We start from the raw sequence: 72,089 nt of genomic DNA on the forward strand, positions 1-72,089 counted from the left end.
GGACAGCGGGCAGACAGGCGGCGAGGCGGGATGGGCGGGCGGGCGAAGAACTCACCGGGTCGGCGGCGGGAGCGTGGGAGCGGCGCAACCCTAACGGCGCGAGCGAATGCGAGAGGGGGAGAGTGAGGAGGGCGTGAGCTGATTTCTCTAGGCCAGCCGAACGGCTGGTCTGACCAGTTGAACGGCTGGGCCAGACGGCCCATTCAGCTTCAGCCGAATCAGCGACGATTTCAGACTAGCGAACGCAGCCAATATCGAAAGTAGAGGGTACTTCAAACAAAAGGAATACGAAGCTTTTGAGCACAACCCAAAATTTCTGGATCCTAACCAATTTCCGAGTCAATTTAGAAAGGCAGCAAGTAGCAATTCTTCCTCCGGTGGCACAGGAGGGTTAGCAAGACAGGCAGGCAGACAGAAATACAGAACAACACGACTGACAGTAGTAACAAATCATCAAGATCAAGGGCAAGACATGTAAGTTCCGATATAGAAAAAAAAACAATATTTTTCTATAGATCTTGGAGGACGAGAGGAGGAGGGGAGAAGGTTGTAAGTCTCACCCACACGCGGCTGATCAACTTAGCTTTCTGAAAGTCCACAATGGCCTCTTCTTCCACCTTCGCCGCCTCAGCGACGCCTTTCTCAAGATCAGGCACAAGGTTGGAAATAGTCGTCGAGTTCTTCGACATCATCGATTGGGCTTAACTGTCGGAGGGTTCTTGGCGGAGGCGCTAAGTTAGCTTCGTGAGTTTCGTTCAAAAATCGTTCAAAAAAACGGGGGTTAGCTTCGTGAGAAGGCAGGAGTATAAATAATACATTAATACTAATATAACTTTAAAAGAGTTTGTTTTCTTCGTCCTCGCTCCGGTTTCTGATTTGTTGAGAATTCCCTTCCAGCGCCCGTTCCGATTCTCTTGAGAGTTCTGTTTTAGTGTCGAGTCCCGTTCAAGTGCCCGTTCCGATTTCTGGTTTTCTTAGAGTTCCGTTCCATTGCCCCGTTCTAGCACCAACTCTCCCTTTCCGATTCTTTGTGAGTTCGTAACAAGAACAGAAAAGCTACCAGCGTTTTGCTCCAGAACTGGTTAGCGACTACAATTCTGTCTCTGAGTTCAGACTTTAACCCAAAAAAAACTCCCCAACCTCACAGGAAGCTTACATGTATCTGATAGATACTCTCAACTGACCAACGCCTTTCAGCCACTCAAACAGCCAGCAAACCAAAATAAGTAACAAACAGTCATGAGACCCATCCCCCTTTCACTCTAAGAAATAATATTATTTTAATAAATATAAATGCAGATATGAGTATTGTAATAGGAAAATAATTGCATATCTTGATACCTACCGATAGTTAGAGAGCTATTAATCAACGTCCAATAACTGATATAGGGTTCAAACAGGGCCTAAAAGTGATCAGAGGGGCAAAAGTTTTCTGTGAAAACACCTGCTCCATGTGTTGATACTTTATGGACGTGCGCTCAAAGGATAGACTAAGAGATTGATCTCATCTTACGATGGATATAGTGTGCCTAACGATTCTTCTAAACAAGAGTTGTTGCTACTTTGTTACACGACACGATTGCATAAGGGCAGCTCCAGCAATTGACATTTAAGCTAGTTCTAAGCATTTTTCTCATATTTTAATAAAAGAGAGATAAAAGCTAGCCTTTAATCAAGAGCTAAGCTCTTACACATATTCCAAGGTTACGTGTGAATATTATGTGGAGCCATTTATATTAAAAGGTATGTACTAAAATTAGTACTATTAGAGAAGTTGGCTTAAAGCTAGTAGCTAGCTCTAACCATTACGGCTGGTCTAACGACCTGTTTATCTAACACGTACAGGTGGGCAGCAGTCATTGACCGGACTTTCTTTCCTTGGCAGGTGGTCGACGGTGTAGGGGAGGGAACTGTAACACCTCTGGTGTTACGAGCTCGCTAAGCTCTAAGATTATGACCTGAGAAATAGATCTATAAGTATAGTGAGTTAGTTTAATCAAATACGATAATGAAAATTCTAACAAGAAAATAAGAAAAGTAGTTTTAATTGTTTGGCACAAAAAGCGATTTCTATAAACAAGAATAAAACATAACTTTTATTTAGTACTTACATAAAATTGAAGTACAAGTTTAGTAGATGAAAATATAACATTAACTTTTGGGAAATAGATGTTGTTAACTAGTGCTTTGGGAGCTCAGAGATCAAATTTCGTTAAGATGGCATACACTTGAATTTATGTTTAAAATACCATTTTTGATGAATTGTATTGAGCGAATTAGTTAAATGGTGCTTATATATTTTGCTCTTACGGGTTAGTATAAGGTATGGACTATGGCATGAAGTATTTGTGGGTCGAGGTTAGCAAGGTTTAGATCTATTAAAAATTACGACAAAAAAGTTAATTGTTACTTAGTCCTAACTGAAAACCTTAACGTTTCTAAGTATGAAGGGTGGTAGACAATGCTATTTTGACATTTAATTTCTAACAAAAATGTTTAAACACTAGTTGCTTATTTTGGTATTGTTGATTGCATCAAAATGAGTGCTTTATGATAGTATAGGGGTTGGTTTGGTTAGTGCTGGTTTTGGTCACTAGTTAAATGTCGTTAGATAGCTAGAATTGATCTTGGGCACTGGTTGGCAGTCCCAAGTTGGCACGTCTCTATCTTTCTCTTTAGTTCATCTTTGTCTGAGTCTGTTGCTACTACTAGTAGCCGTATATACCTTCTTGAGCCTTGCTGAGATGGTTTAGTGTTAACCGAGCTGGTTTGGTTTTGGTCAGAGCTTTAAAATTCGTGCACGTCATTGATAGTAGCCGCTCGGTCAGTGTTCGTGGTCACCATGTGCACACGCGTGGCGGGCGCTAGGCTCGGCTGCTGCCGGCCGCGGTTTCTCCCTGTGGGCCAACGCGTGTGCTGCTGTCGTGTGCCCACTAACGCCGCAGCACGCCCCTCGCCTCTCTACGCCCTCGTGTTGTCCTAGCCGCGCCATGGCGCTGCGCCACGCGCAGGGCCAGGCCAATGCCTTGGTGGCCACCGTCGGATCGATGTGGTGCTCGCTCCGCCCCTCGTTCTACCTACCACGACCGTCTGTGCCTTGGAGCCCTGCCGCCGTGTCACAACGGTGGTCGACCACAGGAGCGATGGCGACGTTTCCCTGCCCGCCTTGATCAGCTAGCCGACGTCGGCGCGTCGCTCGGGTTTGGCTGCTTCAAGTCATGCACGCCACGCCAAGCCTGCCCATCGCATCACCTGGTGCATGTGTTGGTGGCAGCTAGTGGCCGGGGCTGTCGTCTTAACCCTCTTGCATTGTTCGCCTGCTCTTTCGCGCAACCACCGCAGCCAGAGCTCCATGCCGCCGCCTATAGGCTCTGCTAGCTCACGGATCCTTGGCCCGATTGCTTGCACTAGTGCATGGCTTAGGGAGTTGGCTAGAGACCCTACCTTTCCCCATTCCCGGCCGAGTACCTACCTACCGTGAATTTGATGAATTGCTCATCGCCAGCCATCTCATCTTCGGAGCAGAGCACCGCTCAGGGGTAAGTCCCCAACTCGGAGGTAAGGGTTCGATTGGGGGTGTTTCTAGGCTCGCCTTGACCACCTTTAGCCAGTGCTCGCATTGTTTTGGCTAGGACCCTCGTCGGTGATGTGGTGACACGATGGGTGAAAGGTCCTTGTGTGGTTTTGGTAATTGAGTGACAACCTAGGTAGACTAATTATGTTTATGTGAGATACATAGGTGATTAGTCCACAGGTACATGTGTGTGAGCAGCATATACCATGAAGGTAAAATGGCTTGGAGATGTTGCAAAGCTCACACATGTGATGATGAAGGAGCTCATTGCAAAATGAGACATGACATTGAGTCATGTGATCAAGGTGGAGAAGATCAAGACATGACTTGGCTTGATGGACCGGTTACAAGCGTGAAGGGTAAGTTGGAGGCTTTGGAGCGATGGACCGCGTGGCAGTGAAGCTTAAGCAAGACTTGGCGCCGATAGATGAAAGCAATAGTGAAAAGCAAGTGTAGTCAAAATCAATGAACCAATATGATCACGTGATGATATGAAGTGGATCATATCATTGTTGATCGTGTTGGTGCATGTGTTGCATCAACATTGGAGGAGATGGAATGGAATGTGCAAGGCAAAGGTATAACCTAGGGCATTTTATTTCACCGGTCATAGGTGTGTAGAGAAGTTGATAACCGGGTTTAGGATAGATGGCCGTACTATCAAGAGGGGCAAACTTGTTTGTATATCGGTCATCTAGTGCCACTCGAGTGATCTAACTTTGCATCATCGCTAGGATTGAGTGGCGTGGCAAGTTGAGTGGCTAATCCTTTGAAAAATGATTGTGAAAATGCTAACACACATACACATGGTGGTGTACACTTGGTCATGTTGGCACATTTATAAAGGAGATGAAGTTGGAGTTGATGTGGATCAACTCGGCGATGGAATAGAGGCGAGAAAGGTTTGAAACTCCACCGACGCCCTATACAAAAAAGATGGGGTCTCATAGAGTGGACTGGACGCTGTCATATGGTGACTGGACGCTGGGGTCTTGCGTCCGGTCAGTGGCAGCAGAGAGCGCACAGGCATTGGTCTTCGACCAGACGCTGGCTGGGTGCATCCAGTCATGCTAACATACGGTGACGTAGGTGATGCAGAGAAGTTGGAGAAGGATCGAACACTGATGCTACGTTCGATCATGACCGACTGAACATGTTCGGTCGTGACTAGATACTTACTAGAAATGACCGGACGCTAGTGTTGGTGCGTTCGATCACTTTGAGCAACTGCGTCCGGTCATCACTTGACCGTTGAGATCAAGCAACTAAGGTTGAACAGAGGTGACACATGGCGAGCATCCATTGACCGGACGCTGTGGTCCTATGTCCGGTCGATATGACCGGCATGTCCGATCAACTCAAAAAACGCCCAATGAAGGGGTAACGGCTAGTTTAGCCCATGGGGCTATAAATAGAAGGTGGTCTCAGCTGTGGCTCATGCTGAGCACCTCAGGGGACTTTGTGTCCATGCCTAAGAGTGCTTGGGAGCCCTCCATCTCACATATGCTTGATAGTGATCATCTGATTGTGTGAGAGAGCGATTCTAGTGCGATTGCATCGTGAGGTTGCATCAAGTGGCACTAGGTGATCGAGTTGCAAGCCGGTGGTGTTTGTTACTCTCGGAGGTTGCCACCTCCTAGATGGCTTAGTGGTGGTCTCCGTCGAAGCCTGCAAGAAGCTTGTGTGGTGCTTTGAAGAAGAGCTTTGTGAGGGGCATTGTGCTCGCCCTACGGGAGCCACGAAGAGCAACTCTAGTTGAGCGTGTCATTGAGCTACCCTCACTTTCGAGGTAGGTTCTTGCGGTGCCCGACGTGCGGGCTTGGCTGGTGATGCCAATTAGCCGCTAAACCATCAAGTGAGTGGTCGACACAATGGGGACGTAGCGTGTTGGTAAGCACATGAACCTCAGGAGAAAATCACCGTGTTAACCTTGTTCTTCCCGTTGGTTTGCAATCCCTTTACACAAGCTTGTGATTACTTTTATATACATTGTGCTTGTGTAGTTGCTCTTGTAATTAGTTAGCTTGTGTAGCTAACTAGTTACCTTCTTGTTGTGTAGCATAGAAGTAGCTCCCTTGCATGGCTAATTTGGTTTGTGTAACCTTGTTAATCACATTGCTTAGTTTATGTAGCTAAGTATTTATGCTCTCTAAATTGGCATTGGTTGCCTTGTTATTGAGCATTGCTAGTGAGCTTAGGTGGCTTTGTGCTTTTGCTTACTAGCATGTGTAGGAGCTCCCTTATTGCTTAAAGTACTAGTGGCATAGGTTTGTGTGACCTTGCTTCTAGAATTGGTTAGGTGAGCTCTAGCTAGCCCAACACCTTTGTTGCTTAATTAGTATCTTTGGAAGGTGCTAGAGAACTAAAATGACCTAATGGCTAGAGGGGGGATGAATAGCCTAATAAAAAATTCTACAACAACACTTAACAAAATGGTTAGACAATTATGAGGTGAAGCAAGTGTTGCGCTAGCCTACTCAAAATGCAAGCCACCTACCACAATTCTAGTTTAGATAGTATCTATTCACACAATAGCTATGACACTACCCTATATTAGTGTGCTCTCAAAGGCTAACTAAAGAGCCACACCAACCAAGCAAGCAAGCTCTCACAACTAGCTACACTAAAAAGCTTGACAACTAGTTTGCGGTAATGTAAAAAGAGTGATCAAGAAGGTTATACCGCCATGTAGATGAAGGAACCAATCAATCACAAGGATGAATAACAATGAAGACCAATCACCTCAGAATCAATGATGAACACAATGATTTTTTACCGAGGTTCACTTGCTTGCCGGCAAGCTAGTCCTTGTTGTGGTCATTCACTCACTTGGAGGTTCACGTGCTAATTGGCTTCACACGCCAAACCCTCAATAGGATGCCGCACAACCAACACAAGATGAGGATCAAACAAGCCATGAGCAATCCACTAGAGTACCTTTTGGCTCTCCACCGGGGAAAGGTCAAGAACCCCTCACAATCACGACGATCGGAGCTGAAGACAATCACCAACCTCCGCTCGATGATCCTCGCTGCTCCAAGTCGTCTAGGTGGCGGCAACCACCAAGAGTAACAAGCAAATCCCACAGCGAAACACGAACACCAAGTGCCTCTAGATGCAATCACTTAAGCAATGCACTTGGATTCTCTCCCAATCTCATAAAGATGATGAATCAATGATGGAGATGAGTGGGAGGGCTTTGGCTAAGCTCACAAGGATGCTATGTCAATGCAAATGGCCAAGAGAGTGAGCTTGAGCTGGCTATGGGGCTTAAATAGAAGCCCCCATGAAATAGAGCCATTGTACCCCTTCACTGGGCACAACACGGGCTGAGCGGACGCTCAGGTCATGTTGACCGGACGCTGGACCTCAGCATCTGGTCGCCCGACGACAGCCATGTGTCCCGATCTCAACGGTCACTTGAGTTGACTGGATGCTGCGCTATAACTGACTAGACGCTCAGCCTCCAACGTCCGGTCGTTTCCAGTAAGGTTCTAGAAACAATTTTCTTTGACCGGACCCTGACAGTGTCTGGTCACTCAGTGACTTTCTTCTGTGCTGTCCGACAATAGGACCGGATCCTGGACCTCAGCGTCCGGTCAGTCCATGACCCAGCGTCCGGTCGATTAACCAACGCCAGCATCTTCACTATTACAACTGACCGGACATGCTGGTTCCTTAGAGACCAGCGTCCGGTCACCTTGTGACCAGCGAGACTAACTCCTTTTCACCTCTAACTTCTTCACCCTTGTTCAAATGTGCCAACCACCAAGTGTATCACCTTGTGCACATGTGTTAGCATATTTTCATAAACATTTTCAAGGGTGTTAGCATTCCACTAGATCCTAAATGCATATGCAATGAGTTAGAGCATCTAGTGGCACTTTGATAACCGTATTTCGATATGAGTTTCACCCCTCTTAATTGTACGGCTATCAAACCTAAATGTGATCACACTCTCTAAGTGTCTTGATCACCAAAACAAAATAGCTCCTACAAATTATACCTTTGCCTTGAGCTTTTTGTTTTTCTCTTTCTTCTTTCCAAGTCCAAGCACTTGATCATTACCATGGCATCATCTTCATCATGCTATGATCTTCATTTGCTTCACTACTTGGAGTGTGCTACCTATCTCATGATTACTTGATAAACTAGGTTAGCACTTAGGGTTTCATCAATTCACCAAAACCAAACTAGAGCTTTCAATCTCCCCCTTTTTGGTAATTGATGACAATCCTTATACAAAGATATGAATTAAAATTCAATTAAATCCATGTTGCTTGCCCAAGCATATTTACCATGTGCAAAAGGATATGGACAAGTTTCATGAATTCTATATGGTAGCACTTATATGCTAAGAGTTTGGATTGTAGCTTGCACATATGCTTAGATAGGAAATATAGGAGACAATGTCTACCAAATGATGCTAAGGTATAAAAGATGGACCTTTGAAGCGTGATACCAATCGGAGTGCACCATTATACCATCCTTAGCACCATTGTTAGTTCTATACCACTTGTAAACATGCTTTGAAAAGATACCACTTGTAAAGACTTACTTTGGAAATGAAAGTTATCTAGTGATTTCATTTCATCATTCAATCTTACAACTAGCATACACCACATAAGCATGGATATTGAAATTTAAAACTTATGCCATGCAAGCAAGCATATGAAATGCACATTTAAATGCACCATATAAGTTCATGAGCTTGCTCCCCCTACTTGTATGCTCAAGATTTTAATTGATCCCTTTTCTTTGTCATATTTCTCCCCCATGTATTAATATTTTTCTCCCCCTTTTTCACTTATCTCTTCTATCTTTGTACAATTTCTCCCCCTTTGTCATCAATGACCATAAAGGTTCAAAATGTAGATGATACCATTTGTAGGGTTGAGATTATCAATGTCAATCAATGGGGTGAGGATCATATTCCCAAATTTGGTTCAAACTAGAATGTTTGCCAAAGATATTTAACTCGGTTTGATCCAAGGACAAGCTTCTTCACACCTCCAAATAAGGGTTATCTTGTACCATGTTGAGTTAAACACTTAGCGCTCATTTTCTAGATCAAACATTAGGTTTACAAGCTCATAAATATGTTATATGCTACCACTAGATCAAGTCAAGCATAGAAGCAATAGTGATACCATATAAACATCAAAATCATTTGATTTTCATGAATGAGCCTAATAAAATGAAACCACTTGAAAGGTCCTAATAGAATTAAAAATATGACTAGATGCACTAATCATGTCCTTAGCAAAGATGTATGTCATGCCAATCAACTTTTACCTTAGATAGCTCGAAGGAGAGGCATGTCATAGTGAGGGGGTGCATCAACACATATTTTAGAAATCCAATATGTTCAACTCATTCCTTAGCTTGCAAAACCTTTTCTCATCCAATGGCTTGGTGAATATATCGGCAAGTTGATCTTCGGTGCCTACACTCTCAATACAAATGTCCCCTTTTTGTTGGTGATCTCTTATGAAATGGTGGCGGACGTCAATGTGCTTTGTTCTTACATGTTGAACCGGATTGTTGGTCAACTTTATTGCACTCTCATTGTCACATAGCAATGGCACTTTCTTGAACTTGATTCCAAAATCACTCAAAGTGACCTCATCCAAAGTATTTGTGCACAACTACCGGTGGATATGTATTTGGTTTCAACGGTTAATAATGCAACACTATTTTGCTTCTTTGATGACCATGAAACAAGTGATCTTCCCAACAATTGACATGTGCCCTAGGTGCTCTTTCTTTCAACCTTGCATCCCGCATAGTCTGAGTCGGAGTAACCAACTAGCTCAAACTTTGCTCCTTTGGGATACCACAAACCAATATTTGGTGTATGCTTCAAGTACCTCAATATCCTCTTTGTAGCCTTCAAATGACTTTCTCTTGGTGAGGCTTGAAATCTTGCATACACTAAACATGACATCCGGCCTTGATGCGGTCACATAGAGTAGGCTTCCAATCATAGACCGATACAACTTTTGATCCACCATATTTCCACTTGCATCGCTATCCAAGTTGCCATTTATTCGCATTGGTGTGCTAATAGCTTTGCTATCACTCATGCCAAACTTCTTGATCATATCCTTGATATACTTGCCTTGACTCACAAATGTACCATTCTTCAATTACTTGATTTGAAGACCAAGGAAGTAACACAACTCTCCAATCATGGACATCTCAAACTCATTAGCCATCATTTTTCCAAACTCATCACAAAAATCTTGATTGGTTGATCCAAATATGATGTCATCAACATAGATTTGCAACACAAACAAGTCTTTTCCAATCTTCTTGATGAAAAGAGTGGTGTCAACCTTGCCCATTGTGAACCCTTTAGAGAGTAGGAAATCCCTCAATCTCTTATACCATGCTCTAGGTGCTTGCTTCAAGCCATACAATGTCTTCTTCAACTTGTACACATGGTTGGGCTTCTTATCATCTTCAAAACCGGGAGATTGCTCAATATATACTTCTTCATTTATGTAACCATTGATAAATACACTCTTGACATCCATTTGATAGAGCTTGATGTTGTGAGCATAAGCATAGGCTAGCTAGATTCTAATTACTTCCAATCTAGCAACCGGGGCATATGTTTCTCCAAAGTCAAGACTTTCAACTTGTGTATAGCCTTGTGCTACTAATCTTGCTTTGTTCCTTACTACTATCCCATCTTGATCTTGCTTGTTTCTAAATACTCATTTGGTTCTAATCATATTGTGTCCCTTTGGTCTCTCTACTATTTCCCATACTTGATTTCTTGTGAAGTTATTCAATTCTTCATGCATACCGTTCACCCAATCAACATCCTTCAATGATTCATCTATCTTCTTTGGTTCAATGGATGACACAAATGAGAAATGCTCACAAAATGAAGTCAATCTTGATCTAGTTTGCACACCTCTTGAAATATAACCAATGATAGTGTCTAATGGATGATCCCTTGCAACATTGGTTGGTTGGAGGATTGGAACTTGATTGCTTGCACTTGCTTAATCATTGGGTTGAGATGATGTACTAGCCATTTGATCTTGTTCATTATCATGAGATCCACTTGTACTAACTTGATTTGTATCATCTTGCACATTTGAGTTAGAGAGCACTTGCACTTGATCATCTTCATCATCATTCACTTGCCTAGGCCTCAATTCATCAATATCCATGTTCTTCATGGCATTTGAAAGTTGAATGCCTCTAACATCTTCCAAGTTCTCATTCTCTACTTGTGAACCCTTGGTTTCATCAAATTCAACATCATGAACTTCCTCAAGAGTACCACTATCCAAATTCCAAACTCTATATGCTTTGCTTGTAGTGGAATATCCAAGTAGGAATCCTTCATCATATTTCTTGTCAAACTTGCCCAATCTAGTGCCTTTCTTCAAGATATAGCATTTGCAACCAAAGACCCAAAAATATGCAATGTTGGGTTTTCTACCATTCAAAAGCTCAGATGGTGTCTTCTCTTTCAATGGGTGACAATAGAGACGGTTGCTACAATAGCAAGCCGTGTTGATAGCTTCGGCCCAAAAAGATTGACTCATATTGTACTCACTAAGCATAGACCTTGCCATATCAATAAGTGTTCTATTCTTCCTCTCAACAAGGCCATTTAATTGTGGAGTGTACTTGGCCGAGAATTGATGTCTAATTCCAAATTCATCACATAATTCATCAATTCTAGTGTTCTTAAACTCACTACCATTGTCACTTCTTATTCTCTTGATGATTATTTCAAACTCATTGTGAATGCCCTTAACAAATAATTTGAATGTTGTAAACATATCACTTTTATCCACTAGAAAGAATACCCAAGTGTATCTAGTATAATCATCCACAATTATAAAGCCATATTTGTTTCCACCAATGCTAGTGTATTGTGTTGGCCCAAACAAGTCCATATGCAATAACTCAAATGCTTTACTAGTGCTCATCATGCTTTTCTTAGGGTGGGTGTTTCCAACTTGTTTGCCGGCTTGACAAGAGCTACAAAGTTTATCCTTCTCAAACACAACATCTTTCAAGCCTCTAACCAAGTCATGCTTAACCAATCTATTCAATTGTTTTATTCCAACATGACCAAGCCTTCTATGCCATAACCATCCCATGCTAGACTTAGTGAACAAGCATGTTGATAATCTAGCTTCACTAGCATTAAAATCAACCAAGTATAGATTCTCATATCTAAAGCCTTTGAAGATCAAGTTAGAGCCATCTATACTTATGATCTCTATATCATCTACCCCAAATATGCATTTGAATCCAAGATCATACAATTGAGCCATGAATAGCAAATTGAAGTTCAAGCTCTCTACTGGCAACACATTGGAAATGCTCATGTCATTGGATATTGCAATCTTACCAAGCCCTTTGACATTACCTTTGCCATTGTCACCAAATATGATACTATCATAACCATCATTGTCATTGGTGTTGATTGAGTTAAACATTCTTGCATCACCGGTCATGTGTTGAGTGCACCCACTATCAAGAACCCAATGCCTTCCTCCGGCTTTATAATTAACCTATAAAAGAAGATCAATTCTTTTTAGGTACCCAAATTTGCTTGGGTCCTTGAAGGTTAGTCACTAAACTCTTTGGTACCCAAATGACTTTCTTCTTTAAGCCCATCCATGGTTTACCAATGAACTTAGCCTTCACACCATTTGTACCCTTAGTAAGCATATAGCATGAATCAAGCTTTATGAAGGATACATTAGCTTGTGATTTCTTGTTCATGCATTTTTGCTCTACATGACCAACTTGCTTGCAACTAGTGCAAAACCGACCATTGTTCTTCACAAAACTAGTCTTGTGAGGAGCAAATGCTGCCTTGCCTTTCTTGGGGTTGTAGCCCAATCCCTCTTTGTAGAGAGAAGCTCATTGGCTATCCAAGCACATAAGCAAGCGGTCCTCACCACCATAAGCCTTAGCTAAGGTGTGAGTGAGCTTGTTGACCTCCTTCTTGAGGTTCTCATTCTCAACCACTAGTGAGGCATCACAAGTGAGACCATCACTACTAGATGAGATGGAGGTGGAAGTGCTACAAGAAGGGTTAGTGGGAGGAACAATGATAGGCATAGATAATGATTCATCAATTATATCACAAGTTAAGCCTATATTGCAAGTTTTAACATGCTTCTTTTTATTTTGCTCATTAAGCAAAGAAGAATGAGTTTTTTCAAGCTTCTTGTGAGCCTTGCCTAGCTTCTTATGGGCTTCCTCTAGCCTTTCATGAGTTGCTTTGAGCTCATCAAGGGCTTGCATAAGGGCTTTTACCTCCTTATTCAAGCTCTTGCATTCTCTTCTCTTAATGTCAAAATGTTCTTTAGCATCTTCTAGCATGTCAAACAATTCATCTTTGGTAGGCTCATCATCATCACTATCATTTTCATTTTCATGTTCATTTTCATCATCATGTTCTTCATCACTTTCATCATCACAAGATTGTACCTTAGTGGCCTTAGCCATGAAGCATGATGAAGATTTGAAGAGAGAAGGCTTCTCATTGATAGCAATGCTGGCAAGAACCTTCTTCTTGGTGGTCTTGACATCATCACTATCATCATCATCATCACTTGATGAAGCATCGCTATCCCAAGTGACTACATATGAACCACCCTTCTTCTTCTTGAAGGCCATCTTGTCCTTTTTCTCTTTCTTTTTCTTCTTGTCCTTCTTCTTGTTCTTCTTGTTGCCATCATCATTGTCGCTATTATATGGACATTGAGCAACAAGATGATTTTTGCTTCCACACTTGAAGCATCTTCTTGACTCTTCTTTGTTCTTGGATGAAGACTTCTTTCTCCTAGCACGATAGCCCTTCTTCACCATAAACTTGCCAAATCTCTTGACAAAGAGAGCTATCTTCTCATCATCATCATCATCCCATGAATCATCATCTTCACTTAATGTTTCTTGCTTAGCTTTGCCCTTGGATGATGTGGCTTTGAATGCCATGCTCTTCTTCTTGTCATCCTTCTTCTCATCTTTCTTCTCCTTCTTTTCTACCTTCTCATCATCATCTCTATATGTATCATCGGTCATTATATCCCCCAATACTTGGTTTGGTGTCATGGTGTCCAAACTGCTTCTCACTAGAATGGTGACCAATGTACCAAATCTTCAAGGCAAACATCTCAAGAACTTATGTGAGAAGTCCTTGTCCTTCACCTCTTCATCAAGTGCTTTAAGATCATTGACAAGCACTTAAAGCCTATGGAACATCTCCGGCACACTCTCATTCCCCTTTATCTTGAAGCTTGCAAACTTCTCTTTGAGGATGTATGCCTTTGCACCCTTCACGGCTTGAGTGCCCTCAAATGATTCTTCCAACTTCTTCCATGCCTCATGAGCCATCTCAATATTCTTGATTTGTTCAAATGTTCTTTCATCAATTGCATCATGAATAGCACTTAGAGCAATGTCATTATTTTGGAGAAGTACTTCTTCGGCCACGGTGGGATTCTCTGGATCACCAATCTCAATTTTGGTTTCTACCACCTTCCACACCTTTCTATTGATTGACTTGATATGTGTGGTCATCTTTGACTTCCAATAATGATAATTTATGCCATCAAATTGGGGTGGCTTTTTGGTGTTGTTGATTTGAGCCATTTTTACACCAAAGGTTGTTAAGCCTCAAATCACGGTGACCTCGGCTCTGATACCACTTGAAAGGTCCTAATGGCTAGAGGGGGGTGAATAGCCTAACAAAAAAATTTATAACAACACTTAACAAAATGGTTAGACAATTATGAGGCGAAGCAAGTATTGTGCTAGCCTACTCAAAATGCAAGCCACCTACCACAATTCTAGTTTAGGTAGTATCTATTCACACAATAGCTATGACACTACCCTATGTTAGTGTGCTCTCAAAGGCTAACTAAAGAGCCACACCAACCAAGCAAGCAAGCTCTCACAACTAGCTACACTAAAGAGCTTGACAACTAGTTTGTGGTAATGTAAAGAGAGTGATCAAGAAGGTTATACCACTGTGTAGATGAAGGAACTAATCAATCACAAGGATGAATAACAATGAAGAACAATCACCTCAGAATCAATGATGAACACAATGATTTTTTACCGAGGTTCACTTGCTTGCTAGCAAGCTAGTCCTCGTTGTGGCGATTCACTCACTTGGAGGTTCACGCGCTAATTGGCTTCACACGCCAAACCCTCAATAGGGTGCCACACAACCAACACAAGATGAGGACCACATAAGCCATGAGTAATCCACTAGAGTACCTTTTGGCTCTCCACCGGGGAAAGGTCAAGAACCCCTCACAATCACCAGAATTGGGGCCGGAGACAATCACCAACCTCCGCTCGACGATCCTCGCTGCTCCAAGTCGTCTAGGTGGCGGCAACCACCAAGAGTAACAAGCAAATCCCGCAGCGAAACACGAACACCAAGTGTCTCTAGATGCAATCACTCAAGCAGTGTACTTGGATTCTCTCCCAATCTCACAAAGATGATGAATCAATGATGGAGATGAGTGGGAGGGCTTTGGCTAAGCTCACAAGGTTGCTATGACAATGCAAATGGCCAAGAGAGTGAGCTTGAGCCGGCTATGGGGATTAAATAGAAGCCCCACGAAATAGAGCCATTGTACCTCTTCACTAGGCACAACACGGGCTGACCGGACGCTCTGGTCATGTTGACCGGACACTGGACCTCAGCGTCTGGTCACCCGATGATAGCCACGTGTCCCGATCTCAATGGTCACTTGAGTTGACCGGACACTGCACTATAACTGACTAGACGCTCAACCTCCAATGTTCGGTCGTTTCCAATAAGGTTCTAGAAATGATTTTCTTCGACCGGACCCTGACAGCGTCCGGTCACTCAGTGACTTTCTTCTGTGCTGTCCGACAACAGGACAAGACCCTGAACCTCAACGTCCTGTCAGTCCATGACCCAGTGTCTGGTTGATTGACCGATGCCAGCGTCTTCACTGTTACAACTGACCGGACACGCCAGTTCCTCAGAGACCAGTGTCTGGTCACCTTGTGACCAGCGAGACTAACTCCTTTTCACCTCTAACTTCTTCACCCTTGTTCAAATGTGCCAACCACCAAGTCTATCACCTTGTGCACATGTGTTAGCATATTTTCTCAAACATTTTCAAGGGTGTTAGCATTCCACTAGATCCTAAATGCATATGCAATGAGTTAGAGCATCTAGTGGCACTTTGATAACCGCATTTTGATACGAGTTTCACCCCTCTTAATAGTACAGCTATCAAACCTAAATGTGATCACACTCTCTAAGTGTCTTGATCACCAAAACAAAATAGCTCCTACAAATTATACCTTTGCCTTGAGCTTTTTATTTTTCTCTTTCTTCTTTCTAAGTCCAAGCACTTGATCATTACCATGGCATCATCTTCATCATGCTATGATCTTCATTTGCTTCACTACTTAGAGTGTGCTACCTATCTCATGATTACTTGATAAACTAGGTTAGCACTTAGGGTTTCATCAATTCACCAAAACCAAACTAGAGCTTTCAAGAACATAAATAGAGGGGTGTAATCTTGGCTAGACCGATAGTTTTAATTCCGCACTTGCTTCGGTTAGCCGACGCGATTAATTTTAGAAAGGACTATTCACCCTCCCTCTAGTCCGCCATCTCGACCCTACAATGGGATCGCCGCGGAGCGTCGCCGCCGTGCTTGGGTTCACATGGCTGGGTCACCTCAACCCTTCCTGGCTTCAACCATCACCATAGCGCGGACCGTGGTAAGCTACGGATGCTTCTCCGCCACCGCTACTCCTCCGTTAGCGCGTAGGCCCACCAGAGCAGTCGTGCCACCACACGAATTCCCCGTCGATGTGGGTAGGTGACATTAGTGCAGAATTGGACATGCTACTGATTTCTACTGCCGTGCGTAGGTTCTGATGTCTCGGCCGGCTTCACCAACGTGTAGATGGGGGTGTTTCTAGGCCAGCGTGGACGTGCGGTGCCGGCCAGAGTCACACTGGCGAGCGTCGGTGCAGTGGGGATCCAGTCGTTGCGAAGACGGTGTTTCCTAGGGTGTGTTGTGGAAAAGTCATGACTGATGGAACAACGTAGCACGACATAGTTGAAATCGTGAGAGTATGAGCCCTCTTTTGCAAATGTGTTGGGCACGCGTGGGTTTCCTCCGTGGGCTGTTGGTTGGGCCTGCCAGTTGCACACGCGGTCGCCCCATGTGGGCCGCGTTGGGTTGCTGGGCTAGAATTGCCGCCGTCGGCCCTTTTCGTTTTCTAAGCATTTTCCAATTTAGTCTCTAGAGTAAATTTGTAAATTCAATGTAAATTTGTGTAGAGATTCAAAAGTAGTGAAACCAATTTTGTTAGGATCATAAAATCATGATCTATCTGCTAGTATATTTTGTTCACATAGTTTTATAATATTTTTAGAAGCTATATAATTAATTTGAGATACTTAATATTATCAAAATATAAACTTATAGAAATTGTTGTGATAAGTTGGTGATAGTGTTGGCTCTGAAATTTTTACTGTAGATTCCTAGCAATATTAGGTGCTCACTATAATTTTTGTAGCTCCATAGGAATTAGTTGTTAAGGTAATTAAATGAGCCCTATTTCAAATATATAAGTATTTAATTAATAGAGAAATAACTTGGGTTTGTATAACTAAAATATTGTGGAAAATTAGCGCCTAGTTCAACAACCTAGATACGTAGCCTAGCACGTTAGAGCTATCTCATTAGCTTGCGAGGCGTAATCGAATTTCTAAGAGTTTCAGTTGTCGTTGATTTTTTATATCTATGTGTTGCATCTACTTATATCATAATAGGAACAACAATGGATCGTGGGGATGACTGGAGTAGCAGAAGAGATGGTGCCTTGGTGACCGTGTCGCCACGATAGAATGCTAACTTTTGGTTATATCTTACCCAGGCAAGCCCCGGTGCATAACCCCTACTTTTCTACACTTTATATGATGTTTGTGCATTAAGTTTTAAGGAGTTGAATGAAACCCACTTGCATATATATATATATATATATATATATATATATATATATATATATATATATATATTTATCCTATGAGTCTTACTAATATGATAGGATCGTGAAGATTGCTATGCTACAGGACTCCAGTAGAAGTCGAGTGATTGCCTGTCACTTGCGAGAGATAGGAAAGATATTAATATTGCTATTATATTATTATCACTTGGAAAATATATATGAATGATAATTGGAGACCGAGCAGAATGGTACTTTGGATCTGGACTTGGTTTGGCATTCGAGCGAGGTTCGGATTGCACTTGTTCCGCCTGTGTCGGTTAAGGACCGGCCGTTGCATTGGATTCTAGTTAGGTCACAGACTTATTATCCTGAACACATACTTATGTATGGGTGCGGGAAGGCTCATTACTCTCTTGTCATGGGTTCCGGCTCTTTTCGGATCGACTGATTGGAGACGGGGATAGTGGATGTCTAAGCACCGCACTGAGTCCGGGACTTAGGAGCGGAGGCTTGGAGTCCAAGTTTGGACGGGGACCTGAACCCATGATAGGGGAGGGTAGTGGGTTGGCCTTGCTTGTGCCTGGGGTATAAGCGGGGCGTATATTTCAGGGTACCTAGTTGGGCATATTGATTCGCGAATCGCTAGGTAATCCGGTATGGCTTGTCTATAATCTAGCACCGTAGTAAGAACTAGAAGATAAAAGATGGTAAAATAATTCTAATTGCTTACCACCTGCTTGAAAGTAGCGTAGGTGCTTACATAGAATGGTTAGTTAATAAACTAAAGCTAACTGCTAATAAAATTGAATATAAGGACACACGTTTAGTAATGTCCTTGCAGATGTAATAAATCCACAAGCCAAATAGCCTTGCATATCCTTAGAGTCTTTTATTTCCTCCTATCGGGTAAGTCTTGCTGAGTACAATTGAGTACTCAAGGTTTTATTTCCCCCAGTTGCTGGTGACAGGTGAATGCTAGAGCTGACTCTTGTGTGGATCCATCCTGGTGGGCTCAGAGAGGATTCCTTTACGCTGTGATCATAGTTTTATTTATAACTCTCACTAAATATTTTTATAAATAGAAGTTTTATGATCTGTTGTCATAGTTTATATATCAATGCTTCATCATGTCATGAATAGATATTTATTTCCGCTGTAACTCTGATCACATGTTTATATTCTGTTGTTAAATTAAATTGTTCATAACTCTGATAACATGATCATTTCCGCTATTATAAACAATAAATATTATACTCTGATGTTGCATGAAAAGTGATGTAAGAAATGACTAAAATGTTATAAACTTTATTCTCTCATTTGTGATCCTGATGGAAAAATATTGATTGTGTTATTAGGCTGAGGGTGGTGGTCAGAGTGGGGATACCACAACTGTGTTGGTGGAGGCCGGAGGCAAAGGTACTCTATGTGTTATTAGGCTGTCTCCAACAGGACACTCATCAGAGGACTCAAACATAAAATAAATCTCCAACAGAATACATATAACCTTCAACAGAGTACCTATGTGGAAGACTCATTTTAGATGTCAGGAGAGGTATAACTCTTTTGGGTCTTGTTGTTGGAGAAAACAAAAAATGGGTGTTTAACCTTTTGCCTATAGCGCTAACCAAATGTAGAATGAGTCTTGTATTTTGGATAACGGTTGTAGGAGACAGTCTTAGAGTGCAAAATCACCACCTAAAAATAAAAATATTGATTCTAATTAAAATTCCAACGTATATACACTCTTATAATACAGGTCTATACACCACCATAAGGTAAGTGCAATTTTTTTTCCTAAATTGCTCTAGCCTCGCTGCTGCTGTGATAGGGCACAGTTTAGGTTGGTGAGGTAGTGGATGGATGGCAGTGAAGTGAGCAACAGGAGCCATCTGCCAGTGGTGGATAATAAAATTATGAAAAGAAGCGCTGGTGCAGCGGGATTGCAGGAAGCAGCAACAGCGGAGGCACCCAGTGGTCAGTGCAGTGTCTAATCGTGTCTATTTGCTTTTGGTAGAAATGGGTGTGAACTTCGCTCTGGTCAAAGACAAGTTAACACTGGTCCAGAATCAAAACTCTACCATCACTTCCATTAGCATCATGTCATCTTGCACTTTAATCGCAGATAAGCACCGAGGGCAGTTTGTACAGGATGTAGAATCAAAATCTCCAGGCAAATTGACCGACTAAGCCAGAACCACCAAGATAAAATGACTCTCAAGTAACCGAGTTTAAATATGGTAGGTAGTACAGAGCATATGATGGCAACCTATTATTTCCCGATCTTCAACACGCACACTTTAGAGTGCGGGGGTTGCCCTTATGAAAAGAGAAATGCTAAGAAAAACGAGATGATAATTAACAAAAGAGGTTATGCTTGCGCATCCCCAGTCAGTTTCGCAAAAGCTTTGTCCATCGAAACACAGCCTCTATAACTACAACACCGGGACCAGGGCACATTACTCGAATGGGTTTGAATGTCCAGAGGTGAGTTGGTTCCATACATATGTTTAAATACGGTAGCTTTGTTCCCGTTTTCAATGGGGGGCAAATGAGCATCCCGAACAGGCAAGAACTTTTTCCTGCCTGAATGCAATACATGTTGAAGCAAGCTCCGGTATGTAAAGCTGAAAGGTGAGGCAAAAGACCTGTACAGCTTCGGATCCTCGAATGTTGTTGTAGATAATTACTCCAGTCAAGAATGGGAGGGAGGCAGCATGAAAGAAGACACCGAGGATGGCTTAGGACGCCTCTCTCTCAGTGCACCTTTCAACAGAGGGTATTTGCTGGGAGTCGGAATGGGCAATCCTCCTAGACCTTCCCGAGCCACTGTCAGGTGATACTTCTGGATGCGATGGTACATGTGCCAGCATACGCCGAGAAGTTGGGGCCTCACTAGTTGGTGATGAAGCATGGCCATACATAGCACTTCCCATTGGATGATCGAATTTGCAATTTGGACCAAACTTGCACATGCCATAGCGATTATAGAAACTGCATATTGGCTCTCCCTGTAAGCAGAAAAAACAGATGTTTAAGCAACATGTATGTGTAGCATGTTTGTATTATACCACCAGTGTCAAGTATTGCATGATATCAACCTTGGCATTAGTTTTAAGGTTCCCAGTCTGTGGGTAACGATAGGTAATAAGTACAATATCAACGATCAAGGAAATGAAAAAGGATAAGTGACGGTATATATTACAATACAATCCATGGCAAGGTATCCGGTGCATAACCCAAGATACTGGTCCTCAAGCATGTACTTACCAGATAGTAAAATAATGTGTGGACAAAAGTGGATCATGTTCAGCTTAACTATGTGATAGTAGTTTTGCATATCATGAGTGAAACAGAACTAACAGAGAATAAACAAAAATTATCAAGCAAACTGTAGCCAGATCAAGGAAGTGAGCCATTATGCAATGAATTGACCAAGAATCATCAAAAAGTCGCAACTGCTGTATGAAATTAATACCATACCGATCCTAAAATTTAAGGCCAACTCAATTAGCAGCATTGCGCTAAGAGTATACATCGCAAAACAACATCTCATTCAGGATTGGCTCTTGGAATAGCTGTATAGCCCCAAGCAAGAATTCTGTTTAGCAGTCACTAGTTCCTCTAAAAATTAAGATACAGAAGAGAACCAGGAGATATAACTATTGGGAAATGACACCCCTAGATTACAATTTCTGCAAACACCTCTTAAGCAATTGAATTTTACACCAAAGAATTGACAAGTGTACATCTACTACAGGCCCACGAGGCTCTCTCTATATATAGCTATCTCCACTGACGGAGCATCGTTCTTCCACTCTTTCTAAGGTTAGTAACATGGTATCACAGCCAAGGATGAGGGTTAGGCCGTTAGGGTTAGACTCATCTAATCTAATCCACCCACAATCCCATTTCTGTTTTTTTTTCGGTGCGGTCTGCCACTGCCTGTCTCACGTGCTGCAAATGGGCTGATGTCACAAAGAGACAACACCTCAGCAGCTGACAACACCTGTTCTGCACATCCAACCTGTCTAGCTAAAAGCCCACACCCAACCCCATCTGATTGGGTGAGCTAGGCACAACAACAGTCACCACTCATCGCGCCGAGAAAAACGGAGGTGCGCCTGCGCTGGCTGCACAGCACCAAGAAGGCAGCAAGGTGGCCACCGGTCTGTGTCGCACCGAGAAGAGAGGAGGGCACCCGACAGACAATGGCTAGGAGATGGTCACCTCCACCACCGCCGCTGATGTCGCGGCAGACTCCGAGTTTGCCACCAACAGTGGGGACAGCACGCCCAAACTCCACAATGTGGCGGGCGAGATCAAGGGCCTCCATGCGGCGAAGCGCAGCCTGTAGGGGAAGCTCGATGTTGTGAGGGCGGGGATCAGTTTCTGTCCTTCGAATCCTGCCGCCTCGGGGTCATTGTGGCTGTCGCCAATGAGCAAGAAGCTGCCGCCGCGGCCACCGAGAGTGAGGCCACCATGTTTCAAATCCTCCACATCCACCTTGAGTTTGAAAGGGGTTGTTAAGTGTACATCTACTATAAGCCCATATGGCCCATGAGGCTCTCTCTATATATAGCTATCTCCACTGAGGGAGCGTCGTTCTTCCATTCTTCCTAAGGTTACTAGAATATCTTATAGATCTTTTGGATAACCATTGCCATGTCAATACCAATACTCTGACAAGCTTACGTTCGCCCAAGTAGCAATATGCTTTACTTAGATTAAAGAGACGAAGCCAAGATAGCTGGACAAATCTACCCAAAAAATTGCAATACACATGATAGAGCATACTAAGACATGTATACTAACTCTTACCGGGCGCAAAGGTAGGCCTAATGGACTCAGTGCACAATTGGGAGTAGGAATTATTCGCTCCCTGGGATGATGGAACTTGCATACAGCACCAAACTTACAGTCTCCGGTCTTCATATAGAACTGACATTCAGGTTGGTCAGGTCTCTCTGGAAATACATTCTCCCTCTGTACTGCATATAGTCCAACGGGAACAGAACCTGCTTGGTAGGATGAAAACATTCCTTGATCGCCTATGCCAGCTGTTCCACTCTGGCGTGAGCCAGTATAGTATTGGGCAGCTCCGGGTGTCCGTTGTTGGTCATCCGAGGATGAAGAACCAATCTGCGCCTATAATTTGAAAAAAAAAACTAATGACATAAATTACATGGAAACTACAAAAATGATTCAAGAGCAGCCAGCAACTTTCAAGAAGACTTATAGATAATTCATATTCTCTGAGCTCATTACCCTAGGCAGGCAGACCCGCATGAGCATGAGGAAGAAAATAAACTAAAATTTCACACAAAAAAGACAACGATCCTTATCAAGATGCTAAATTTTATAACAAAATAGCCATGAAAAGGCATTACAGAATTTAGGTATCTACCATGAATTAGGAATCCCTCTGGATTAGTTTTTCAACATGGAATATTTCTAGATTAAGATGTGATTTGTGTTATAGAAATGAAACATCATAGTAATGACACCTAACATGGGTGCTCAACTAGTCAGCCCTGGATACCTACCCTCAATATCATCGAAGACAGAGAATAACATAAGTACATGACTACTTATTTACAGTTTTAAAATCATGGTTAAATTTGACTCTGCACATCATGGTAACATTTTTATGCCTTATTCTAGTGTCCACATGGGCGAACTTTTATCACTAAAATATTAAAATAATCTATGCGTGGATCAATACAAGAGTGCAGTTAGGTTTTTTCAATTATGGTTATGATAAAAGTAGGGCACCATAATCACCACAAGTGCTCAAGGTCAAATGAAATGAATAATATAAGTATATAACACATAGCATCTACCCCAACTTGCTTGGGACTGAAAGGCTATGTTGTTGTTGTTGTATATAACACTTAGCATGACGAAAATATTAGGTAACAGTCAGGGTAATGCTACCTCAGAAATTATGATCACAAGCAACCGTACACAAGATATGCATGTTCTAAATAATGTGATGTTTGGTGACTAGGAGGATACATTGGTGGCATTAGTATTCATAGTTAGGTGATGTGATGGACTTAGGGGCCAAATTAACGTATTTATTTGTTGAAAGAAGAAAGGACATGATTTTTTTTTTCTCGAACACGCAGGAGAGTTGTGTATCATTATATTAAGAAGAGTAAAGGAGTCGGTTTAGAAACCCCATACAGCCACACACACACACACACACACACACTTCTACATCTAAAGGTGTCTCTCTGTCTCACTTGTCAAAACTTGACCCAAGACCACTAGAGAGGAACTCACACATTGGCTGGCTCTAGAGCAAGGAGATTGCATATTCCCCGAGCTCCAGCCAAACTCCAAAGGAGAACCTCATCTTTAACCAAAACCAAAACACTATTCAGGCTCGGTTGAATCCCATCAAACACACAACGATTGTGGTGATTCCAAATGGACCAAGCTCCCAGAATGATGATGGAATTGAGACCTTTTTTAGTCTGGTCATCAACACCAGAATTTGTGCTTGCCCACCATGCATAGAAAGGGCATGATATTAGTAAGCCCATTAGATACTGCTGATCAGCTGGACATGCTTCAAGTTCATGAATTAAGGAGAGAGAATGGAAATGAAGTTGTGATTTTTATGTGTGGATGCGTAAAAACGAGTAGCCAAATTTATGCCGACTCCATGCCAAATCAGGTTGGCCTAAAAAATTTAAACCTTCAGATAATCAATTGTAATCCTGGAACTTTCACACATACTAAAAACCATCAAACAGTTAATGGGAACACAAGAATTTTCATAGCTAATGGATAAACAAAATTACCCTTATTTCCATATCTAAATAAAGGACAATAAAAGGAACCAACAAAAACAAAGAAAACTGTAGCCAAAGGTCTTGGGTCAATTGAGCGATAGAGGGACTGACACCGGTCAGACTTATGCCTTGTTAAAATCGGTTCAGTATAGGTAAAATGTAATCGAAGTTTTTTTTTACTACAAACAAGGTTGCAATCTTCCGCAACATTTTTGATAAACAAATGGGTAAGTGCCATGTAATAAGGTGATGAAATATGAACTTGTTAGGCTATGTAAAAAGTAAAACAGAGGTCAGGGAACATACAGTATAAGGACTCCACCCTGGGACCTGAACAAGCCCAGGAGGAACAATCACTTGTGCATAACTTGAATGACCTGGCCACCTTGGACTTGCAATGAAAGAAGCAGATCTCGACAAGGGCCAGCTTGTTACAGCCCCTTGGTAAGCATGCTGGCCAGGAGAAGTTGCAGACTGTCCAGGTGAATAAACAGAGCCACGTACAGCAACCATCATGGTGGATGGTTGTGGATGGTGAAACTTACATGTGCTTCCAAACTTGCACTGCCCTGTTCTTAAATAATAAGCACACTCCTTTTCATTCTGCAGTAATAAAATTCAAGTAAGCGACGCAAATCTTGCAAAAAAGTTGCATAGAAATGTGGCACCACACTATGCATCCATATTCATGAAACGTTGTGAATCGTAATAGAAATTCAGAACAAACCGGGCGGAGTGGGTAGCCCAGTTCATTCAACTGAACTCGAGTTGCCATTGCAGCCTTTTCTCGGGGATGGTGAAACTTGCAAGTTGCTCCAAACTTGCACGTGCCAGTCTTCAGATAGTACTAAAAAGGGGGGATATGAAAACAATAAAAATGCAAATTCACCAATAATGTAACCACACACTTTCCAAAAAAAATGATATGCTCACAGAAAAGAAAAGGAGAAAAAATGTATGAGCAACTTGATTACAAAAGTTCAGGTCATTCAGACAAGCAAAATATAGTTGTAACATGGGCATGCACAATTGAATTTTATTAACCTAAATCAACTGACACTTGGATTAAAATGCAAACTCGCTAAAGAACCATGTACAGCTAACAGTGTGAGTCAGAATTTCAATCAAGAGAATGTAATGTGACCTCATTTAAAAGGTTACAACTGTACTCCTGCATGAACCAAAAAGGAATGACAAATGCATTGAAAAGCACAATAAGCGCCATTTATGCAACCCCAAGAAACAGCATGAAATTAATTAATACTAACAGATATCAAGCTCAACTATAACAACACATACTCTAGGACCATATGCTGTATTATTAGTGTTACATATATTCATTTGACTGAAAAACTTCAGCGAAGACCTATCAATATGCAGCTGTACAACGCTTGAAGCACAAGAAGACAATGACAGTTAAACGTCTTTAAAACAAAAATAGTGATCTGAAGTCTTAAACTAGACATCTCAAGTAACAATTCATGGCAGAACCTCCTGAGCATTGAGGCACAGGTGGATATAAATAAACAATTATATTTTGCATTGTCTAAAGAAACAGAGGGGGAAAACTAGAAGCGAGGAATCTCACTTGACATTCAGGCTGCCCAATTCTTTGAGGATATTCTCCCTTCATTCTTGCAGCAGCAACAGCCTAATAGTCAGACCACTACAATCATTATTCACAAGTTTGGGTAGAAATTATGAGCAGTAGGACAAAGAAGCATGTTCCAACAAAAGAAAGAGCGATAAATCAACAGCCTACAAGTTAATCATGATATGTTACTCAACGAGTAGCTCTCATAGATGAACCCAAGAGAATACACCAGAGCAATTAATAGTCTTGGTAAAGGAATCACTAAATATGAAAAACTAGTGCCCCTTAATGCTGCAACATGTTGTCACTGCAACATTTCCACTCTTTTACCTGACTTAACGCTGCAAAATATTTAGGTAGTTGTGAAAACATATTCATGGAAACAAATACAGGATTGAATTGAATATGTTTTCATGATGAGCCACCCGTACAATTTCATTTGACCAAACTATATATTTGAAGGGCGGGCCTGGTGCAAGCGGTAGAGTCTTACCGCCTGTGACCGGAAGGTCCCGGGTTCGGGTCGCAGTCTCCTCGCATTGCACAGGCGAGGGTAAGGCTTGCCACTGACACCCTTCCCCAAACCCTGTACAGAGCGGGAGCTCTCTGCACTGGGTACGCCCTTTATATATTTGAATGGTCAAGGAAATAAACATTGCAGCATGTAACATGTGCACTATAACCTCGTGACGAGAAGCCCAAAATAAAATGGAAAGTGACAACTATAGTAGGGCCTCTAACATGAGGCAGATCCGCAGATGGCTCTCATGTCCCCAATTTGTCTCAATGTCGCTTGAATAGTGGTTCTCCTAATGCTAGCAAAGCAACTTGGTACATCCACAGGGGGCAAAATTCCAATGTCTAGAAAGCATTGTATTCACAGTTCACTTTTTTCTCTTTTTGATAGCCAAGCTAAAGTCTACGCTCCGAGTTATAAAGCATCATCAAATAATCTCCACAGTTCACTTTTTGACAGCCAAGCTAATGTCTCTACTCCAAGATATTAAGCATCATCAAATAATCTCCAAGTACCAAATTTTCATGCAATATTCCAGGTTTATAAGCTCTATTTTTATTCACAGTTCAACTACAGTAACTAATATGACGTACTAAAGATGTGAGTTCAGTCTTATGGTCTATTTTCATCCAAGTTAGTCTCTAGAATAAATCAATCACTTTTCAGCTCCAAACACTCTTGTTTCAATGTCAAGTTGCGATATCTTGGTTGAAAAGTTATGTGTACAAACCATCAAGAATCGACCCCTATTTCCTAAACAGTTTTCAGGCATTATTCAATAAGATAACCTGATCATGTGATGTTATGAGAATTCACATAGCTTGAAAATGGCAATGGTGAAACTTTTCAATACAAGAACTAGTAGCACATATGAAATTAGCTCGCTAAGCTAAGTTTTGTTGGAGTTCTAGAATTATTAATACGTATGAAAATAAGCTTGCCAAGCTAAGTGTCAACTCAAAATTATAACTGGAGACTCTAAAATCAGCAGCCAAGTAGCTTTCACACTATCGAGTTAGTTAGATTTCCAAATACAGTATATATAGATCCTCAGTGCCAAAAAACTTCAAACTACCCTAGTATTAACATTTTCTTTCTTTTTCGGATCATTGGGCAATAAAGCAACTTCCAGGTAGGTACTCCATGAGTACACCCGTATACAGCATACACGATTGGAATTGAGAACCCATTCTAGATGCCTCAGAAATGAGAACTATATGAAACTAAATCAAATAAGGCAGCCACAAAGCAAACAATTAATGTTTTGTAAGCACAAGATTATATACTCTAATGCCTCAAAGAAGGGTAGAAGAATGGATTTTACCAGCTTTCTGTCTGCTGGGTGATTAAATTTACAGGTCATCCCAAACCTGCACATGCCAGTCCTCATGTAATAGCTACAGTCTGGCTCACCAACACGCTCTGGGTATGGCCCCAGTTCCATGGGGGCCATGGTTTCTCCTAAATTCATCTGCCACATCGCCTCTGCGACTGAAACATAACAAACATAACAATATTAGTAATTTTTCATTTCAAAAATGCAGCAAACCAGAAAAGTGTTATATGATGCTGAGATGATGAGAGAAAGCAGAAATGCAGAATCCAGTTTGTGCTAACGTGTGTAATATACGATTTGTCACGAATTCTAAATCTATGTAAAATGAACCATGCACAGAAAACTAATACCATAAAATAGGAGAGCAAGTGAAACAGAGCAAAGGGCACAAATTTTGTGCTTTACACAGAAGTGCTATTTGTTTGCTTTTATTTCCACCAAAAGAAAAGAAAAAAGATAAAACTAAACTTAATTCATGAAATAATCACAGAAATGCTATTTGTTTGATTTACAGAGTTTTAAATGATAACAAAAAACTGACTGAACCATCAAGAATCACCTTTCAAGAAAAGAGTCCAGTCTGTATAATTGGATGAAAATTGCAGTCCTCAGGGAGCTTTCCATAATTATATAGAACTTTTTTATCGAATTATTTATTTAGAACTTTTGAGTTATTGTTCCATGTGTCAGCTCTTTAAAGCCAAACTGAAGCTATGTAGTGAACACAGAATTAATTGACTCCACTAAAGATATTGGAAGATATTTCTACAGACAAACATATATAGAGAATGAAAAAATGAAAACTGAACAGAAATAATTTTAAGTGACCATAGGCTAAATGTTGCCACACTCAATGTTGTGCCAGAAATACAAAGTGCAAGCCTTAATCTCCACAAATAAAGTACCAAAGTACAGTTGAACTTCAATCTTCAATTCTAATCATGATCCTCCACATCTTCAAATCACAAGTAAATTATGGCCTTGGCCTTAAGAGGCAGCAGAGTATTTGGAACCATCACAATGGGTGTGTTTTTGATGGAGCAGCTACAAGCTTAGCTGGTGCTCTGATTTTAGCTGGCGAGGACCACCGCTTGTGGTCTATGGCAGGGGCTCGAGGATTATCTTTCCTGGCTGCCCTCCTCCCCGGTAGTTAGAGTGTCTAACTCAGTAGTGGTCGTCTTGTGTATTTATGTCACCGGCGCGAGTGTAATCCTTGAAACTGTTGGGGCGTGAGCGTGTGTGTGTGTGGTGTGTGAGGTGTTGTTTGGGCTCTTGCCCTTTATTCTCTTCTTAATTTAATGAAGCGCAGCTCTCCCGCGTTTTCGAGAAAAAAAAAGAAAAAAGAGGCAGCAGAGTTGTGCCAAGAATAGCAGACAACTGTCCCATCCATTTTCTGACCTTTCATCCAAGGTTTAAGTACCCAATCACCATGTCACACAATTTTTGTTAAGTAAACATGACATGTGCTTGGATGTTGGATTGTCCATTATGTCGACTCAAACCACAATCAGTTCATAACACTATGTATCATTTTTTGAAAAAAAAAATCAAAATCACCAAATGCACCATCATATTCTCCAAACTCAAAAACACTTCAGTTTTGGCCATTCAGGGATTCACGTGAGAGCATCATCATGAAATTCAATTACACCCAAGGAAATGTATTATGCACAAAACGAAATCTTCATCTCCAAATATTTTACAAGTAAATTAGCATTGACAACTTTTTTTTTTAAAAAAAAAAGCATGCAAATGCCACAGACCAAAGTGAACACCTATTAAACTTCAGGAATCCTACTAAATCCGAGCTTTTAACCTCTTCACTTGAAATGGAACCACTGCTACCATGCACAGAAAATCTCCGGACTGAATCTCAACCGGCTCAAAAAACGCTTCTCGCCAATATGATCCACCTATTCATTACCCATACACCAGGAAGGGCACCAAAACAGTATCCGATACAGCGTGATACGGCCCAATGCGCATATCGGGAAAATGAAACAAAACAAATTGACAGATTCAGCTCGATATGGCACGATACATCTTCCTGATATGCGTGCTAGCCCAATAGCACCTCATTTCATAAATCAAGCCCAACAGCATTAGCCCATCCATTCTCTCAAGTCTCAACCCAGAAACACCTGATGCCTTATCTTGGCTCCCACCCCTTGCATGTGGCCCCCAGGGGACTGCGAGCGTCACTGCCTCACCAGGAGCACATGCAGCCAGGGGCTAGCGTCACCACTGGGAGTGCGCATGTCCAGTGAGTGAGTGCTGCCACCTGGATCTCAAGGTCTTGCCCATCGGGACTTTGGACTTCATATGCTGGGCTACCGCTGGAGATCAAGAGATCAATGCACTCTAGGTATGGTGACAACTAACCAATCAGTTCATTGCCTACTTGTTCGTTTACTCCATAACTTTGGTCCTTCCTTCATATGTCATGTTGAAATTGCTTCAATCATTTAGAGCCTTTCTCTGAGAACATGCAAGTGCAATTGTTTTAATTATATATTTTATATATTCGGCATTTCGCCATATCTTCTTTTTGGACAATCGTTGTATCGCCATACCCATCCCCATAATGTATCGCCAAATCCTGTACCGGTGATACACAGCAATCCTCTACCCAATAAAAAGTTCTCTTACTCAATTCAACGCCAGAATGGTAAAATCACACCCAAAAAAACATAGACCTTAGGTGATGGCAGATGCAACAGCTATAGCAACTGCAGTGGCTGAAGAGGAAATCTCCCCTGTCCAAAAGGAACCCTTCGATGCAGCACAGGAGCTACCCCTGGTAATCAATGGTGTTACCTTCATGACCGCCCAATTCATTAGATCAGGAATACTATGTCATGTGAGGAGGCAATAAAAAATTTGGGCTAAATTGTATAAAGAGAACCATGTACCATAAATACCATCACAAAACAACAGAATGGCAACAACAAAACAGATCACATTTTGTGCTTTTCACAAAGAAAAATGTCCTCAATCGCTTCTGTTACACTATTACAAAAGACAAGCCTTATTTTCGTCATGTATACAACCCATAAAAACACAACAGATATAAAACCATACTTAGAACTACAAGAACAGAGCATAAGAATGGAAAGTACAATACTAAAAAAAAGATGAGCTGCGACATCAATAAACATTAACCAATATCTAATACAATCTTTCATGTTCCAGCGAAACTGTGTACATTTCAAAAATGATAGGAAGTCATGAATCCATCAGAACAAACACCATGCAAGGAAGGCCAATGTCATGCAATTAACTATGAGTAGTTAAGCAAGATTAATATTGTAGACTTCATCATTATCCCAGAGAAAGGAAATGCAGATTTTAATCCAGGATAAGTAGAGTAAAATTCAATTATGTTAATCAATTAATCAACAAATATTGATCCTCTAAGCACAAGTACATTGTGGTAACCATCTTCAGAGACAGCTGAAGCACAAGTTGCAGCAAAGAATACTATAACCTATCCCATCTATATTCTCTAGTGTCTTCCAGAATGTAAATATCCATAAATCAGTTAATTGCCTTTATTCATCATTCTTGAGTTCCTGATACAATTCTAAGAACACAAAAATGCCCATCTTCATGTTAGACATGTCAGCATTTTGGAAAAGGAACTCAAAAGGATCAAAACACTATGTGGCTGTCCTCCAAGAACAAACAAAATATGACCTTTCCACTAAAGAAACAGCAGCAACCCCATGCCCTTACTGGAAACCTCAGCAAAACAATTACCATCCAACTTGAAGACCATTTCCAAATAAAATTGTGGGCCTCCTCTCAAATAGTCAAATGCCAAATCTTACACAAGCTTTACAGCACAGCCAGGAAAGCATTGCCTGCGTAAACAGAAAGTGCAACCATTTGTCCTTCCCTATGATACATGAAAAGTGTGAAGTTTCTCAGTTCACTAATAGACCTCCCCAATCCTACATGAAAAGTGTGAACTTCCCCAATTGAGGATGCTCCTTCTTCACTGAAAACCACCACTGATCAGTATTCACTAGTCACCACACATTATAAACCTAGCAAAGATCAGGTAGTTTGAAAGAGTAAAATAGGCAGCACTCCACACCTACAGCAAATGCACTGGCACTTCATTTTAGTAATGTTAATATTGCAGAAAAAGAACTCCAAACGCTCAAAACAACAAAACCCCATGCGCCTGTCCTCCAAGAACAAAAAAGTAACCAATTCACTAAGAGACATTCTCTATCGTGCATGAAGAGTGTGAACTTCCCCAATTGAGGAGGCTCCTTCTTCACTAAAAACACCTCTAATCAGCATACGCTAGTTACAACACATGATAAACTCAGCAAAGATTAGAAAGTTCGAACGAGTAAATTAGGCAGCACTCCGCACCTACAGCAAACACGACAGCATTGCTAAAGGACGTCAATCAAATCAATCCTTCAGACATGACACTGCGATTAAAGACAGTCTTTTGACAGCCTACCGCCCAATCACACACATGAGCAATTTCTTGAATCGGCTAAACGCCAAAATGAATAGGTGCTTGGTGAATCGCCTACTCGGACAGGCACCGACGGAGAGGGTTATAACACCACCGCCACACAATATAATAATTAACCGAACCCCTCCAACGCAGCACGCGCGACCGACACCCAAGCGACCTCGGCATTGCCCGGTTCTGCGCGCCCGCGCGCGCGCAAGCGATCCAAGACTCCCTACCACTACTCGCCGTGAAACACGGCTTCCCCGCGGACCCGCCCAAACAGGTACGGACACCACGGGGCTCGCCCAATCCGACCGGGGCCAACCGCGCTCCAGCACAAACGCTTCGCCGAGAGCAAACACCTGAGCCCGAGGAGGAGGAGCAGGAGCAGGGGTTGCTCACCTTGGTCCACCCCGTGGGCCCCGATCGTCGCAGCTGCGGCGGCCGAGGAGGAGCCCTCCCCCGCACCGCCGCCCCCACCGCCGGACGGCGCTGCCATCACCGCCGCGTGGGCATCAGATCGCCCCCGCCCCGCCCCACCGGCGATCAGTCGGTGGGTGCTGCCGCTGCTGCTCCCGCGCCGCGCGCCCGTGGAGGGAGGTTGTCACTCGCGCGTAAGAGAGAGAGGGCGAGCAGTGGGAGGAGAGAGAGAGAGAGGTGGAAGAGGAATGAGAGGAACCAGGCGTCCCCGTTCGGACAGCCAGTCGTTTTGTTCCTCCTCTCGCGGCCCGCTTCGTGCTTCTTTTCACCGCGCGGCCGCGCGCTCCCATTGCGCCAACTACCGAACCACCCACCCAGTCAACTGGGGCCGCCCCTAGGCGCACCCAGCGGGTGTACACAGACCAGCGGGACCGACGGCCCAAAGGGTGCCACATCACCATGAGTATGGAATGTGGGGTGGGATCGGGTGAATGGGCGGTCGAGATCAAGTGACGATGTATGGTAGGCGCCTACAGTGGGCGACACACAGACATTGGGTGATATAGGTGTGGTTTGTCATTGTTGTTGGACCCATCACATTTTGCGGGTCAGTTTCACTTACGAAGACATGCTAGTGGACACGTGACATATGCTTGCAAGGCGCTCTTGCGTACCGTGGATGCTACCGGAACAAAGATAAGATGTGTTGGCAGACGCTGCCAATGAAAAGATAAAATATGCTAGCTTCGGGCTATAGACCTCTATCACATGCAGAGTAGCAACGCTACCAGTGTATAAAACGGTGGGCGCAAACCCAGGACTGGTTTTCGAGTTTCTTTTGAAAATAAAATAATGATTGTTTTATTGTGGAACATTACTAAGAAAGAAAAGTTTATGTGTTCTTAATAATGTGTGCTTTAGCTATCTCATACCTTACTCTAGTGCATGGTAATGGTTGTTTCAATTATCACATTCCAATTGCAGATCGTGTTTTTCCTTTCTTACTACATACACATATATGTCCATGAAAAGTAGGATACATCTAATTTGCACAAAAAATCCATGAACACAAAAGGTGATCTATATGAAACATTATCAACGTTAAGCAGTTAGTGCGAATTCAAGGAGGGATCTCGGGATCACTAAGAAGTGGTACATAAAATATGTGTTTAGAAGGGCCAAATCGCAAAAGGAAAAAATAATTATGCCAATTCTGAGGTATTAATGAGAAAACTCCCAATGTACACAAAAGGTGGCCTACACGAAACGTTATCAACGTTAAGCAGTTAGTGTGAATTCAAGGAGGGATCTCGGAATCCTAAAAAATGATACATAAAATATTTATTTAAAAGAGCCAAATCGCAAAAGGAAAAAAATATGACCATTGTGAAGTACTATGAGAAAACTCCCAGCGTATACTACTCCCTTCATCTCAAAACATAAGCCATGATTTGACTTAGTGCGGTATACATATCATATTTCAACTGCTAATTTTTCTTATAATATATAGTTTATGACAACAAAAGTTTGATCATTATAATGTATTTCTAAATGCAAACCTGATATAGCTAGCCACTTTTGAAGAATAAACTCAACTAATTATTGGTCAAAGATAACAAGGTTTGAATTTTGAAATACGTGCATGACATATTATGGGACACAGGGTACTAAGTTGCTTTAACCAAGGTAATTATTCTATTGTCATCGCTTGTTAAATAGGGCCACGTTTAGTTCGGCCGAATCGGCGCCGCCAAATACACGGTAGCTACACTGTAGCTGCAGTGTCGTTTTGCTTTTATTTGGTAATAATTGTCTAATCGTTGACTAATTAGGCTCAAAACGTTCGTCTCGCAAAGTACAACCAAACTGTACAATTAGTTTTTGATTTCGTCAACATTTAGTACTCCATGCATATACCGCAAGTTTGATGTGACAAGGAATCTTCTTTTTGCATAGTGTCAAAGTTGGGAATTTGGTGGAACTAAACAGGGCCTAGGGCTAAGGGAAAGTTGCATTGGAGTGTTACATCTTTGCAGCTTTTTAAGATAGTAGTGAGACATAGTCCTTGGTCCATTAGCACATACAAAGATAATTGAAAAATGAAAAATCTCAATAAAATTTAAGAAATAACAAAGCAAATTATCTATTCTAAACACTACTCCATTAACCTATATAGCATGGCAAAATCCTTGTTGTCTGTGGGACACATGAAAACTACTTCGGAGAATTATAGTTAATCAGCTAGCATGTCAGTCTAACACGAATGTGACTATCTTTTTAGCTTTATTACTTCACATAAACAGCAACATATTCAAATTGTATACTATAGTTTACTAAGTATCTTTTTGGAGTTAAAAAATGTACAATATGAATGTGCTCATTAGATTGTGACCCCACGACAACAACATGAAAATATATGAGCTGAATGATGTGACCCATTTTCCATTCCGCATTGATGGGTCATTTCGACGTTGCATGGTTTTCCTGAATTCCTTTATATTGTGAGGGGAAGTGAACTAACCTCCCTACTAATCTCCGCAAGATTCAATTTAAGTCCCTATATTATTCAACCACATGCCATTGGATCGGAGATCAAAGATGTGCTACTTGTTAATCTAAAAAAAGATGTGCTACTTGTTTTTTACTATAAAATAACAAATATTAATTATTTTAATAAGAAAGAATCCACACCAAGTAAAGGAATGAGTAGACGCCCCATGACACAATACATGCATGAAAGAAAGAAAAAAACAAAAAAATGAACATAATTTAGAATCACTTGGTCAATGTGAGCTAAAAAGTGGAAGGCATTTTTTTCATAATTATTTTTCTGATTATATATGTTTATGCGGGCACCTAGTTGCTTCCGTCCCTCATCGTATCATAACAATGCATAATTACTCGCCCCTTCTTAAAAAAGAAAGAATTGCAAAACTTGGAACCTGCATGCAGTTACTGGCCTAATTGTAAAACAACAGTTTGAGCTTGCTGTTAATTCTTTCTAGTATATATGAAGTGCGTGGTCACATGGTTAGGTATAGCTTCCCACTAGTCTATCTATTATATAAAGCTGGACGGATTATAAAAGAACCATGCAAGATGTGTTCAATACAACTGACCCCACATGGATTAGAATTTAGAGGTCACGAGTATAACATGCACGAATGTACCTTGATTAGTACACTTAAGTGATAAAGAAGCAATTCTGGCTGGAGCCCATTTAATAGTTACTTATATGGTACTACCATTGGCATATGCTTACGCAATCTAGAATAAAATTCAATTAGGGTTGACCATATAGTTGTTTCCAAATTTTAAGCTATTAGACCTTCCTATCAGTACGTCATCTATGATCTATACTTCAACGAAAGCTGCACGCTATGCAAGATGAAAACAGTAGGTAGTGATAGATTGCTAGGGTCGAAAGAAAGGCAGTACTGTTGTCAAAATTACTGAAAATATAAACATTGAGAGATCATTTACTCCCTTCCTTCCATATAACTATAAATCATTTTGACTTTTCTAGGTACATAACCTTTGCTATGTATTTTTAAGGGCATAGCAAAAGCTAGGTAATAGAAAAGTAAAAAAAAATGATTTATAATTTGGAATAATAAAGGGAGTAATATTTTCACACCATGCCTTTACGTGAAAATACTGATGGCAGAGAAGCCTTATTTTGGTGGTACTCTTTGAATTATTGAACTAGTTCTAGATAAGTAAATATTAATGCAAAGGGGTAACAATTATACTAAATAAAAGATTATATATAACTACATTTGGAACCACACTATGGAGAAGCGATACACTTCCGGGTAACAAATATTCATATATACCTTAATGACGAGTACACCAACCACACACCTTAACTAACCTATACTTTACCAACATTGAGACCTTAAACGGACTATAAAGAACACGCATGATACATGCACCAGCAAATAGTCACGATCAGAGATCCGTCAGCAGATCTGATGGCGACCAAAGGATTCAAACCCAAAGAAGCAATGAGTGAGCCAAGATCGCGTTGTCCAAGGGGCAAGCCTAGTGTAGCTAGTGCTGTGCCACCGCGCCGTTTTCCCTTCCCCACCGTGTATACGCGTGTGTACGCGTAGCAAAGGCACGGGGAAATATACGTATACGACGAATCAGCGTAACAACCGCCCCGGTACCGCAACGGAAACCAGCGAATCCCGTTCCGCTGGCTGTCTCTGTGACCGTTCGATCGCCCATCGACGGCCGGGGGTACGCCTGACCGAGAGCTCACGGGCGCGGCTGCTCGCCCCGCACGTGTGGGTGACCTGAGGTGGGAACGCGGCGACCTGGGGCGTCAAAGGAGCAGCGGCCTGGGGCCCGCAGCCCCCTCCTCCTCGCGCGTGCCGCGCCGGGCCCCGCCTCCCACCTGGCCTCCACCGACGCCTCTTCTTTTCTTTCACTGACCGTGCGGTCCCGCAGCCATGTGGACCACGCCAGTCAGTGAAGCGAACCGTGAACGGGACGGCGGTGCCACCGCCGCGTGTTGAGCCACCATTCGCAGCCGCGCGGACCGCGGTCTCTTCCTTCCTTCTCGCAGAAGCGCTGGTGCGGCGAGCTACTTCACACTCTACTCGGATTATTCAATGACCGGTGGGCCCCGTCTAAGGAACGGCCGCGCGCGCGAGAGGTGCAGGTGGGGACTGGGGAGGGTAGATAATGGCACGGTGGACGTGGGTTGGGCAGCGACGTCCGGCTGCCGGCCGGGACGGCCGCTCGGCGCTCGGCTCTTTTATTGCGCACGGGAGTTAATGACCGCTGGGGGCCCGCACGAAACGGAGGTGGTGGCGGTGGGCTGGTGGGCCCAGCTGCGTTTATTGGAATTGAGAAATTTTAAAAAGAGTTTGACTAGTGGGTTAATTTAGCTGGAAAACGCATTTTCGTTGCGTTGCTATAATAGAGCGAGTGTCTGGCTATCAGCTAGGACAACCCTTCTGTTCAAGGATAGTTTTTTTTTTATCAAAATCTCTATTTCTAATATTTAGAAAGGAAATAGAGTCTCTTGGAGATGCTCTAAGACCAGTCTTAATGCTAATTTCATGTCCCAATTTTCAATACTACTATGTTTTAGAAACAGTGTTGAAGAGTTTCATCTCTATAAAACTATCTCTATTCCCATAAAAACTTTTATCACATCTCTTTTCATAAATATAGTATCGTATCAGCATATTTAATGTCCATTTCAAGAGCCAAGCTATACAATGGTAGTATCTCATTTATCTATAAATTTTTTTATTGTTATTTTTATCCACATTCCATATTTTCTTTCCTATTTCTCCTCATATTCATTGAGTGTATCGATCTACCGTTGCCCATGCTTCCGTGAACGGCTTATTACTTACATGAGAGTCAAGCTCTTATCTCTCTCTCCTTCTTTCCCTCCTCAACATCAGCATTTGCTAAACTATAAACCTAATTATTGTACTCGCTCTCGAAGGCTTGACTAAATCAAATGTCGTTGTGGACGTGGTCTTCACAGGTGATTGGGGCCGTTGATGACAGAATGCTGGATGTCGATGTGTTGTCAAGTTTTGTTTATGGACTAAGTATTTTTAGGTAGCATAAACAAAATTTTAGCTAAAATTTATTTTTAATCTAACATCATGCCACTTTATATGGCATGACAAGATAATTATGCTGTGCCGTATGCATTAGACCAATCTCAATAGGAGTTTTATAGAGTTTTATGAACATTAAATATGCTGACATGACACTATATTTATGAAAAGAGATGTGATAAAAGTTTTATGGGAATAGAGATAGTTTTATAGAGATGAAACTCTTCAACACTAGTTTCCTAAAACATAGTAGTATTGAAAACTGGGACATGAAATTAGCATTAAGACCGGTCTTAGAGCATCTCCAAGAGACTCTCTATTTCCTTCCTAAATATTAGAAATAGAGATTTTGGTGAAAAACTATCCTCCAACAGCTTATCTAAATGGTTGTCCAAATATAACCATATTTTATTCTGGAATTTTTCGCTAGCCAAAAATTAAAGACTGAGAATAACTCTCTAGACCGCGCACGAGGATATAGAAAAACTGTTGGAGAGTGAAAATATATAGAAAATGATTTTTATGTAAATGACTCTTCCGAATAATGATTTAGAGAATGAGATTTAAAAATGCTCTTAGAGATGCTCTTAGCACGCAAATTTGGCGCATTGGTAGGACCTGTTGACACGATATCCTCCAAATTTTGTCTTTTTCCTTTAAACAAATTAGAGCAATAGGAATCCATAAATGATGTAAATATTTCATTTCAGTGATATGCACTAGCTCACGTGCTATATATTTTAAAAGATCTAATTTGACACGTGTTATTGCTACAATAAGAGCGCTTGTGTTTCCATGTCTTCAAAAAAAAAGCTTCTCTTTTCTTCACTCAAATTTAATTAGTTAATAAGCTTCGAGTCTCTCCAGATTTTATAGGCTGGTGTTCTATTTTAACAATAACTATATCATGTTGTGCGAGGTCTCCGAGCGCCAACCTAGCTAAACCGAGTGTCATCCACTATACAGACTCGCTTTAGCCTAAACAGACACTAAGGGTCCTCAAGAAGGATGCCATCCGCACCTTCTCTTCAGAATCTTTTACGGTTGAGTTACACCACACTGAACCAATCATCAAGCGACTCACATATCATAATCACATTATGAATGAAAGCTTTTCGCTATTTGCTGAAACATCATTGACCACAAAAGAAAAAAACAATGAAGAGTATTCTTAAATATAACATCTACATGTTCAAGTGATAACCCATATCCTATCTAAGTTTGCTCTCAGTCGCTGAAAGGCCTAGTTTGGTTTTGGCTAATTGATGAAAACCCATTTGACTAATTCTTGATCTAAGTGTGTAGACTAGATAGGATGGTCCAAGGCCAAGTGATAGAGCAAGATGAAGTCCATGGTGATGTTGGTGGACATGTGATCAAGCTCTAAACTTAGAAAAGAAGAGAGAGAAAAATAAAATGGGCTTAAGGCAAAGGTATATTTGATAGGACCATTTTGTTTTGCCACTCAAGACACTAGTGGGTGTGAGTGGGTTTAGGACAGACAACCGTACTATGAAGAGGGGCGAAATTCATTGTGAAATGCGGTCATCAAAGTGCCACTAGATGTTCTAACTCATTGCATATGCATTTAGATTCCAGTGAGTGCTAACACCCTTGAAAATGCTTTTGTGAAAATGCTAACACACATGCATAATGGTGATACACTTGGTGGGTAGCACTTGGGAGCAAGGGTGAAGAAGTTGGAGAAGAAAAGGATGTGGTTTAGGGGACCAGACCCTATCTGCAGTCGGGACCAAACCATGAGGGGAGAGTCTGGTCTAGACTCATACCCTAGGCCGAGGGCGTCGGCTTGGGACCGGACCCTGGTTGCGGGAGCGACCGAACCAAGCGCTGAGGGTCCGGTTGGTCGGCTGCTCAGCACGAAGGCGACATGGCGCATCATGGTGGACCGGACCCTGGGTCAGAGTCTGGTCGCGAGCACCGGACCCGGTCTGGTAGTATTTTGGCACTCGGGGAGCTCTCTATAAATGATCAAACTCGCGTGGCACGCAATGACCAGACCCTAGTGTTAGAGTCTGGTCTAGAGGAAGTGATGGTTGGCGTGCACGTGTAGGGTCGAGATGGCGGATAAGATGGGGGGTGAATAGTCCTTTTAAAAATTAAACACGCCAGCTAACCGAAACAAATACGGAATTAAAACTATCAGTCTAGCCAAGACTATACCCCTCTATCTATGTTTTCAAGCACCTTATAAAAATCCTAGTTAGACAACAAAGGTGTTGGGCTAGCTAGAGCTCACCTAATTAATTCTGGAAGTAAGGTCATACAAACCTTTGCAACTAGTACTTCAAGGACAGGGAAGCTCCTACACAAACTAGTAAGCAAAAGCACAAAAAGCTCCTAAGCTCACTAAGCAATGCTCAATAACAAGGCTACAAAAGCCAAATTTGAGAGCACAAATTACTTAGCTACTCAAACTAAGCAATGTAACTAACAAGGCTACTCAAAGCCAAATTAGTTACACAAAAGAGCTACTTCTATGCTACACAAGCTAAGAAGATAACTAGCAAGCTACTAAAGCTAAACTAGTTATAAGAGCAACTACACAAGCACAATATATATGAAAATAAATGCAAGCTTGTGTATGGAGAAAGCAATCCAATGGGAAGAGGATGACACTAATGATTTTTATCCTGAGGTTCACGTGTCGACCGCTCACTTAGTGGTTTGGCAGCTAATAGGTGTTTCACAAACCAAGCCGTCCAGGTGATGGCAATCACCAAGAGTATCAAGAAATCCCCAATCACAAAGATTTCCTAGTGCCACCAAATGCAATCCTCAAATGCACACACTAGGTCACAAATCCCTCACTCAAATTAGCACCAAGCTTGAGAGCGAGAGAAAGAGGAGGAGGTTGATCTTCAATCTCTCATCCACATCCCACAAAAGGGCTCTCAATCTCTCCTACAAATCTTGGCTCAAGCCATGGGAGAGAGAGAGAGAGGAGATGATGAACCCTAACTCATGAGATGCAACAATGGGAAATGGCTGGAGAAGGAAGAAGAGAGGAGGGGAGCCAGCCTTATCCCCTCACACAGGCTCCCTCCCCACTCAGGACCTACACTAGAATTTTCAGTCCGCACGGCCTGGAATATCTCAGGGTGGATGCTCCTCTTCCGACCGTTGGTGCTGAGGACTTCCGCACTAGAAATTCCAGCCAGGCGTGGCCTAAAAATTCTCGAGCGGACGCTCCTCTTCCGACCATTGGCTGCTGAGGACTCCTACATTAGGAAATTCTAGCTCGGGCCAACTAAAATTCTAGTTAATTACAGACTAACCAATAGAGGACCCCTGCCTCGAATAATTAGCCCAGTGAGCAAGAAATTCTTGTTCATAATTCACAACTTGCCTAAAAACAAGTGCTATCTCATCCCAAAAGGCACCAAACCAATTTTAGCACTTGAGATAGCTCTTTCACAGAGAATTTTCCTAGGCTTTCTCATGCACCTCACCACATAACTAAGAGCAATGCATATGCACATGAACTCACACTTAGTGGCACTAGATAACCGTTGCAACTAAAAGATTTCTTCCTCTTTATAGTATGGCTATCTATCCTAAATCCGGTCTATTTCTTCTCTACTCAACCTTAGACTGGTGAAATGAAATGCCCTATAGGTTATACCTTTGCCTTGTGCATTGCATTCCATCTCCTCCAATGTTGATGCAACACATGCACCAACACTGATCAATAAGTGATATGATCCACTTCATATCCTCACGTGACCTTATTGGTTCATCGATCTTGACATCACTTGCTCTTCACCGTTGCTTCGGTCCATCAGTGCCAAGTCTTGCTCAAGCTTCCCCTGCCATGCGGTTTATCTTTTCAAAGCCTCTGACTTGCCCTTCACTATTTGCAACCGATCCATCAAGCCAAGTCTTGTCTTGATCTTCTCCACCTTAGTCACATGACTCAATGTCATGTCTCATATGCAATGAGCTCCTTCATCACATATTTACCTTGTTGACTAATTTCCTATGTATCTCATATAAACACACATTAGTCCACCTAGGTTATCACTCAATTACCAAAACCAAACAAGGACCTTTCAATCTTCCCCTTTTTTGGTAATTAATGACAACTCTACAAAGATATGGAATTTAAGTTAAATTTGATTTGCGTTGCTAGCCCAAGCAATTTTATCATGTGTAAATGAATTTGGATAAGTACTACAAACCCGAATTGGTAGTATTAGCTCCCCCTACATATGTGTTAGTGTGTATGGTTTAAAGCTTGCACATATGTATATATTGGAATTGTGGGAGAGTAATTACTACCAAATGATGCTAAGGTGTATAGAATAAACCTTTGAAGCGTGATACTAATTGGAGTTTCACCTTTAGTTCATCCTTAGCACCATGGTTAGCTAGATACCACTTGGAAACAAAACACTAGATACCCCATGAGATCAACATTAGAATCAAGGTACTAGCATTACTTGAAAAACATACCAAGTGTCTAGCTATCATCCTATGCATGCTAGTTTTCATATCATCATTAAAGTTCTATAACTAGCATACAACACACAAGCATGCATATCAAATTTAAAAACTTATGCAATGCAAGCAAGCACATGAATATGCACATATCAAATGCAACCAATCAAAGTTCTTCATTCTTCAATGTTGCTCCCTCTTTGTCCATGTCCAACTACTACTTCTCCCCATGATGCATTTACATATCTTTGTTCCAACTTCTCCCCCTTTGTCATTAATTTTCATAAAAGGTGTGCTTCTTATTGATACAAAGGATTGCATTAGGGTAGATGGTTGATACTTGAATCTTGCATTTTTTATGGACAACACCACATATGATGGAATGACACCTCATGTAGGATCTTTGACCTTGATACCAATTGGTGGGGCACTATCGTGGGGTCAGAACCGTGGCAAGCATAGTTGTTCGAGTCGATGTTAGAATATGGGTGTCCGATGGCTCGGGTGGACTCAAGAACACAAGAATCACAGAGAGGATGCAACGGTTTATCCTGGATTGGGCCAATTGATGCCCTACGTCCAGTAGCTGATAATCCTTATACTCAAGAGCACCCAAAATTAGGGGGTTACAACTAGAGCATAGAGAGAGATTTGGTAAGGGGTTAGCTTGGTGCTAATCCTTAGGATGCCTCATCGTCGGTGGTGTCTTCCCCTCGTCAAAGAGGAGGAAGGCGATAGGATACAGTGGAGGAGCTCTTGGTGCCCCTCTCTTTGGGTTCCCCTACCCTCGATGCTAGGCAGGAGCGGATGGAGTGGAATGGAATGATCTGTCTTGGATCACCCTCCCCCCTCTTGTCTGACCTTATCCCTTATATAACGAGATAGGTTGGGTACATGGTGGTTTGGAGAGATGAGTCTATGATCTACATGTGCTGGAGTCTAGGAGGGTCTTACAGCGGTGCTCTATGGACCGTGACGGTGTCATGGAGCCAAAGAAGCCTTAGGGCATCGTCCAGCTACTCTGTTCTGACACTCTACATGTCAGGCTATGTTGGCTTAGGACCGGGCTCCCCTAGGTAGACCTTCTAGAGTCTTCTTGGTGGCGAAGGAGGTCGGCTCCAGGTGCTGACGTGCAGGCCTGGGAGCCGCCTAGCCCCTATAGGCCATGGGAAGCTTGTCTTCTTGTGTCATGCCCCATGTGTGACTTTGTCACGGAAGTGGCCAGCAAGGCCACTGCCTAGGGCATGGCGTCCTAGGAGCCCCCAAGACTTGATGGCTAGGGGCTTGTCTTCTTGCGCCCAGGGCATTGGCTGGCATTAGCAAGCTAGGCAAGAGCCAAGGCCCTGAGCTTAGGGCGTGTCATCGATCGGGAGCCTAAAGCTTGGGCAAGCCCCCAAGCCTTGTGTGGGGCTATGTCATGCCTAGGCTCGGCTAGGTTTCTTGGTCAGAGGGTGTATGTGAGCATACCCGATGGGTATAGCCCCTTAGCCCCTATGTAATCTTAGGAGGGGTCGATCAAGGGGTCTCTTCGGTCAGGAACCATTGATCCCTATGCTTAACATACCCTATATGTTAGGATCTCATTCAGGAGCCCCTGAGCCCTTCATGGCCTCACTTGGCCTAATTTGTGATGGCGATGAAGGGCTAAATTTGATCTTCTGGTAACTGAAACTAGCCATGGCAAAGATGGTTTCTGCTGATAGGAGCAGTGTTGCCCTGCGTGTGGCCTTTGCCCTTAGTGTGATAGGGGCGCTTGGCTATCAGGGGCCAAGTGGTAGTGGTGCCGACCCCTTCTCTATACCCATGTTGCATAGGTGTGCATCCCAAGCGAGGGTTCGGTGAACTCATCTAGGAGTTACTGACTTTAGGCCCGGGGCACCCGTTCCTTTTAGGTCAGGACCTACCATGGGTTGGGTGATCGAGAGCATCTAGGCTCTGGCTAGGGGCCACCTTCTAGGGGCTTCACTAGTAGGCCCTGATCCTCTTAGGATGGCCTTCTAGGGTTGACCTTCTATAGCCATAGGTCGGGGCACAGGGAGCGCGCTGTGCTTGGGGGACCCTCTTAGGTCTATCACTCAGCGGTCCTCATCCCAACTCTGGGGAGTTAGTTGGTTTTGGGGGTGCACCGCCTAAGCCCCAGTCGATCTAGGGGTCGAGCTACTCCATCTGGGGAGCTGACGCAGCCCCCGAGGCCATCAGTGGGGCCTCCTTGATAGAGGGCGTGGTAGCTTCTAGGCATGTCCCATCTGGTGACGCTCTCTACAGGAGGTTTGATGGCATTAGGGCCATCGTGCCTGGTGGAGGAGTTAAGTTGTATGCTCCCACGCCGTCCCACTACATTTAGGAGATGGGATGTCAGGGCCACATGGAGCAGATCTGGCAAAGGAGGAGCCATGGCTCTTGGTGCACATAAATCCAAGCCATTGATGGCAACTAGTGGGCCCGAGAGGAGTCAGATCCCCTCAAGTCCCACGACGAGGCGTGCGTGGAGTGAGCGGCATGCTTGATGGAAAGTGGAGTGAGGACTTGACTCATTATCAGTGCCTTCCTGACTCTGTCTTCACTATGCTGGCCTCCATCATGCAATCGCTCTAGGGCACGTTGCGGGGATTGAAGGGACGCCTGGCCAGTACCCTAAGACCTCTTTTAGCCATCGATGGCTGATCGAAGGGCTCAGGAGCCATCCTTAGCACATTGACTAGTGCTATAAAGAGGGGCCCTAGGGACATGGTGCCTTCTATCCCTCCTCCATCTCCTTCTCTTCTTCTTCTCAGATCCAACTCGCAAGCGGTCACACTGTCATACTTAAGTCCATATAAACCCGATAGTCTGTCGAGTACCACTGATGAGTCAGCGATTAACGATCCACATACAACCAAAATCGTACATGATTCAACATACATGTCGCATGTTACATAAAGTTTATAGATATAGTTCATTCATCAGAGTACGAAATAAGGTTATTACAAACCAAGTTCGGTAAATAGTAGCAGAAGCAAATTAAAGTTCAAAACTAGCATTTGCCAACATAGTTCAAATACAGTGCCAACTCATGATCACAACCCACAAAAGCATATAAGAAGGATTATTAAGGTTGCCTACCTAGGGCTCACTCCCCATCCATGGCGTGACAGAAGTAGTGCTTGTAATAGCCGTGATAAAGTGTACCATCTGCAATAATGTGAATGAAACCATGAGTACGAGAAGGTACTCAGCTAGACTTACCTATCATAAACCAGAAATAAATTGACTCCAAGGATTATGCAAGGCTTTATAAGTGAAGGTAGCTGGACAACTTTTTGCATAAAAGCGATTAATTCATTTATACAATTATACTTTGGTCATCAAGTTAATTTTAACTATTCATCTCTAGATTAGCAACTAACCTATGCCAAACATGTGGTATATCATTTGACAGCATACAATAGTAACCATAGCAGGTGTAGTAATTCCATGTTTGTCCGAACCATCACATTCCATAACATAATTACTACGATGTTCAGGCTAGCCAAGTTTCTCACTGTCCGAGAGAGACGGTGATTCGAATCGATTTCAACCAGCTAGGAATTTATTCCTAACACAAACCTAGGCAGACCTAATCAATGGTCACCTTTGGTCACCTTTGGTACAACTCAAGTCCACATTTCATGGGTTCACCCAACACCGCACAATCAGAGACAACCAGCTGCCAGGACGTTCAGGCCTGGCCTACCCTTGGGCTCACGTCTGGCTCCCCACACATTCTTAATACCATCCAGAGTGCGCACTTTTATAGAATAGGGCCTGGCCTAAGTTGAGCTACTCATCTTCGCAGTCGAAATGAGTTATCCGACCAGCTAAGTGATAAGCATGCGTTCAATTTGTTAGAAGTGCCAACAACAGTATGGTCCTTAATTGGCATAGACGGAATCACATGAGTCAACCTACACATAGACTTCGCTCGGCCTCCATTTACATTACCTCATAATTCTTTTCCACAATAGCAAATATAGCCAATCATGCTTCGGTATCCACCTATATCTCGCAGGTGACAGGAAATCACCCGACTTCTACTGGTCTAAGCATGGATAAGCATATATTCGATCTTTGACCTAAATAGGGTTAAAGGTATATGTATCTAAACAAGGTAGTTCCATACATCAAGTGTTTCCAATCAACTCTTATAACGTAATGCATCAAACATAAAGGACTCAAGTAATATTTTATAAAACATGGGAGACTTAGAATGCTCCGGGGCTTGCCTTTGAGGAAAGAGGTTGGCCTATGATCTGGGCACTCAGGGAGCTCTTCATGAGTCTACTTCTCTTCTCCTGGAGCTGTATCTTGGTGCGTCTCCTGCTGATCCCCTTCCTCTTCTTCGTTGAACTCCAACAATGCTATCTCTTCGGTCGATCCTATAAGCATGAGCATGGAATAAGATATCACGAATGCATATACAATCACACGTATAATATGATATGACATGATGAATGCATCCCCATAAGTGTTTTCAATAGCATGGTATTAAAGTAATAACCAGTGCATCTTATTTTACTGAGTAGGTGCATATCTCTTCTCTATTACTTAAGCAAACACTTCTATAACCTAATTTCTAGACTATAAGACAACAACTAATTGTTTTGACCCTAACTAAAGTTATATACATCGAAATAATATGGTTGTGGACATTCTAGAAATCTTATGAAATTGTATACAACTTTCTTTTAATACCCTTGATGTGATGCCGCAATTATCTAGGTCAAACAATTCAGTTATTCAAATCTGTCCAGAGAGTAAATATTTCGAACAGCAAACTTCTAACAACCAAAACTCTTAAATTCTAAGGCCTATGACTATGAAAATTTAACACAAGGTAGATCAGTAAGTTATCTACAACTTTATTATTAACAAGTTTTACAGAAAGGGCCATTATCATTATCAAATTACCAACTCAACCAAAACTATACATGCAGCCCTCTAGTTGAATTATAAAGCAATAATTAATTAGTTGCATATAACCAATTGCTTCTAAGCCTTACTACTAACATCAATGGTTCATATGTATCACAAGAACCATAGAAAATATCATGGCCAAGCACAATTTATTTATTTAAAGGCCTTTATTAATTTAATTAGATCATTAAGTGAAATAACAAACATATACCAAATGTGCACAATAAATTATCAAAAAATTATAGTAGCTTCCAAGTGCTCCCAATAGACTAATGAAAAATTTCATACCATTTGAACATATATAACATCCTCTATGAAATTGACAAGCTAGCAAAGTTTATTTTTGTGAAAATAGTTAACCCTATAGAAAAGTGTCAAACAATAGATTCTATATTTTTCTTAGCTTAATCCTAGTGCCATAATACTGTACAAAAATTTGCATGGCAATATGTTACTTATTTTTATCCCTATAATTTTCCTCAGAAAACACCATTTATTAAAAGATAAATAGAAAGATCCTATTTCAATCAAGTTTACTGCAATTTTATTATTTTTCCTAGCTAGAGCATGTCAACACAAGATCAGCAAAATTGGAATCACAATTTTATCACCTTCCTAGCTGAAGTTATCCATTTTACAAGATTGCAAACATTCAAAAAGCACTTATCTAGCTACATTTTATTCACCTTTAAAAATACCTAGAAATAGTATATTTCATATTTTTATAAAATACTACAGTTCATAAGGAATCCAACAAAATTTGGTTCACCAAAATTGGACACTCCTAGATCTAGATATGGTTTTCCAAAGTTAGTACAAAATCTGGAAAATAAATAACAAAACCCTAAACTGTACTCGCTGACGCCTAGGGACCCATGGGTCAGAGGACCCCACTCGTCAATGAACTGAAACAGGGCACGGTGGTTGCTCGGCGCTATCTCGCCGACGGCGGGCTTCCCGACGAAACCAACCCCACCCTCGTGTTCTACTCAACCATCCATGTTGACTGGTACCAGTGGTGGCAGCGTGAACGCACCGGAGCATGCTCGTTGTCGGCCATGGTGGCACAACGGCACTGTGCGGAGGTGCGCCGGTCGCTACTGATGTAGACAAGGCCCGATCTTCCGATTAGGTACTGATAACATCAATTGGTGGAGACTAGACGTTCATGATCTAGGCTTTGAACCAAGACTGATTCGGACCCCCGCAACCATTACACCACAGCTCCGTTGGTTATCAACCATGCTGAACACGATTGACCTCGCCTAGAAGGCTTTCCTGCAAGCAAATTGAGAACACAAGCAAGAACAGGAATGAACGAAATCTGAAATTGCAAATAAATATGAGGCTTATGATAATGAAAAGAAGTTCAAGTCTTTATTCGAAAGGACTAATCGCCACAGGTGAACAAGATCAAGAACAGGGGCCCTGGTTCACTACAAGCAGCCTTGGTGGCACAGTTGCAGCAAAACGATGTCTGTTTCACTGAGGAAATCAAGAACTAAACAAAACACAAACCCTAAAGAGAGCGACAACTGCTAATTATAGAGTCTTGGGCGTCACCCCCTCTGGACGTGTCCCCTAATGGGCCCAAACATGATACACAGTCCAACGGACCAAAAAACGGTGTCACAGCACCCTATCAGATTTTGGACACTAACTTGTTTCAATGATTCCCATTGATTTTGAAGGGCTTTTGATGTGGGACCACTTGCATCGGCTTCCTTATCTAATTAGCTTTCCATCCATATGTGGATCGTTGAAAACGGAGCCCAGACACGCCCGTGTGACCAGTTTTATGATAGACTGGTCCTAGACCTGAGATGGGCTCCAACTTCAGTTGGACTGGGCCTCCACCATGAGAAAGATGAATTGGATGCCCATACTAGACCTCCTCCTCTCCTTGGCTTGTATGCGATGAAGTAGTGATGTTCTCATCATCTACTGGCCATGGCAAGGCCTAGCGAGAAGCGCACGAGCTCTGCGGTGACCATACAAACCTACCGAGACTACTTTGGTTAGGTGGGACACGCCAGCAAGGTCTGTTCACGTGCGTGGTGGTGCAGCGGCGAGAGCACGATGGTGCTACGCATCGTGTTCCATGCCGGCGAGGCAATGATTCACTATAGCATCATGCTAGAAGCTAGTACACACCTTAACCAAGCTCTAACGCGAAGAAGACGAAGGAATGCGCAAAGGAGCCGAGCAGCGGTGAGCTCACCGTGAAGACGGCCATGGAAACCGAGGTTCCGACGAGGATGAGAACATTGATTTCGCCCTCACTGTAGCTTGCCTGGCCCTGCTACTACGTCGAAGAGGTAGAGAGGAAGATGGTGTAGCTACTGACTAGATGGAGATGACAATGGTGTGGTGGCATGGGCGCTAGGCGACGGTGGACCAGCGCGGTGATGCGGCAGCGCTCGGTGCTCCCGCTGTGCGCGCGAGAGAGAGCAGTGGAGAGGGAGAGAGCGTGATGGAGTGAGTGAAATGGGCAGTGTAGCTTCTCCTTAAGTGCATGCCAACCAACTACGGCGGGGGCCCGACGCCGGCCAACGGTGGCCATGCGGTGGCCCGATCGGCCACCCACGTCCTAACCATGATGGTCATCAGGCTCAGCATCAGCGAGTGACAGAGCAAAATGATAATGGTATTGCGCTTAATCCACGGTGAATTGGTGCACTATGGCAAAACAAAATTTGTAGATCTATGTAAGGGCTACAACATTACTTCAGAAACCATCTCCTAATTTGCAATGGTTATTAAGTTAAATCATCACAAAGTCAGTCACAACGAAACTATAAACTCAATATGAGTTAGAAAAATTCCTAAGTTCCAAAAATAGTACAATGTTGATTCTTATGAGCCAAATTCAAGCATGTTAGGAGCTGAACTAGCCTATGACCCAAAAATAGAAGTTGTTACACTACTTGAGTTCTACAACTTTGTTTTAGGGTGCATAGACATGCAAAGTTTGTAAAGTGATGTTCAACTCCAGTCAAACATACAACTTGAAAATGATGATTTAAACTATAGCTATGACTTAGAGACCAAACTAGCCCTAGTCATGAATACCAAAGTTGTTCCTAGTGACATTCTAAACATGTTTAAGGTATTCCTAAGGTTCCACACATATTTATACATTGGTTACATGTAAACCCTAGCATATGTAAAGTATTTTAGTGACAACACATGCAATGTAAGCAAACATAGAGATTATATTTGAAATACTCATGCTCATGAATGATCAATGATGCTTGTGCTCATGCAATGCCAAGGCTAAATACAAGCTTAACACCTAGGGTGTTACATCCCTCACGCTTTAGGTGCCTCAGGCAACCTTGAAGCCCCTTGGACTGACCATAAAACCCTTAGCGAAGCCCCTTCTAAGAGGTCTCGTGCCAGCGTGCGGCTAGGAGACGCGATCCTATGAAGGATCGGGTGACAGAGATAGTTGTAAACGAATGAAATGAATACATGAGAAGGGATAAGGAACATAGTTGGTAACTGTGGTGGCCAAGGCTATTCCGTTAGCGCCTTGTTGACCTCTCGCCTGCTTCTCCTACTCCATCCATCCGTCCTTGCCTCGCTCAGGGGCTATGTGCTGCGGTTCACCTTCACAGAGGGCAATAGGTTGTTAGCTCAGTCGATCCTTTGGTGTAGTCGAGCTACCGTAGGGTTTGCTTAGGCTTAAGGAGACAATGGTGAAGTCAAGCGAATCAAGAAGGTCAGGAGGATGGGACTTATCTTGGTTTTTGTTGTTGGAGAGGTGGGCCGGCGAAGGAGGTCGGCAGGCGTGTTCTGGCTCGGGAGATGACGCTTCTGGGCAGATGGTTCGACGATGGCTTTCCTTCATGGGGAAAGGTCGAAACTCACCTTGATCAGGTCGACCCCTTCTAGGGGCGAGTGCCTGGATGGAGGGGCCAGTTGAGCCATCGCTGCCGCTAGGATTCTTGGCCATCTCGCCGATGCTTGGTTGATTGAGTACCACCACCGCCTTAGGGCCATTAGGAGAGCAGGGGCCAGTGAGTGTGGCTAGATGTACTCCCATAGGGTCTCATCGGCCCTCTGCCTGCAGTTGCGGAGGTCCCACGAGTTCCCAAGCCAGGTGTTCGTGCCTTGGAAGTGCCCGATGAAGACAGAGCTGAGGTCTCCCTAGTAGCAGATGCTGCTAGGCTTGAGTTGCTTAGGCCAAGCCCTGGTCGAGCTTGACAGAAGTAGAGGAAGATACTGGACAGCGAAGTCATCATCAGACCCCCAGGCCCTCATGGCAAGGCGGTAGTCCTCAAGCCAATGGTCTAGGTTGGTCTCACCATCATACTTAGAGATGTGCGTCGGTGGCTAGAATCGCCTGGGGTAGGGGGCCGCCTGTAGGGTTGAGATGGCAGACTAGAGGGGAGGGGGGATGAATAGTCCTTTCTAAAATTAATCACGTCGGCTAACCGAAATAAGTGCGGAGTTAATACTATCGGTCTAGCCAAGACTACACCCCTCTATCTTTGTTCTCTAACACCTCGCTAAGATCCTAATTAAGCAACAAAGGTGCCAGGCTAGCTAGAGCTCACCTAACCAATTCTAGGAGCAAGGTCACACAAACCTATGCCACTAGTACTTCAAGCAATGAGGGAGCTCCTACACATGCTAGTAAGCAAAAGCACAAAGCCAACTAAGCTCACTAGCAATGCTCAATAACAAGGCAACCAATGCCTAAATTAGAGAGCTGCAAATACTTAGCTACACAAACTAAGCAATATGACTAACAAGGTTACACAAACCAAATTAGCCACGTAAGGGAGCTACTTCTATGCTACACAAGCAAGAAGGTAACTAGTGAGCTACACAAGCTAATTAATTACAAAAGCAACTACACAAGCACAATGTATATAAAAGTAATCACAAGCTTGTGTAAAGGGATTGCAAACCAACGGGAAGAACAAGGTTGACATAGGTGATTTTCTCTCCAAGGTTCATATGCTTGCCAACATGCTACGTCCCCATTATGTCGACCGCTCACTTGGTGGTTCAACGGCTAATTGGCATCATCCACCAAGCCTGCACGTCGGGCACCGCAAGAATCTACCCCGAAAGTGAGGGTAGCTCAATGACACGCTCAACTAGAGTTGCGCTTCGTGGCTCCCATGGGGCGAGCACAATGCCCCTCACAAAGCTCTTCTCTAGAGCACCACACAAGTTTAGGGTTTAGCATCCAGGTCCACTCTATGAGACCCTGTCTTTTCTATATAGGGTGCCGGTGGCACCATCAGACTAGTCGGACACTCCGCCGGTGGAGTTTCAAACCTTTCTCGCCTCTGTTCCATCATCGAGTTGATCCACATCAACTCTAACTTCATCTCCTTTGTAAATGTGCCAACACCACCAAGTGTACACCACCATGTGTTTGTGTGTTAGCATTTTCACAATCATTTCCCAAAGGATTAGCCCCTCAACTTGCCACGCCACTCTATCCTAGTGATGATGCAAAGTTAGATCACTCGAGTGGCACTAGATGACCGATATGCAAACAAGTTTGCCCCTCTTGATAGTATGACCATATATCCTAAACCTAGTCATAAACTTCTCTACACACCTATGACCGATGAAATGAAATGCCCAAGGTTATACCTTTGCCTTGCGCATTCCATTCCATCTCCTCCAATGTAGATGCAACACATGCACCAACATAATCAACAATGATATGATCCACTTCATATCATCACATGATCATATTGGTTCATCGATCTTGACTTCACTTGCTTTTCACTATTGCCTTCGTCCATCGACGCCAAGTCTTGCTTAAGCTTCACCGCCACATAGTCCATCGCTCCAAAGCCTCCAACTTGCCCTTCACGCTTGCAACCAGTCCATCAAGCCAAGTCATGTCTTGATCTTCTCCACCTTGATCACATGACTCAATGTCATGTCTCATTTGCAATGAGCTCCTTCATCATCACATGTGTGAGCTTTGCAACATCTCCAAGCCATTTTCACCTTCATGGCATATGTTGCTTACATAGATGTACCTGTGGACTAATCACCTATGTATCTCACATAAACACAATTAGTCCACCTCGGTTGTCATTCAATTACCAAAACCACACATGGACCTTTCACTGTCCTGAACGCCTAGAGGCTAAAGTGATCCACGGCGGCACCCCTACCTGTCTACTCAAGAGTGTGGGACTGAGCCTGAGCATGATGCCTAGCCTTGATGGTGTCGCGGACGTTGCAGTCATCGCCAATTCGGTGGTGCACGGGAGGACATCAAGGAGAAGGCTCGTGCCTCTGCTCTTGTCGAGGCTTGGCACCCCTAGTCCATGGATGACTAGAGCCACTGCCAAAGAAGTCGCCACTGCTTCCGCCCATCAGTAGGGCATGCGCGTTGAAGTGGTCCCCATTGGTTGTGGTCATCGGCTGGGATGGCCTAGAGAATGTGGCATGATGCTAGGAGGCAGAACTCTCAGCCTACTGCTCAAGGGTGACATGGAGAAAGCCACTTTGCCTCATGCAGGTGCTCATTGGTCTTTGGGTTTGGTGTGTCGAAGATGTCCTCCTACCTGCAGGCGGCGGCCACCATGTTGTAGGCTGCTCGGAGGAAGTGCAGGGTGCTAGGAGATCCCATGTAGGCATCATCATCACTGCCAGGAGGTTGTGTGGCCTGTTGCCATGCAAAGTCTTGCCTTTGGCACTCGAGCTCTGCCTCGGTGGCCTCTAGGTCCACCTGCTGAGCCTGTTGGCAATCCGCCTTCTCCTTGAAGGTAGATGGCATGGCTGCGGGGACTCTGGTTTGGCAGTGTGAGCTTAGGTGCCTCCTTAGGTGGAACCTCACCATTGATGTGGTAGCACATGCATGGTGGGGCATAGTGGTCGATGTTGTCAGAGTCATACTCCAGGCTATTCCCTGAGAGAATCTCGAGGAAGGTGCGTAGCGAGGGGATGTCTGCCCCCATTGTGCTAGAGAGGATGGCGCCTCTTAGCGCATCATGGCTGATGAGGTGCTCCAGCTCTAGCTAGAAGGATGCCATCCGCATTTTGGATCCCAAAAGGCAGGTCCTAGGAGGTAGTACCAGAATCAATCAGGTGGCGGGAGCACCTCACCGGTAGTGATCTAGTGGTGGACGTTGGCTAGCATGTAGAACATCTAGCACTGGTCTAACATGGTGGGGCTTAGACCTAGACCACGCCAGATCTATTGGGCCTAGGACCTTGAGATCTGCTCCCATAAGTCCCAGCAGGTGGGGACGACGTCGGGAGCTCGTTGCTCACCAGCGTGGCCCCATCGAGCGTACAAAGCTCGCCGTAGCTATCGGTGATGTAGGCTAGGATCCTAAAGTTTAGGACCTGACCTAGAGTGAAAGGCACCTGGCTATGATGAAGAACTCACCAAGGAAGCAGACACCGCTGTCTAGGGCGGTGCCGCTTGCTCCTGGTGACGAGGTGAGTGGCTCCAGCAATTGTAGAGCCTGCATCGCACTTGATGCTGCCCCTTACCTAGTGCGCCAACTATCAGTGGGGTCAGAATCATGGCAAGCATAGTTGCTTGAGTCGGTCTTAGAGTACGGGTCTCTGGTGGCTTGGGTGGACTAAAAAACACAAGAATCATAGAGAGGACACAACTTTTTATCTTGGTTCAGGGATAATCGATGCCCTACATCCAGTAGCTGATGATCCTTATACTCAAGAGCACCCAAAATCAAGGGGTTACAATAGAGTGTAGAGAGAGATTTGGTAGGGGGTTAGCTCAGTTGCTAATCCTTAGGTTGCCTCACCGTCGGTGGAGCCTTCCCCTCATCGGAGAGGAGGAAGACGATGGGATGCAGTGGAGGAGCTCTTGGTGCCCCTCTCTCTAGGTTCCCCTACCCTCGATGCTGGGCAGGAGCGGATGGAGTGGAATGGAATGATCTATCTTGGATCATCCTCCCCTCTCTAGGTCTGACCTTGTCCCTTATATAACAAGATAGGTCGGGTACATGGTGGTTTGGGGAGATGAGTCTATGGTCTATATGCGTCAGAGTCCAGGAGGGTCTTACAGCGGTGCTCTATAGACCATGGTGGTGTTATGGAGCTGAATAAGCCTTCAGCATCATCCAACTGCTCTTTTTGACACTTTGCGTGTTAGGCTATGTCGGCTTGGACCATCCTCCCCAGGTGGACCTTCTAGAGTCTTATTGGTGGCAAAAGAGGGTGGATCCAGGGGCTAACGCATGGGCCTGGGAGCCACCTAGCCCGTGGAGGCCGTGGGAAGCTTGTCTTCTTGGGTCATGCCACGTGTGTGACTCTATCGTAGAAGTGGCCGGCAAGGCCACGCCCAGGGCATGGCATCCTAGAGCCCCTAGGCCTTGATGGCTTGGGGCTTGTCTTCTTTCACCTGGGCCTTGGCTAGCATCGCAAGCCAGGTAGGAGCCAAGTCCCGAGCTTGGGTGTGTCGTCGATCAAGAGCCTAAAGCCCAAGCAAGCCCCCGAGCCCTGTGTGGGGGCTGCACCGTGCCCAGGCTCAACCAAGTTTCTTAGTCAGAGGGTGCACACTAGCGTACCTGATGGGTATAGCTCCCGAGCCCCTGAGCAATCCTAGAGGAGTCGATCGGGGGGTCTCTTTGGTCGGGAAGTAGTGATCCTGAAGCTTTTTGACATACCCATATGTTAGGATCTCATTAGGCACCTCCCCCTATGTCATAGCATGGATCATCCACTTGATAAACTTGTTGAGCTCTTGTTTGTGAGGGAACCAATTTTTCGTAGATTGGTTGAGCATGATGGGCAAATAGTTTGCCATCAAATCTTCGCTTCCGCTAGCGGCATGCACAGCCATCTCATACAGTGTCAGCCACTGCTCGGGGTTGGCCTTGCCATCGTACATGTCCACCCTAAAGATCTTGAAGGTCGTGGGCCATCGAATGGCCCACAATCTTGCTGTGAAGGGGCGAAGGCCTCTAGGTGCTCCGTGCTCAGTGTCGTACTGCTGTCAGCATTGGATTTCCTCGTCGTGACGTGTGGATCGGCTATTCTCCATGCTGGTCATGGACATTGATGGTGGCATTGATGTACTCACAGACATCATACGATAGTGGTTGATTGACCTCCTGGTTGCCATTGCGGTGGTTCCCCTAGCCTCCCGGTGGGCAAGGAGGGCGTCCATCTTGGTCTAGGTGCCCTTCGTAGTTGCCTTTGGTGCCTCTATAGAGAAATGGGCCACCCGCTTGATAGCGAGGGCATTCGGAAGCCTTGGCGCTAGCTTCCCCTATCGTGGCGAGAGCTATAGGAGCGACTGGCTGCAAGCCAACACAATCAAGTAGGATGGGGTAGGGTTCCAGATCTCGCTGACTTGGACTTGGGCTGCTTTAGCGTGCATGTCGATCTTCTCAATTTTTGAATTCTATAGGAGCCTAGCCAGTTCATTGAAAACAATGGCTAGGTTGGCGCTCAGCGTTTGCTGCACTGACTAGATTCCTACCATGTCAAACTCATCATTGAGGTTGCGGTGGATGTGGTGTGGGGCATTTGGATCCCCATCGGCCGTGCGGGCAGCTTCTTCATCTCGATGACATTGGCGATCGGTGTTCTTTCGCCAAGCAAGCATTGCGCTCATTAGCGGTTTCACCATCCTTGGTGACGCTGTCGTGGCTGATATGGAAGAGCTCACCTCTAAACCCTAGCAGAAAGAGGGGGCAACTGGAAATGGTCTCGGTGGAGCCCTAGGAGTATGACCTGGGGCCTTGTTCCAAATCTCATTGATGGAGTCATCCAGAACCTGGCGGATGTTCACCAGGTTCAAAACAGGCGCGGGCTGATCGGCCTTAGGCAGATCAATCATGTAGAGGTCATCGACGTGGTTGCGCTCGGTGTGGTCGATGAAGAGGTGGTGGACGATGTCTTGATACATGGATCCCACACCCACCAGCCTAAAAGGATAGGGCCTTAGCATATTCTCTGTTGGGGCTTTGTAATCGTCCAAGCACAGGTTGGTAGCTAGAAATGGTCAGCATCACACCGTGTGCCCTTTTGAAGTAGCCGTGATCACTAGATCGAAATCTTGCTGCCTTGGATGATGTAGCCGAGCAGGTCGCTTGGTTGCAGCGGCTTGGCGACCTTGGAGCGTTGGACTCTCATAGCTCGTGGTAGACCAACCTAAGATTGAGTCAACAGGGAGTTGACATTCCGCTAAGTGTTCTATAACCCGATCGATAGATGCGATCAGATCGTCTTGGTCGATGGATCTCCTAACCCAGCGATGGGGCGCCAAGATTGGAGATGTCATTGTGGATATTGGCATGATCAGCGCAGGGTGATTCTGCACTACCCCCATGATCTCCTTGATGCTGTCGACGCCGATGACCTTGGACATAGATCCATTCGTGAACGACTAGCCTGGCTTAGGGAGGATCATGGAGCTTGGAAAGCGGACCATCTAGCTCACCATTGAATCAGCACGCACACCCCCTACCTGGCATGCCACTATCAACAAAATATGGCTGGCAGTCTACCGAGGGGTATGCTCATGGTAGTAGATGAATCAGTGGAGGTGCACAAGATACGAACTAGATGGTGACACAGAATGTAGAGACAATAATTTAGGCAGGTTCAGGCCGTCAGCTTCACGTAATACCCTACATGTCATGTATCTTTGGTGGATTGTATATTGTTATGAAGTGAAATCGAGGGGGGTCCCTACCTGCCTTATATATCACTGGGGGGTACGGTTACAGGTCAGGTTGAATCTACCCTGATCGTTTTACATGATAAGGATTACAAGGATTTCAGCATCTTAGCATATCCGAATAGATCTTCCTTCAGTCTTTGAGGATCCTTCACGTAGTCTTGTGACACACTGCCAACCTATGCTATGCACCTGCGGGACATGATCTGGTGGGCTAGGCCTCCCCTAGCGGCTCAGCCCATGTGAAGCCCTGTGGGTATCCGGGGTTATACCCCCACAGTTATCGACTTGAACTAAATTGATTTGCCTAAGCTTCTAAGTTCGGTTTGAACCTTCTCTAAGCTTCTTCACACATATTAAGCGGTTATCTTATCGAGGTTGTACTTGTCACTTGTTGGCAATCCAAAATAAATTAAGTACTTGGGTTCACTAGCTCATGAACAAACTCATACACTACCACTAGATTAATCAACCATTCAAGCAATAGTGGTAGGCTATGAACTTTAAAATTTCATTTGTAATGCATGATCCTAATAGGCATGTACTATATGCACTAATCACATACTAGTAAGGAATGAATATGATCGTGCACATTGCAATGATACCTTTGCTATCTTAGAGTAGAGGATAGTCATTAGATTCCAATTAAGCTTTGCAATAGCAATGTGAAGTCCAATTTATAGCTTGGTGAAGACCAATCATCAATAATGAAATCCATTCTTCACCAATATAAAATTTGAACCACTAATGATCAAGTGCACTATCTTGTTGTGGTTGGCTTGCTTCATCATCTATCAATGCTTGCTTGAGAGCACCAAATGTGAGAAACCACTTGAATTCCAATGATTTGCTCTCGTTTGGGTGTTGCTTGCTTGCTAGATCAATCCTTTTGATTCCTTCAACTAAGCATCTCAAATGCTCCTTAGATCACCACTTCCATTTTAGCCTTCCAAGCCATGCTTGGTTAACCTACAAAAGGCGGCAAATCCCCCACGGGGAGAAGTGACATCTCTCCAAAGAAATATCCTTGATACTCACTTGAATTGTCTTTGTTTGATTGATCCTTATGATGGACTTAACTTAGCAAATAATCTTGAATTATTCTTTAAGTCCTTTTCTTTCTACTTATTTTAAGTCCTTTTCTTTCTACCAAATGATTTCCAATTGTCACTAGAACTTAAACCTCATCTTCATCTTGAGTTTGATCTTGATCTTCCAATTTTGAGTACCAAACGTGTGCCAAGTACACTCCACAATCAAATGACCTTGTACCAATCACTTATAATGCTTCTAGATCAATCCAAAACTAAACTTAGGTACCTCAACCACTTATAATTATGTTCCCAACTTAAGGGCCTTTCAATCAAAATGACTTTGAATCAATCCGATAATTATCATTTTTCTGGCAGATTCTGTTCCCTTCAGAGATAAATCGATGACTCCCAATGTACAGATCCAATGACCACAAAATTTTGTGGATGTGTGATTCACTAAGTCTTCTAGCAGCTGTATAAATTTGAGCTTCATTTGATCTCTATATTGCTACCTAGATTTCACATCTTCCAACACTGCTATATGCTGAAAACTGCTGCACTATAGCTGACAAGATCTACTCCAAAACCAAAGCATTTCTTATCCAATTCTTATGAAATTAATACAAAAACTAATACCATAAGTCTATAGCTTGCATACCAAATTTCAAGCCAATCCAATAAGATTTTATCACTCGAACTCAGACTTGAACTCAACTAGCTCAGATTTTCAATATTGGACAGATTTCAACACATTGAGCTATTCTTCTTCAAATTGAACCAAACTTGAAATCAACTTGTTTGAATACTTTCATAAGACATAAATTCATTCAATCCACTTACTAAAAGTCATCTTGTAAACTTATCCATTCAAACGAACTCAAATTTGATCACTAATCATTAATCCATTCAAAACATCTCATAGCAAGCAACATATGCATATATATCCAGTTCAATCAACTCATATGCAAGCAATATGTGTATATCCTATTCAAATGTCTTATACACACCCAAATGAATTGATCAATAAACAATTTACCTTTATAGTTTATGACCGTCCAATAGCAAGCTTCAACTCATATATTTGCAAGCCACCAAATATTTCTAATATATCACCACAACTTGAATTATAGCATTTGTATGTTGTAGCACATTTGGACTTCACTAACTTGATTTTGCATTGGGATAGAATAGCACTAAGCTTCAATACTTGACTCAATATATAGTGAACAATACAAAACCAATTGAATCAAGCCTCCAATGCCACTGGTACCTACAAACAATCATCCACCTTTTGATTGTACCCAAACTAGTTTGGGTCCTCTAAAGTTAGGTGCAACATACTTAGGCATAGCCTTAGTATGAGTAGCGTGATGTTTTGCAATAGCAACCATAGAGGTACCATTACCATCCTTTCTAATCATATTATTATCAACAATTGAAATAGGCATAGAATTGTTACCTAGAGGACGTAAATTTGCCATGTGTCCCCTTTTTTGGCATTAGTAGCAATTTCTCTTGGATTGAGCCTTCTCTTCCTTGCTCATTGTTGACGGTTGTTAACAACCATTATAAACCATCAATATAACATGTATAAGGGTATGAAATTAATCACCAGCATAGACTTAGGGGTTTAAACTAATAATTTCCACGAATTTTGATGAATCTATGTTTTCAGCAGGATTTATCAAGAAAACTATCAAGGTGGACCTATATATCAGAATTAATCACGCTTATTCACGGCATAAACAACACTAGAAGGATCTAGAAGACACCAGAAGATACCACACCATGGCGGAGGGTGAGAGGCTGCTAGGTGGGACCAGCCAGTCCCACCTATAGTCCGGACGGCCTATGGAGCCACTATTGGTATATTTTAACGCACATAGATAAATCCAAAAGCTCACGGATACCAATGTAGCTTTCACCTAGAAGTATTCCAAGTATCGTATCGACAGGGAAACATGTGAGACTAACTATGGTCTAAATTAACTAAGGGTAGCAATAAGGTTAGGATAAATAGGAGCAGAGAGAGGAAAACTAAGGTTCTCTAGTTCTGACTTGGGTAAGCTATGTCTTCTACTATTCAACTGGGGACATTACTAGGGAAAGACACCAGCAGAGGATGTTTTCCTTCGCAACCACGTCCTACGTGCCCTTACAAATGGGAGGTGGACTACAGAGGATTCAACGAGGCTATAATAGTCACCCTCGTGAGATACCATCGATCCGTAATGCAGGATGCATCTATGATTAACCTAAGTCTAAGCACCACGCTTACACTTATGATTAATACTTTACTCCCCCTAGGAAGAGAATAAAGCACTCAAAAGAGTCACAAACCTAATGAACAATATAAACAACCATGCTTACTTAGATCAGAAGTTGATTACCAGAGAAATCTCAGAGGCAAGCTTAGATAGAACTTGGATCCACCAAGGTACAAGCCATAGAGAGTACACCGACAGGCCGACACCTCCTCCAAACTCTTCCTTCACTCTCTATCTCACTATTATTTACAAGACTAGATCTTAAAGAGGACTAATCTTCTTTTGATAGCTGGCTCTGATCTTGACAGGAGAATATGAATTAGGGTTTTAGGATGGTTTCAGGGAGGGGGTCAGGGGCTGGTATATATAGGCCGGAGCATCAATTTTGGACCCTTGGATCAAATTGACTTGAAAGAATGGTGTAGATACAATCTAGGAGGCGGTAGGAAACCGACGTACGAAGAAGGGGTTGACATGTGGGCCCAGGGGGCCGAGCGGCCTATAGGTGGGGCCGGCTAGCCCCACTTGGTAGCCTCTGCCCCTCTGCTTTGGCGTGGAGTCCTCTCAAGTCTTCTAGAGTCTTCTGGAGTCCGTTTCGCTGTGGATAAACGTGATTTGCTTTGATGAATATGTCCTCACTGGTTTTTTGGATAAACCCTGCTGAAAACACAAATTCACCAAAACTCATGGAATTTATCAGTTTAAACCCCCTAAACCTATCTTGGTGTTCATTTTCATGCATTAATATAAGTTATGTTGACGGTTTATAATTGATGTTAAGGACCATCAATAGCCACTTGTCAGCCTCCACCTTGCTACGTCGGTTCTCTATCACTTCTTAGGTTGCATCTACGCCATTCATTCAAGTCAGTTTGATCCGAGAGCTCAGGATTAACACTCCAACCTATATATACTGGCCCCTGCCACCCCCTTGAGGCATCAAGTCATTTGAGAATATAGAAACCCTAATCATCCTTAGAGCTCCATCATTTTCTAGGGCATAGCTAGCTAGGCTAGGTCTAGAGGGAGGCAAGCATGCTTCGCTTGGATTCTTGATCATGTCAAGAGCGTAGTTTGGTATAATCTTTGTACCCCCTCTCTTTTGTATCTCTCATTACTTTTATATGTTTGCTACAATTATTATGACATTATTATTCATATTGTTTATGTTCCTAGTTATAATGTTCACTCGTCTACTTTGATTATATGCTTAGTATAGTTGGATTATCATAATATTCATGCATAAGTTCGTATAGCGCTCACTCTAAGGATCCATGGGTGGGTGGTCGACATTGTGTAAGTGTGGTGCTTATACGTTGTTTACCTACGGATACACCCTATATTTCGGGTCATGTGGTAGATCGCGAATGTGACACTCCCATTGAGTCCTTTGTAGTCCACTCCTCAAATATAGGTATGCACGTAGGATGCTGTTACGAAGGAAGACAAGATCTGTTCTTAATCTTCCTTAGTAATATCCCTTATGTGTAGATATGACGATGGTCTTAACAATGACTACTAGGTATAATTGCACTAATCAATGTATACTTTCACTTGTAATTAAGAATGACTTAGGAATTATTCCTCTAATATTCTACCTGACCATGCTAATGCCATAGAAAGGAGTACTCTGAGTGATTTATCATTATTATATTTGATCAATACTTATCATATATATATATATATATCTTATCTTATGACTTACCCCTGTTATGAGTAGAATATTGGTTATGGTTTACTTCTCCATCAATAGTATAAGTTATCAATACATGTCCATGCTAGACCTTCCCTGTGGTAAAAATATAAATAACGATACCTAGAATACTCCCGGGTGAAGTGCTGCAATGGTATATTATCTATGCACTTGCAGATTCCTTTCATATATATATATAAGTAATGCTAAGATATCTGTGCACTTGCAGATTCCTTTCATCCTAGTCACATAAAATAATATAGAACTACTCTAGTAGTAATACTAGATAGTACCAACAAGCATATCTGGCACCATCATTAGGGATGACAACCTAATACAAGTAATGCTAAGAGATGTAGGCATATAATAGGTGGCTACTTAAAACAAGTGACAAGTTATTAAATACCAACAATGATCTCACCAAATATGCTATCTTCCATAGATTCATAGAAAATGTTAGTAGCTTGGCAATCAAGATGTAGGCATTTCTTTTGCACTTGAGTTGCTAATAAACTTAAAATTGCAAATCATCCAATTTTTCCACCGTGTAAAGTGTGTGCCATAAAAAATGTGTGGACACTCAACATCAAGCCCATAAGTCACCATCCTCTTAGGTCGGTGAAGACCACAAATGAGAGACCTAGCTCCGGTACCATTTGTAGGGTCGAGATGGTGGACTAGAGGGGTGAATAGTCCTTTAAAAATTAAATGTGTCGGCTAACCGAAACAAATGCGGAATTAAAACTATCGGTCTAGCCAAGACTACACCCCTCTATCTATGTTTTCAAGCACCTTATAAAGATCCTAGTTAGACAACAAAGGTGCTGGGTGTTGATGGTAGTTAACAACCATTATAAACCGCCAATGTAACATGTATAAGGGCATCACCAACATAGGTTTAGGGGTTTAAACTAATAAATTCCATGAGTTTTGGTGAACCTATGTTTTTAGCAGGGTTTATCCAGAAACCATCAAGGTGGACCCAACTGTCAGAATTAATCGTAATTATCCATGATGAAAACAACTCCAGAAGGTCCCCGAAGACTCCTAGAGGCAAACCACCGAAGTGGAGGGCAGGTGGCTGCCAGGTGGGGCCGGCTAGCCTATGGGCCCACCTATCAGCCTTCGTCTCACTATGTCAATTCTCCACTACCTTAGGGTTTGCATCTATGCCATTCTTTCAAGTCGGTTTGATCCAAGGGCTCAGGATTGATGCTCCCCCTATATATCAACCCCTACCATCCCCTAGGGGATAACCCTGATCATTGATCAAGTCATTCGAGAAGTTAGAAACCCTGATCATCTTCAGAGCTCCACCATATTTTAGGACATAGCTTGCTAGGCTAGATCTAGAGGGAGGCAAGCTTCGCTTGGATTCCTGATCTTGTCAAGAGCATGGCTTGGTACAACCCCTTGTATCCCCTTTTGTATCTTTCATTATTCATATGTTTGCTACAATTGATTTGACATTGTTCTTAGTATCATTCATGTTCCTAGTTGTCATGTTCATTGTCTACTTTGATTATATGCTTAGTATAGCTAGATTATCATTATATTCAAGCATAAGTTCATATAGCGCTCGCTCTAATGTACACGGGATGAGTGGTCGACATTGTGTAAGTGTGGTGCTTATACGTTGTTTAACTATGGATGCACCCTATATTCTGGGCCATATGGTAGATAGCAGATATGACACTCCCGTTGAGTCCTTTGTAGTCCACTCCCCGAATATAGGTCAAGTAGGATCTAGTTACGAAGGAAGTTATGCTCTGTTCTTGATCTTCCTTAATAATATCCCTTATGTGTAGATATAAAGTTGATCTTAGCCATGACTACTAAGTATAATTACACTAATCATAGTATGCTTTGACTTGTAATTATGAATGACTTAGGAATTATTTCTCTAATTTCTACTTAGCCATGCTAATGCCACAGAAAGGAGCACTCTGAGTGATCAATTATCATTTATTATTTACCATTCATATATATTTATCTCTTGACTTACCCCTGTTGTGGGTAGAATATTGATTATGGTTTACTTCTCCATCATACGTATAAGTTATCAATATATTCCAACTGCCCATCCTTCCCTATGGTAAAAATATAAATAATGATACCTAAAATACTCTCGGGTGAAATGCTACAATGGTAAATTATCTGTGCGCTTGTAGATCCCTTTTATTTATATATTCTTTCTAGTCACAATAAAATACTTAAGTACTTTTTAGTGTCATTCTAAAAGTGGCACTAGATAGTACCAACAAGCATTTCTAGCATCATAGATAGGGATGACAACTTAGCAAAAGGTGATGTTAAGAAATGTCAACAAACATTAGGTGGCTACTTAACAAGTGACAAGTTAATAAATACCAACAAGCATTTCTGGTGCCGTTGCTGGGGAAGGTAGCTAGGCAAAAAGGAATATTGATAAACTTTTACCTATTGATGTGATCGAGGAAACCATTGACCTCTGCTTGAACAGGCTTACAATTGTTCTATCTACTTTTATATCTTATGCAGGGTAATGTATGACCGGTTTTGACCTTCCGACAAACTACGTTGAAAATCTAGAAGCACTACTCAGGAGAACTAAGGCTAAACTCAAGAAAGTTTTAGCTTTAGAATCGGAAGACAACCAAACAAGGCGAAGCTTAACACCAGTTTTTAAAGCCATGACTAACAAGACTCGCCATGAATTCTATGCTTCAACTATGGTCAACATCCATACTGGACCGATGATCAATGTCGGAGACAATGGATTTGAGCTCAAGCCAGCTCTCATCAACATGGTGCAAGCTAACCAGTTTTGTGGAAAGGCACATGAAGATGCGAGTGCTCATCTCCAACACTTTCTGGAGATCTACAACACTTTCACCATCAAGGGAGTAACTAGAGATGCCATATTACTTTACCTCTTCCCATTTTCACTTTTGGGGAAGGCAAAGCAATGGTTCTACGCCAACAAAGATAGAAACACTACATGGGAGAATTGCTCTACTGCCTTCCTAGCAAAGTTCTTTCCCACAGGCAAGACAAATGCTCTACGTGGGAGAATATCAAGCTTCCAGCAACAACATGATGAATCTGTCCCTGAGGCATGGGAATGCTTTCAAGACTATATATCAGAATTTTCTCATCATGGGATGGAGAATTGGCTACTCATGTAGACTTTCTACCATGGGTTGACAAATAGCACCCATGAGAATATGGATGCTACTGCTAGAGGTGCTTTCCTGTTACTCACAATCCTAGGTGCAACAGCTTTCGTGGATAAGATGGACTCCAACCAAGGCTGGAATGAAGAACGTCTTCAAACCTGCAAGAGAGGTGAAGGTATGCATCAACTCAAGGAGGTAGACATGCTGTCAGCCAAGATGGGTCTGCTAATGAAGAAGCTCGAAGATCGAGCCAATGAGAAGCAAGAAGTCATGCACATTCATGATTCCCGCATGACATGTGAAGAGTGTGGCAACACTGGGCACTCAGGACACAATTGCCCTAAAACTCAAGAGGATGTGAATTTCATCAACAATAACAACTATCGTCCTCAATAGGATCAAGGATGGAATCAGCAATAAAGGCCAAACTACCAAGGTAATAACCAAGGTAACTATCAAGGTAATAATCACAATAATTTCAATAATCAACCACCCCTAAGAGAATGAATTTCTAGCCAAGCTAAAATTATGGAGGGCTTATCTAGAAAACTAGCTTCCATTGATAGAATCTTAGAAAACACAAACAATAGAATGGATAGCTTCTCTTCTACCATTAAAAACCAGCATAGCTTTAATAAAATGATAGAATCACAAATAGCTCAGCTGGTAGCCACTAGTTCCTCCGACCGACAAAGGTAAGATTCTGGTGCAACTGGAAGATCTAGAAATTGTAAATCTTGTCGATATTCACAATGCTGTAGGATACTACATAGAACCATTGATAGGAGCTTAGGAAAGATGAGTCTCTACCCATCAAGAAAGGTGATCCAGGGAGACCCATCACCCCCATAGCTATTGGACCTCACATATTCCAAGAAGTTGTCTGTGACTTTAGAGCAAGTGTCAACATCATGCCAAAGGTAATTTATGATAAAATTAATGGAGATACTCTATTGTACACAAACATGCATTTGTAGCTTATAGATCAGTCACTCTGCTAGTCATCCACTCTCCTAGTCATCCACAAATGGCGTACCTGCCCGAAAGAGACAACAGTAACCAAGAAGAAAAACAACAAAAGGAAGAAGAACAGGGCCAGGCAGCCACAAGAAGAATAAGTCAAGATGATCAACACACTCCGATCATTGAGTGCATAATACGACAGAGAATCTTCCATAGCACCTTCTGCTGATATTGGATCGGGTGTCTATAACAACCTAAGTTTTCCAAGAACCAAAAATTTGAACTTAAATTTTTTCCATCCAAACCCATGTATGGTGAGTAGGGATGAAAACGGATCAGATACAGGACGGATATCACCGATATTACATTTGTTTTCATATTTCTATCTAGATTCGGATTCGAATACGGATAGTGTCAACTATGTCGGATAGGATACGATTGGATATCGACATCATAAATATGTGATTTGAGTATTCGGATACGGATACGGTATCGGATGTTGGATATCCGGACTCGGATACGGATAGATCTCAACCCCTCTAAACGGATTCAGTTTCGAATACTGGTCGGAAAATATCCTATACCGTTTTCATCCCTAATGGTGAGTGAGCATACTAGGAAACCATCTTCATAGTTGCACAAGTAGAACCCAAGGTAGAGTGTTTGGGCATATGCATTTAATTAACAACATGAGTTGCTTCTTTTTGGATTTATGCTCATTAATAAAATTGTATCAAACTTCTTTTGATTAACCTGATGTGTGTGTGCTTCCAAGGCTCTAGCCCAAATGTGGACCTTAGTGAACCTAGAGGACCCACCCATACTTGTATACAAGTATTGGCTACACTTATATAAGCATAGGAACCCTAGAAATATATTTTGGAAATAGAAAAGGGAAAAAAAGAAGCTAGAAATAGAAAAGGCCCAAGCAGCAGTAGTAGCCGCAAATAGCCTAGCATCCATAATAGGCCTAGAGCCACGGCCCAGCCCTCCGCCCACAACTGCGTGGCCTAGAATCGCGGCCCACGCCCACGCCCATGTCATGATGTGCCACTGTCACCATCCCTGCTGCCACAGATGGGTGGACCCTACCTGTCATCCCCATCCCCATGCCCTCTGCTTTTGCGCCGAGCAGAGCAAGGACGCCGGAGGGGGAATCTTCCCCGCCTGACCACTCATAGCAATCCACCTCTAGGTCATTGGGCACTGACGCATGGATGGGCGCCATGTCCATGATCCATGGCATCCGTGCCTCCCCTAGCCCACACTGCGTCGTGCGGGACATCTGCTGTGGTGGCCCCGCACCGTGACACCACCCCATCCTTGCCTTGACTGCCCGTCGTTCGAATTGGTCGCACCAGTGCCCACATAACCACCCCACACACCCCAAAACCCTAGCCTAGGAGCTCCAATCATCGTACACATACCCCCTCCATCCCTTTCCACTGTTCACCACCATCGCCATAGCCACGAGTGGCTATATAAGCCACCCCTATGACCTAGCGCCACTCCCATACCCTGCGCGCCACTCCGTGGCACCACTACACCCATGCCAAGACAGAGAAGAGAAGGGAAGGGAAGGAGAAGGAGGAAGGAGAGGAGCTGAAGCCGCCGGAGTTCCGTCCGTGGCCGCCAGAGACAAGGATGCCTCTGAACGTCTTCTTCCTCACTGTGGATCAGCACGACACTGCTACCTCTCGACATGGCCATGACTTGCCCTGCACTACTATCCTATCTTCCCCACCACCATGGTGAGCCCCGCTGTCACCCCTCTACCCGCCGTCATGCACACGCGCCATGATCGCTGGCGTGGTTTCCCCCTTGGGAAGCCCAAGGTAGCGCCTTTAGGCCATCACAAGGCACCTCATGTACACGCGCACCCGCATGACTCACCGCGTGGCGAAGCCGAGCCACATGGGCTCAGGAATGCCAGTGTTGTTGTGTCGCACCTATGTGTTCACCATGGCTAGACCCCTGCCATGGCAAGGTTCCGTTATGGTCACCTCAGGCTGGTAGAGGTAAGGAGGATGCCTCAGTGAGTTTTGCCTGATTGAGAGACACATTGCATGCACGGAGAAGGAGGGGAAGTTGCCCCTAGGAACTGCTGGTCATGTCCACCTCGCTGAGCCACCGTATTCCCCATGCCACCACCGTGCTGTAGCTATTCCCATTGATTTCGGCCGCGTCATTGCGTGAGGAAAGGTCGATGATGTTCACCGTGATGCCACACACCTCGCCACCTAGTTGGTTGACCATCTAGGCCGCTCTAGACCTAGGTTTGCCATCACCAAAGCCCTGCTGGAGCTCCACCATGCCTTCTATCGCCGAGCAGACTCTGCCATGAGAGATGGTCACCTGTGCCGCCCGTTGTCGCCATACCATAGTGCTATTGTTGCCGCCATGCCCGCCATCATCGTAGCTGGCCATGGCAAGCCTAAAGACCCCGCTTTTGTGCCCTTACCGTGTCTGCCTTGCCATGAGGAAACCCTAGGAGACTGTTGAAGCTCCGCCATGACCTGTCACACCGTGCTTCGCTACTAGTGAGCCACCACAGCAAGGGGTAGACTGCGCCATGCCCTTAGTCGCCGTTCCATGAGACTGATGCACCATGAGCCAGAGAGAAGAGGAAGAGAGGATGGAGCTGGTCCACCGTAAACTAGAGGAGGTCCACGGTGCACTGACCACTTTGGTCCACTGTGCACCTATCCCATGGGCACCACCCATATGGATCCAAACCCACTACATGGATGCATGTAGAGCCGACACATGTCTGAGATGGCCCAGCCCAGACTGGCCCAATATCTAGCCCACCAGGCCCAGTCCTGAGCCTGGTCAACCATTGACCGTTGACCCTTGACCAGTCCCACCTGTTAGTCTCTGCTGAGCTACGAGCCTGACCAGATTAATTCAACTCTTTTTCTTTTTTAGAAAATGGTTTAAACTTGAAAAATTCATACGACCTCAGAAAAATATAAAACTAGAGTCCAAATTTTTCTAAAAATGAGCTCTATGTCATAGGCTTGTGTTTGAGTGCATTTGGATCTTTTGAATTTCCATTGCTTCTTTGTGATCATCTATAGGAGTCACTTATTCGCCAGCTATATGTCTCGTTTGATAGACCCGAAGGACTCACAGACTGTGGAAGTACGACCCTCGACTACACCGACAACCTTGGTGTAACATCCCTAGATGTTAAAGTGCTAGTTAAAATTTGATCATGAGCATCATCAAGCATTATCAACAAAGCATTGAGTCATACATGCCTTTCATGTTGCATTTATAGTATACATATGTTGCAATTGCAATGTTTCACATGTTGCGTGAAATGTTATCTTTGTTATCAATTAAGGAACTTTGTGAATTTATATATGTGAAATTGCTTAAACAATTAAAATTTGGTTAAAATAAACTTTGTAGTTGAAAGTATGCTCTATAGCATAGAATAAAAGTTAATTAGGGTTTTCAAGTCAAACATATTCAAATTTGAGCCCAAAGATTGAGTTTAAGGCTAATTTTCAAACTTATCCTATTTCTGCCTAAGTCATTGAAATGCAGTACGAAGTTCAATCTTTGGATATTTATTAAATGGATTTTTATAAATAAAACTTCTCCAAATTTTGTTCCATTACTTGGTAGTATAATTGTGCTATGTTAATGTGTAATTAGTTGAAATGTTGGGTTAATAATTGCTCTTAAATAAATGGCCAAAAATGCTTGATCAAAAGCTATTTTCAAAACCTAAAAACTAAACCTAGGGTTCAGTGTCACTGAACTCAACTTTGAGCTTCCAAATCTTCAAAACCGTCATGTTTTTGGTTTTGAGCCTTAAAGCAATATTGGGGATTGTTGATCAGTGAACAACTTTGTTTACGGCGGATCATGATGTTGTTTAGTATAATCTAGAGTTATAGAAGGAGGAAAACATGCTATCTGTGAGCTACCATAATCTCGGCAGCAGACTGCTCGACTTCTCACCGTCCATCGCCACCACCCTAAGCGCCGCTTCTCCATGCACCGGCTTGCAGCTGCTTCATGTTAGTGGTAGGAAGCAACTGCTGGCTCTTTCAGATGCCTTGTGCTCACCTTCTTTTGCCCTATCACTAGTCATCTCTCTCTCTTTCTCTTCTCCCGCTACCACCGGCAGCGCCCCAATGTTAGTGAAATTCATCACCGCCATTCCACCAACGCTCAATAGGCCACGCCCACAGCTCTGCCTAGCTCTTGTGTCCCTCCTCGAGCTTTTGTAGCCAGCGCTTGCCACCAGAGTCATGCATGCACCGCTTCCTTCTTCACAGCGACCCGCCATGGCCGCTGAGGCCATCTCGTCGTGGCTGGCTCACCATGCTACAGCTCTCTCCCTCACAAATCTTGTTTTCAGCTTCCATGTGTTGCCATGAAGCTCACGGGCCTATTAGTTCTGCAAGGTGTCCACCGGAGCCACCAGAACGTTATCCTTGCCATTGGGTTCCTGCCGCCGCATGTGACCCCATCGTCGGCAGCCGCCCTTGCTCTACCTCCATTTCATCTATCAAGCATCGCAGGTCAAGGTGAGCACCATGGAGCCGTTCTGTGTCATAAACACTATGTAAAAACGATTTTTAGCAACGGTTCATT

The 72,089-nt window shown here is 43.2% G+C and overlaps 1 protein-coding gene and 1 non-coding gene across 3 annotated transcripts; both read right to left on the minus strand.

Moving 5' to 3' along the window:
* Window positions 1-19,789: 19,789 nt before the first annotated feature.
* On the minus strand, window positions 19,790-32,997 carry LOC136486818 (zinc finger CCCH domain-containing protein 63-like). 2 transcript variants are annotated; one of them, XM_066483843.1, is made up of 7 exons: window positions 32,711-32,997; window positions 27,817-27,983; window positions 25,970-26,032; window positions 25,109-25,228; window positions 24,688-24,984; window positions 22,400-22,726; window positions 19,790-20,589 (listed from the first exon to the last, which is right to left on the minus strand). In XM_066483843.1, the coding sequence occupies exons 1-7, from the start codon at window positions 32,805-32,807 to the stop codon at window positions 20,320-20,322; spliced, it is 1,341 nt and encodes a 446-aa protein (XP_066339940.1). In that variant the 5' UTR covers window positions 32,808-32,997; the 3' UTR covers window positions 19,790-20,319. The 2 variants fall into 2 exon arrangements, with proteins under 2 accessions (XP_066339940.1, XP_066339941.1); XM_066483844.1 differs by lacking the exon at window positions 32,711-32,997 and adding an exon at window positions 30,525-30,942.
* A 33,393-nt stretch (window positions 32,998-66,390) lies between these two features.
* LOC136490423 (small nucleolar RNA R71) lies at window positions 66,391-66,499 on the minus strand. The gene has a single exon (XR_010767714.1). It is a non-coding gene; the product is annotated as a small nucleolar RNA R71 (small nucleolar RNA).
* Between the last annotated feature and the right edge of the window lie 5,590 nt (window positions 66,500-72,089).

This window comes from Miscanthus floridulus, chromosome 10 (genome assembly GCF_019320115.1).
Source record: "Miscanthus floridulus cultivar M001 chromosome 10, ASM1932011v1, whole genome shotgun sequence".
Lineage (NCBI taxonomy): Eukaryota > Viridiplantae > Streptophyta > Magnoliopsida > Poales > Poaceae > Miscanthus > Miscanthus floridulus.

What these genes read in the sequence shown, in the direction of transcription:
- LOC136486818 (XM_066483843.1), bottom strand. Translation starts at nt 32,807, where the DNA reads ATGGCAGCGCCGTCCGGCGGTGGGGGCGGCGGTGCGGGGGAGGGCTCC. An exon ending in TTGGGCAGCCTGAATGTCAA is followed by an intron (nt 25,229 to 25,969) that starts GTGAGATTCCTC and finishes CCCCCTTTTTAG; the next exon opens with TACTATCTGAAGACTGGCAC. An exon ending in TGGGCTACCCACTCCGCCCG is followed by an intron (nt 24,985 to 25,108) that starts GTTTGTTCTGAA and finishes TTATTACTGCAG; the next exon opens with AATGAAAAGGAGTGTGCTTA.